The sequence below is a fragment of the Rana temporaria genome, chromosome 6, assembly GCF_905171775.1.
Source record: "Rana temporaria chromosome 6, aRanTem1.1, whole genome shotgun sequence".
In the NCBI taxonomy this organism is placed as follows: Eukaryota; Metazoa; Chordata; class Amphibia; order Anura; family Ranidae; genus Rana; species Rana temporaria.
Window position 1 is genome coordinate 220914684 of NC_053494.1, and position 51098 is coordinate 220965781.

At 49.7% G+C, this 51098-nt stretch overlaps 1 protein-coding gene and 1 pseudogene across 1 annotated transcript; both read left to right on the forward strand.

The window, feature by feature from the left end:
* Window positions 1-20696: 20696 nt before the first annotated feature.
* LOC120944464 lies at window positions 20697-22226 on the forward strand (annotated as a pseudogene).
* Window positions 22227-29133: 6907 nt separating this feature from the next.
* LOC120944289 (CD63 antigen-like) lies at window positions 29134-46036 on the forward strand. The gene is made up of 8 exons (XM_040358314.1): window positions 29134-29324; window positions 35648-35836; window positions 38130-38204; window positions 40370-40465; window positions 42923-43081; window positions 44516-44599; window positions 45798-45898; window positions 45935-46036. Exons 1-7 carry the CDS (start codon window positions 29196-29198, stop codon window positions 45861-45863), a joined length of 798 nt encoding a protein of 265 aa, XP_040214248.1. The 5' UTR covers window positions 29134-29195; the 3' UTR covers window positions 45864-45898; window positions 45935-46036.
* Window positions 46037-51098: the final 5062 nt, after the last annotated feature.

The window sequence follows — 51098 nt, forward strand, 5'->3', positions numbered from 1 at the left end:
GCCCCCCCAGGAATGGTGACACCCTGTGCTGGCTCCGTGTGTGATTTCAGTCACATCCTCGTGTGTCTCTGTCTCTGTAATGCATGTGGGGGAGGAGCATTTGGTTGCAATTTTTTTTTGTTAACACTTTGGGCCCTTTGACACTGGTGCGTTTTTGCCGCGTTTTTGCCGCGTTTTTGCGGTAAAAATAGCGCTATTAAAACGCTCCCCATGCCCCTCTCCATTGAAATGAATTAACCACTAGCCGACCAGCCACCGTCATTATACGGCGGCAGGTCGGCTCTCCTGGGCGAGAGCCCGTAGCTATACGTCCGCTCATCGAGCGGCCACTAGGGGGCCCTAGTGCCCCCCGCTCGCCCCCGACTCCCGTGCGTGTGCCAGGCGGGCGCGATCGCCGCCGGGCACACGCGATCGCTCGTTACAGAGCGGGGACCGGGAGCTGTGTGTGTAAACACACAGCTCTCGTTCCTGTCAGCGGAGGAAATGCTGATTTTCTGTTCATACAATGTATGAACAGAGGATCAGTGTTTCCCCTAGTGAGGCCACCCCCCCTACAGTTAGAACACACCCAGGCATACTTAACCCCTTTCCCCCGCCCCCTAGTGTTAACCCCTTCACTGCCAGTGGCATTTTTATAGTAATCCAATGCATTTTTATAGCACTGATCGCTATAAAAATGCCAATGGTCCCAAAAATTTGTCAAAAGTGTCCGAAGTGTCCGCCATAATGTCGCAGTAACGAAAAAAAATCGCTGATCACCGCCATTACTAGTAAAAAAAATATATTAATAAAAATGCCATAAAAATACCCCCTATTTTGTAAACGCTATAACTTTTGCGCAAACCAATCAATAAACGCTTATTGCGATTTTTTTTACGAAAAATATGTAGAAGAATACGTATCGGCCTAAACTAAGGAAAAAAAATTTTTTTATATATATTTTTTGGGGGATATTTATTACAGCAAAATGTAAAAAATATTATTTTTTTTCAAAATTGTCGCTCTATTTTTGTTTATGGCGCAAAAAATAAAAACCGCAGAGGTGATCAAATACCACCAAAAGAAAGCTCTATTTGTGGGAAAAAAAGGACGCCAATTTTGTTTGGGAGCCACGTCGCACGACCGCACAATTGTCAGTTAAAGCGACGCAGTCCCGAATCGCAAAAAGTGCTCTGGTCTTTGACCAGCAATATGGTCCGGGGGGTAAGTAGTTAAAAACGCGTTAAAAACGCGTTAAAATCGATTTTACTGCGTTTTTACTGCGTTTTTACAGTGGTTTTTAATTCATTTCAATGGAGGGGGCATGGGGAGCATTTTATGGGCATTTTAACAGCGCAATTTTTACCGCAAAAACGCGGCAAAAATGCGGGAAAAACGCACCAGTGTGAAAGGGCCCTTTAGCTAAATCTTGTTAGAAATGTTCTTCTGCTGCCATAAAACAGAGAGGACATCATGTGACGTCCTCGTCTTGCAGAGCCACTAGGGGGCGCGCCGCGTTACTGGGAACCCGATGTGCCTGCCCGGCGGCCGCGATGGCCCAGTAACTGAGCAGGACCGTGGAGCTCTGTGTGTAATGATGGGGTGTAAACACAGAGATCCACGTCCTGTCAGAGAGAGGAGACCGATGCTGTGGCCCTTGTACATAGGGACACCGATCAGTCACCTCCACCACAATTAGAATCACTCCCTAGGGAACACATTTAACCCCTTCCTTGCCCCCTAGTGTTAACCCCTTCCCTGTAAGTCACATTTATACAGCAATCAGTGCATATTTACAGCACTAATCGCTGTATAAATGTGAATGGTCTCAAAAATGTGTCAAAAGTGTTCCGATGTGTCCGCCATAATGTCGAAGTCCCAATAAAAAAATCGCAGATCACCGCCATTACTAGTATAAAAAAAAGTAATAAAAAAAAAAATCATAATTATGTCCCCTATTTTGTAGGCGCCATAACTTTTGCGCAAAAACAGTCACTATACGCTTATTGCGATTTTTAAATTTATTTTTTTACCAAAAATATGTAGAAGAATACGTATCGGCCTAAACTGAGGATTTTTTTTTTTTTTATTGGGATATTTATTATAGCAAAAAATAAAAAATATTGGGCTTGATTCAGGTAGATTTGCGCTTTTTTTACGGAGGCGCAGGGCAACGTTTTTGCCCTGCGCCCCCGCAAATTTACTGCGCTGCCCTTGATTCACGGAGCAGTAGCTCCGTAAATTGCGTGGGCGCGCCGGCAAAATGCCTGGCGTAAGCGCGCGCAATTTAAATGATCCCGTAGGGGGCGGGAATCATTTAAATTAGGCGCGTTCCCGCGCCGATCGTAGAGCGCATGCTCCGTCGGGAAACTTTCCCGACGTGCATTGCGGCAAATGACGTCGCAAGGACGTCATTTGCTTCAAAGTGAACGTGAATGGCGTCCAGCGCCATTCACGAATCACTTACGCAAACTACGTAAATTTGAAATTTCGCGATGCGGGAACGACGGGTATACGTAAAATTGGCTGCCCCTGCCTTACGCGAAAACCGCCGTACGGAAACGACATAAACTGCGTACGCAGGGCTCGCGTAACGTTGTGAATCGGCGTTAGTATGCAACTTGCATACTATACGCTGAGCACAATGGGAACGCCACCTAGCAGCCATCGCAAGTATACAGCCTGCAGTCTGAATACTAGGCTGCAGTCGGCGTAACGAGGTTCCTGAATCAGGAGCAATCGTTACGCCGGGGCAAGTAAGCAATTGCGCTGTGTAACTATGGTTACACAGGCGCAATTGCTTCTTGAATCCAGCCCATTGTGTTTTTTTTTTTTAATTTACGCTCTTTTTTTGTTTATAGCGCAAAAAATAAAAAACGCAAAACAAAGCTCTATTTGTGGAGGAAAAAAAGACTTCAATTTTGTTTGGGCGCCACGTTGCACGACCGCGCAATGTAACCACTTAAGACCTGGACCTTTAGGCAGCTAAAGGACCTGGCCAGTTTTTGCGAATTCGGCACTGCGTCGCTGTAACTGACAATTGCGTGGTCGTGCGATGTGGCTCCCAAACAAAATCGGCGTCCTTTTTTCCCTGCAAATAGAGCTTTCTTTTGGTGGTATTTGATCACCTCTGCGGTTTTTATTATTTGCGCTATAAACAAAAATAGAGCGACAATTTTGAAAAAAAAACAATATTTTTTACTTTTTGCTATAATAAATATCCCCCAAAATATATAAAACAACGTTTTTTTTCCTCAGTTTAGGCCGATACGTATTTTTGGTAAAAAAAATCGCAATAAGCATTTATCGATTGGTTTGCGCAAAATTTATAGCGTTTACAAAATAGGGGATAGTTTTATTGCATTTTTATAAAAAAAATTTTTTTTACTAATCAACAATTTTTTTCGTGACTGCGACATTATGGCGGACACTTCGGACAATTTTGACACATTTTTGGGACCATTGTCATTCTCACAGCAAAAAATGCATTTAAAATGCATTGTTTACTGTGAAAATGACAATTTGGGAGTTAACAACAAGGGGGCGCTGAAGGGGTTAAGTGTGATCTCATATGTGTTTCTAACTGTAGGGGGGTGTGGCTGTAGGTGTGATGTCATCGATTGTGTTTCCCTATAAAAGGGAACACACGATCAATGACAGCGCCACAGTGAAGAACGGGGAAGGTGTGTTTACACACGGCTCTCCCTGTTCTTCTGCTCCGGGGACCGATCGCGGGGACTCCAGCGGCGATCGGGTCCCACGGTCACGGAGCTTCGGACCGGGTCACGGGCACCCACCCGCGACACATGGCTGGGCACTTAAAGAGGACGTACCTGTACGTGCTTGTGCCCAGCCGTGCCATTCTACCGACGTAAATGTGCAGGAGGCGGTCCTTAGGCGGTTAAAGTTAGTTAAGTCAGTTAAAGCGACGCAGTGCCGGAAGCTGACATTTCGCCTGGGCAGGAAGGGGGTATATGTGCCCAGTAAGCAAGTGGTTAAATAGCAATATATATATATTTTTTTCATATACAGTGTAGCACTGCCCCCGGAGGAGCTGCTGAGTATTTTTGGGCGGCACGTTATCTTCTCGCTGTCCAGGGTGGGAAAAGAGAGTCTGAAGAATTCCAATGTCCACACAATGCACTTCTTTTTCTGGGATTTATTTGTAGAACTTTAGTAGAAAAGAAGTTGGAGGGGTGGAAGGGTAGGTAGGTAGGTAGGTAGGTAGGTAAGTAGGTAGGTAGGTAAGTAGGTAGGTAGGTAGGTAGGTAGGTTCAGGTGTACAGTCACAAATAGGAAACACTCCTGCTTCCAGCACACAGATCTCGTCGCCCCTCCAGGGCATCGCTACCCCCGGATGGGTCCCACTCACTGGTCCAGCAGCCGGGATGGCGCACGGAATAAGGTCCAGTCTCTGCCACAGACCTTCCTTTCTGAGGAGACACTTTTGGCCCGGAATCCTCTGCCACAGGATTCAGCACCCGGATCTCTCCAGCTTAACTTTTAATTGAACTTTAGACCCGACAGGCGACCACCGTCAAGCCCCTCAGTGTACGGTGCGTCCTTCGATGAAGTTTCCAGGCCTTCTCCCAAGGTACTACCAGCCTCTTGCATGGTCCTCTCCAGGATAGGTCCTCCCCTGGCTTCCTTCATCAAGTATGTTCCTCCCGCAGGACGGACAGCACAGGATCACCTTAGCAAATGCAGGCCCCAGTCTGGCTACTGGGCCTACCAGGCGAAGTCGCGACCTCCGGACCAACGTGGTCCCGAAGTCAGGATTCAGGAACACGCACCACAGGCCAAGGCGGGCCATGAGGCGCGAACAACAGACCCCACTCCAATGGCGTCTGTCCCCTAAGTACCCCTCCCCAGCATGCACAGCGGGGCGACCACTCCCACTGATTCGCTGCTGAGGGGGACACCCAATACACCCTGACTCTGCTGCTGCCACCCTTGGCCCGGGGTGGTAACAACACCCCAGGGCAAGCAATGGTGGATACTCCCAGCACAGCCATGGCTGGAACAGAGGCTAAATTGCCCTTAATGGCCAGATAACAGCTCAGACCCCCACTAAATTTACAGCAGCGCCTGTTCAACGGGAGCAGGGCGCTACACACTCCCCCCACTACAAAAAGACACTGCCCCCAGTGGCGGGAACAATTGTAACCGGCGCTTCTCACGCCGCCTGTTTCTTGTAATGCGTTCCACGCTGGAGCGCATTGCGGCGACCACACAATGACTTTATCGCCCGGCGCCGCATGCGTTCTAGCTTGGAACGCAGAAGTGTGCCGCAAATCGCGGCGCTTTCTTGAACTCAGTGCGATGCACTGCACCTGGTTACCTTACCTGCCTATAAAGGCATTCAGGGTACAGTCAAGCCCTGTTCTATTATTGTCAGCCGCAGCTCGGCCATGCCACATACAATGGTGCCATCGCTCCCCATGCTGCAACAACTGACCAGCCTGCAACTTCTGCAACAGACTGCCATTGCCGGGGACAACCTTTGAGACCTTCCTGGCTGACACCCTTACAGTGCGGAATCCCTTTTTGCCACACTGGAGCCCTGCAAACGGATAAGTAGCAATTGTGTCACTTGTAATTCTATAGCAACATCTGCTGCATACTTTCCACCTAAAACAATTGCCGATATTTATTATGGCTTGCGGCTATTAACATACTACTTGGGATAGACTGTTGTGCTTATAACTGCTTGCTAAGGAATATCTTAAAGGGACATTTACTCTCAAATGACTTGAGCTATATTTGCCTCTCATATGCAACTATTATTACCTGAGCTATATTGCCTCTCATACGCAACTATTATTACCTGAGCTATATTGCCTCTCATACGCAACTATTTTCTACGTGCTTGACATAAGTTCTTACTTGTTTATGGGCCCATGCCCTAAGTTACTGAACATGTTCGCTCTAAACTTTCCTATGCTAAGGGTTGAGGCTATTTCATACTTACACCCCTAGTGCCCTAATGCACTGCTTATGCAATAAGTGATATGATGTAGAGAACCCCCCCCCAAACTCCGGTTTGCGTGGAGTGACGCCTGGGGCTCAGTACTGATATCTCACATAACATAGGCAAGTACATTGAAATCCTTGCTATCCGCAGTTGTGGTTCACTCTCGTTCATCAGAGCCGTTACAACAATGGCGTCTTAAGCCTGAGCGCCAACACCTGAAGCAGGGAAAAAAATGGAGTGGAAAGGGAGAAGAAGACAATAGGAACATAGGGCCAGATTCGGGTAGACTTACGGGGGGCGTATCAGTAGATACGCCGTCGTAAGTCCGAATCCCCGCCGTCGTATATTTAAGCGTATTCTCAAACTTAGATACACTTAAATATTGCTAAGATACGACCAGCCTAAGTATCCTACGCCGTTGTATATTAAAGTGCATATTTACGCTGGCCGCTAGGGGCGTGTACGCTGATTTACGCCTAGAATATGTAAATCAGCTAGATACGCCTATTCACGAACGTACGCCTGGCCGTCGCAGTAAAGATACGCTGTTTACGTAAGGTGTTTTCAGGCGTAAAGATAAACTACCAAAAAGATGACGCAGCCAATGTTAAGTATGGACGTCGGAACCGCGTCAAATTTTTCGAATTTTACGTTGTTTGCGTAACTCGTCCGTGAATGGGGCTGGCCGTAAGTTCCGTTCACGTCGAAAGCATTGACGATTTGCCGACGTCATTTGGAGCATGCGCACTGGGACACGTCCACGGACGGCGCATGCGCCGTTCGATCGAAAACGTCATTTACGTGGGGTCACACTTAATATACATAAAACACGCCCACCGCTTCAACATTGGCATTAGGCGGGCTTACGCCGGCCCTAATACGCTACGCCGCCGTAACTTCGGGCGCAAAATCTTTGAGAATACCATACTTGCCTCTCAAAGTTACGGTGGCGTAGCGTATAGGAGTTACGCTACGCCCGCCTAAAGGTATGTGAATCTAGCCCATAATTTACATTTTCACATTTATGACGAATCACAAATTCCCATTTCCATTCCTGTCTATCCAGCCCACCCAGTCTTAATAGGAAATCAACTTGACCTAAAAGAAAACAGAAACAAGCACACACATAACAATCCTATTCCTAAGATTACCGTATTTATCGGGGTATTGCGCGCTCCGGCGTATAGCGCGCACCCCTAAAGTGGACCCGCATTCCTGTGGAAAAAAGATTTTTGTGCTTACAGTTTTGGTGTCTTGCGCGGCGTCCATCGGCGGCCTCGTCTGGTCCGGCGTCCGTCTGCGGCTTCGGGTGTCCTCTTCGTCGGGTCCGGCGTCCTTCTGCGGCGTCCTCCCCGCTCGTTTCCCGCTTTTCCGCGCCGAGTATGAATACTGCGCCGGCATATACCGAGCGCAGTACACTCGTGTATAGTCGGGCAGGCTCGGCTCCTCTCGCGCTCACGTCCTGTACGTCCAGGACATGAGCGCGAGAGGAGCCGAGACTGCCCGACTATACACGAGTGTACTGCGCTCGGTATATGCCGGCGCAGTATTCAAACTCGGCGCGGGAAAGCGGGTATCGGCGTATATCGCACACCCACGATTTTGCCCTGATTTTCAGGGCAAAAAAGTGCGCGATATACGCCGATAAATACGGTATATAATTTTCTAAGGCAGAGCAAAGCTGCACCTCCTTGAAGGTGGAGCTTCCCTTCTTCCTTCTAGAGAAATTTGAAGAATAATGGCTAGGCTTAAAAGTCGTTCCCTAGCATAACCGACCACTGCCGCCTAGTGGCAGAAGTCACAACCCACAGTGTTGCACAAATCCTTGGGTCCTCAGAGGCCCTATCCTAACTGACTATTTCCTCCCCCTCCCCCAGAGTTCAAAATCTCCAGCAAATGAAGAAGAATATATGTAGCTCCTTCATGGAACTTCTTTTCTTTAAAGAAAGAAAAAACCCCAAACAGGTTCTGCCAGTTCTTTACAAATAGAACCGGGGATCCGGCAGAGTCAAGGGTGGTAATGAAATAGACCTTGTCATCCTTGCCAGGCCTTTGGATGACCACCCGATCGGAATAGATGTGTCGGCCATAACTCCAGGACTGCCGACATCCTTGAGGCGGTCACTGATGGACACTGATAGGCGGCACTGATGGGCACTGACAGGCGGCGCTGGTATGCGGCACTGATGGGCACTCATAGGCGGCACTGATGGGCACTCATAGGCGGCACTGATGGGCACTCATAGGCGACACTGATGGGCACTCATGGGCGGCACTTATGGGTGGCACTGATGAGTACTTATGGGTGGCACAGATGGGCACTGATAGGTGGGCACTGGGCATGAATGGGCACTGAGAGGTGGCACTGATGGACACTGAGGGGTGGCACTGATGGACACTGATGGGTGGCACTGATGGACACTGAGGGGTGGCAATGAGGGCATTGCTGGGCATCACTTGTTTATCCCAGTGCCCATGTTGCCAGTCAGTGCCCATTTGTGGGCATTGATTGGCATCTTTCTCATTTTTTTTTTACTGCCCCATTCCCTGGTGGTCCAGTGTGGGCATCCGAGGGGGGGCTGCTCTGATAAACAATCAGCGCGAACCCCCCCCTGTCAGGAGAGACGGCAATCGGCTCTCCTCTACTCTGTCAGATGCGAGTGAGGAAGAGCCATCAGTGGCTCTTCCTGTTTACATCGTGATCAGCCGTGATTGGACACGGCTGATCACGTGGTAAAGAGCCTCCGCCGGAGGCTCTTTACCGAGATCGGAGATGCAGGGTGTCAGACTGACACATCGCACCACCGATTGTTGCGCTGCGCGCCCCCACGGGCGCGCGCCGGCATGTAATCCTGCAGGACGTCAATAGACATCCAGTCAGGATTTCACAACCACTTCCCGGATGTCAATTGTCTATTGACCGGGCAAGAAGTGGTTAATTACCGTATTGTAGCTGTATATTGTGGCACTTCCTGTCTTCTACTCCTGCGGGAGTAGGCGTGCCTATTGCCTTTCCCCGGCGCCGTACTGTCTCCTGGGAGCTAAGTGTCAGGCTTCCCAGGAGATCGTGGTTTGGTTGACATCACAACGGAGCAGTAACTTTCAACGACGCCGCCCGTTGCGACGGCAACCCTGATGTTTACAGGCGCTGCTCGCAGTAAAGACCGAGCATGCGCGGGATCGAGCGGTTTATGCTGCTCCCAGCGTTCACTGCATCAAGGAAATGAGCGCTTGTGGGCTTCACAGTGCCCACAAGCAAAATGGAAAAAGTCCTTCTTCGTTTTATATAAGTTATTCTTATATATGAAATCGGACAGCGGATGCGTAAAGACAGCAAAACAGCGAGTAAGAATAGAACAGAAAAAAAGAAATGAATGATGACAAAAAAAGAAAAAACGATTGGCTGCGGAACATCCGCTTTAAGGACCGAGCCTCTTTCTGAGATTTGGTGTTTACAAGTTAAAATATATATATTTTATTTTTTTTGCTAGAAAATTACTTAGAACCCCCAAACATTATATATTGTTTTTTTTTCTAACACCCTAGAGAATAAAATGGTGGTCGTTGCAATACTTTCTGTCTTACTGGGGAAAAAATAGACTTAAAAAAATAAGAGAACAGAAAAGTTAGCCACATGTTTTCTATATTGTGAAAGATGATGTCACGCCGAGTAAATTGACACCCAACATGTCACGCTTTAAAGATGCGCCCGCTCGTGGAATGGCTGTGCGCGCTACGCCATGCCGTGTGTTTTTGGAGGTTGTTTTTTTAGGAGCCGCCGTCTGAGGGTTTTGGTGAAATATCAAGGGTCTAGACCTCTGATGTCTCACTGTTGAGACAGAGAAAGGGACTGAGGACAGAGCTTCCCCAGCTGCACTGCTCAGTGAACTAATGGGAAGTGCTCTGTGCTGAGCGGCATAGGCGTGCGCACAGGGTGTGCCAGGTGTGCCTGGGCACACCCTAATCACCCTGTGTGGTGCACATTCCACCTGTTTAAACCCCTGATATTTCACCAAAGACCCTTAACAGGGCTCCTAAAAAAAAGTGTAAAAAACAACAAAAAATTGTAATATTAAAATAAAAAACTGCCGACACCATCCACTGCTCTTCTGACACATGAACACACATATACATGTTTAACCCCTTGCTTACCGGGCACTTAAACCCCCCTCCTGCCCAGACCAATTTTCAGCTTTCGGCGCTCCCACTCTTTGAATGACAATTGCGCGGTCATGTGACGTTGTACCCAAATAAAAAATGTATCTTTTTTTCCCCACAAATATAATTTTTTTGGTGGTATTTGATCACCTCTGCGTTTTTTTTTTTTTTTTTTTTTTAAATACAGAATAACAAAAAATACAAAACCGTTTTATATTTTGTTATAAAATTTTGCAAACGGGTAATTTTTCTCCTTCATTAATGTGCACTGGTAAAGGCTGCACTGATGGGCACCGATGGGTTGCAATGATGGGCACTGATAGGTGGCACTGAAGGGCATTGATAGGTGGCACTGAGATTGGCACGAATAGGTGGCACTGACAGCTGGCAGTGATGGGCACTGATAGGTGGCATTGATGGGCACTGATGGGTGGCAGTGATGGGCACTGGTAAATTATAAGGGCTAGAAGAATGGATAGCCGCACTTCCAAAAAAAAACCTTGGGTTGTCTTTATTTGAAAAAAAACAAAAAAAAAACAAATGCACTACAAAGTACAGCAAAACAGAGGAGATAGCAGCCTACGCGTTTCACACTGCGGTCAGTGCTTAATCACTGATTAAGCACTGACCGCAGTGTGAAACGCGTAGGCTGTTATCTCCACTGTTTTGCTGTACTTTGTAGTGCACTTGTCTTTCTTATTTTTTGTTGGTCTCCTGATAAGCCAATGATTATCCAGCATACCCACCTGGAGCGGTAACTCCCCGTTTTCTGATGGGCACTGGTAGGTGGCAGTGATGGGCACTGGTAGGTGGCAGTGATGGGCACTGATGGGTGGCAGTGATGGGCACTGATCAGCACTAGTAGGTGACACTCATAGGCAGCAATGCTAGGTGGCACTGATGAGGCACTGATTGGCACCTCTAGTGGACAATGATAGGTGGCACTCGTGGGCATTGATAGGTGGCACTGTTTTGCACTGGTGGGCACTGTGGGCACTGGCAGGCGGTACTGGTGGGTACAGATGAGGTGCCTGTGTCCCTTCCTCTTCGGGACCGATGCCCCATGGACAAAGTCAAGCTTTTGTTTACATCACGTGATCAGCTGTCATTGGCTGAAAGCTGATCAAGTGGCGAGGGGTCGGGATCGCCCCCTTACTCGGATCTGTGATCACCCGAGTCGCAGTGACTCGGTGACCACAGCGCGTGCCCTGCAGGGGGCGCACAGAGGAGCGTGCAAAGGTGGAGGACGTCTATTGTCGGCCTCCCGGCAAAGTAGATCCGTGCCGTAGCCGTCATTCAGCTATAACGCGGGTGAGAAGGGGTGTTAAGGTGCGCCATACCCTAATGCAATAGGCTGTGCACACCCATGCTGAGCGGCATCCTGTTCATTTACAGTTTACTATGCTTCAGTTAAAAATTAAAACAGGAGCGACCGATACAGATCACTCACTGTGTTCATTCAGAAAAAAAGAAGGGGCCAGTAAATAAAATATTTACCGGCCCCTTCCCCCTGCTCTCCATCCTGAATCATCCACCCGCAGCAGCCAATGGTAGAGGAGGGAAGCTGGCAGCCCTGGAAGCAGGGGAAATTGGCACTGCACGGGGTGAGTAGGGTTGTGCCCCCCGGCACACCCCCTGCGAGAATGTCTCAATAAATAATCCCCATAATGAGTCTAATATGTATTTATTTATTTTTCTTCATATGATTGTGGTCTTTCAGGAAAATACTGCATTATGGCCACTAGATGGAGCTAATGATCATAGTAGATAAATAGAAATTTACATTTCACATATAAGGCCCCTTTCACACAGGCTTTTTGATCAGGTCCGCTGTCAGCTTTTCAGGCGCACCCAGGGCCGCCATCAGGGGGGGTTACAGGCATTACACCTGTAAGGGGCCCAGATGGCCCCCTGCCATTTTTTTTTTGCCTTACACCTGTAAGGGGCCCGATGGTCCCCAGGGCCCCTTACAGGCGCGGCTGACCCCCCTCCCGTTTTTTTTTTTTTTTCTTACACCTGTAAGGGGCCGATGGTCCCCAGGGCCCCTTACAGGCCCGGCCGACCCCCTCACGTTTTTTTTTGCCTTACACCTCTAAGGGGCCCGATGATCCCCAGGGCCCCTTACAGGCCCAGTCGACCCCCTCCCGTTTTTCTTTTTGCCTTACACCTGTAAGGGGCCCGATGGTCCCCAGGGCCCCTTACAGGCCCAGTCGACCCCCTCCCGTTTTTCTTTTTGCCTTACACCTGTAAGGGGCCCGATGGTCCCCAGGGCCCCTTACAGGCCCGGCCGGCCCCCCTCCCGTTTTTTTTTGCCTTACACCTGTAAGGGGCGCGATGGTCCCCAGGGCCCCTTACAGGCCCGGCCGACCCCCCTCCCGTTTTTTTTTTGCCTTACACCTGTAAGGGGCCCGACGATCCCCAGGGCCCCTTACAGGCCCGGGCCCCCCTCCCGGTTTTTTTGCATTACACCTGTAGGGCAGCCCCCCCCCCCCCCCCGATTATTATCTTGCGTCAGGAGAAAAGAGATTACACTTGTTTTCTTTCGTCAGACCCCCCCCCCCCCCCCCCCGCGGTTCTCTTCTCTGCTCCAGAGGGGCCCTGACTAAAGCTGTGTAAAGGGCCCCAAAATTTGTGATGGCTGCTCCCTGGGCGCACCTCATCGGACGCTCCATTCAGACCTATGGAGCGGCGTATATCAGCGTTACATGTCCGCTGACACCCGCCGCTATCCGATCCGATCCTGCATACAGTGAAACCTCGTTCCAGGAGAATGCTCTTAATCCAAAGCACTCGCATATCAAAGCGAGTTTCCCCATTGAAGTCAATGGAAACTAAAATAATTAGTTCCGCATTGACTTCAATGGCATGCGATACCGCATGCGGCCGGGGGGGGGGGGGGGGGGGGGGGGGCTTACCGGAGAGCCTCGGAAACAGCCGGAAAGGCCTGAGGACAGCTCGGCTGACCTTAGCAAACCTCAGAAAGGCTCGGGAACTAAGTATTTCCGTATCTTTCCAGGTCTTTCCGAGCATTTCTGAACGGCACCGATCGGCTGCGAACGGCGCCGTTTGGCTACAGCGCCCCCCTTAGGCCAAATGCGGTACTGCACACCACTTTGGCCTGAACCCTGCTTGTTTTTGCTAGACAACACTCGCGAACCGAGTTAGGAGTTTTTTTAAATACACAGCGCTCGTATTGCGAAAAACGCTCGTTAACCGCGTTACTCGCAATCCGAGGTTCCACTGTATTTAATGCTTAAATAATACATAAAAAGTGCACAGAAATGCATGAAAATGCAGACATACAAGTGTGAGCCTTATTGCCAGTGAGATGGCAGGTCAGGATAAGAAACCTGCGCATGCGTGACTCAGTGGCAGGCTCGTAGGCAGGTAGAGGTGAACAGGGCTGCCATCAGGGGGGTACAGGCAGTACACCTGTAAGGGGCCCGGATGGCAACCCCCTTTAAAAAAAAACATTTTTTTTTTTTTTAAAGGGTCCGAAGGGACAATTTTTTATTTTTTTTAGAGGTCCGGAAGCTCCCAGGGCCCCGGATGGCCCCTTTTTTTTTTTTATAAAAACATTTTTTTTATATATATTTGTATTTTATTTTTTATTAAAGGGCCAATTTTTTTATTTTTTTATTTTTTTTAGGGGTCCAGAGATCCCCAGGGCCCCAGATGGCACCCCCCTTTTAAAAAGAAATATATATATATTTTTTATATATATATATATATATATATATATTTTTAGGGGGTACGGAGGGACACTTTTTTTTTTTTAGAGGTCCGGAGGCCCCCAGGGCCCCGGATGGCAACCCCCCTTTTTTTTTTTTATAAAATTTTTATATATTTTTCTTTATTTTTTTGTAAAGGGCCCCCCCGCTTCTCAATTCACGTCAGCCCCCCCCCCCCCCCCCCGCTTCTCAATTTCAGACGGCAGCCCCCCCCCCCCCCCCGGTTCTCTGCTCCAGGGGGCCTATGCCTGAAGCTGTGTAAGGGGCCCCATAATTCCTAATGGCGGCCCTGGAGGTGAACTCTGCCCCAGTTGGGAAGGTTAAAGCGGTTCTCCACCCTAAAGTGGAGTCCCGCTGATCGTAACCCTCCCCCCCTCCGGTGTCACATTTGACACCTTTCAGGGGGGAGGGGGGTGCAGATACCTGTCTAAAGACAGGTATTTGCACCCACTTCCGGCCACACGCTACGGGCGAAAGACGGGTTTTTCTGACTTCCCGTCTGTCGCCCGAACACTCGGCTCCCAGCACACAGCGTGTGAGCCAATCGGCGGGCGCAGCGCGACTCGCGCATGCGCCGTAGGGAACCGGGCAGTGAAGCCGCAGCGCTTCACTTCCTGGTTCCCTCAGCGTGGATGGCGGGGGGGAGCAGCAGAGAGACGAGCGATCGCTCCTCCTCTGCTGCGATCAGCGCTGGACTCCAGGACAGGTACGTGTCCTAATATTAAAAGTCAGCAGCTGCAGTATTTGTAGCTGCTGGCTTTTAATATTTTTTCCCCATGGCACATCCGCTTTAATTGTTTTTCCAGATTCTTTTTTTGACGGCCATTCCTGGGTCCAATCCGCCTGTTCTGTATATTATAAAAGGGACAGGGGGGATCTGTACCCAAAGGGGCTCAAAGGATTGAGGACTCTCCTGCACACGAGAAGCTGTGGGTACCGTTGCCGGACTCCGTTCTGTTGGCCATGCCGAGGCCGAAATGTCAAGTGAGACACATCTGCCCTCCTCAGGACCCTGCTACTGCCTGAAGGAGCTGCTGCGACTTGCAGTCCGCCGCTGAAGATGCCAATCCTGGACTCTGCCAAGAATGAACTCTTTCCTGAGCAGGTATGCCGGGGCAGCCGCAAGCCTGAGTTAGAAACTAGGGATGTTATGTTGAACTTTCGTGATAAATTATTCTTCAGTAAAGCTTTGAAACCTTCCCTTCACCTTTCGTTACTCAAGGGGTGTCTAGCAAGTAACATGCAGGCAAAACCCTGATGAATGGATACATTGTTTACATTAGAGAAGATTGATATTGTTATTATTAATAAAGATATTTAGATTACGACAACAGTTTACCAAGTGCTTTATATATTGTAGCAAAACCCTGATGAATGGATACATTGTTTACATCGGAGAACATTCATATTATTATTATTAACCACTTGACAACCGAGGACGTCATATGACGTCCTCGGCTTTGTGCGGTGATATCTGAATGATGGGTGTGGCTCCAGGCATCATTCAGATATCACCGTCTTCAGCCGCCGATTCTCTGCACGATAAGAACGATCAAAGCGGCAGTTCCGCCGCTTGATCGTTCTTATAGGCAGTGGGAGGGGACGTCCCCCCCTCCCGCCGCCATCCGATGCTTCTCCGGGCTCTCCCGTGCCTCGGGGGGTCCCGGAGATCGAATCGGCCGGCGCCGGCTGGGAAGCATAGAGATGTCATCTCTATGACCGTCGGAGGCCCGGGTGCGACGTTGTGACGTGTCACGCCCGGGTACCCGGAAGTAAAAAAGCCGCAATCGCGGCTGTCGGCATGTGATCGGTGATTTTTTTTTTCACAATCTCATGCTTGTAAGCCTGGAGGAGAGATGTGGGGGGAGGGGAAGATCTTATTGACCCCGCCTCTCTCCATAAAGAGGACCTGTCACACTGATTACTATTACAAGGGATGTTTACATTCTTTGTAATAGGAATAAAAGTGATCAAAAAAAAAAAATGTTTTAAAAAAAAGTGTAAAACTGAAAAAAAAAAAAAATGAAGTAAAATAAAAAATAAATAAAAATAAAAAAAAAATTAAAACGCCCCTGTCCCCGGTCGCTCGCGCTCAGAAGTGAACACGCAAGCAAGTCCCGCCCACATATGTAAACGCCGTTCAAACCCCACATGTGAGGTACCGTCGCGTGCGTTAGAGCGTGTGCAACAATTCTAGCCCTAGACCTCCTCTGTAATTTGAAAATAGTAACCTGTAAAAAAAATTTAAGTGTCGCCTATGGAGATTTTTAAGTACCGAAGTTTGGCGCCATTCCCTGAGTGTGCGCAATTTTAAAGCGTGACATGTTAGGTATCTATTTACTCGGCGTAACATCATCTTTCACATTATACAAAAAAATTGGGCTAACTTTACTGTTTTGTTATTTTTTAATTCATGAAAACGTTTTTTCCCCCCAAAAAAAGACGTTTGAAAAATGATTGCGCTAATACCGTGCGAGAAAAAAAGTTGCAATGACCGCCATTTTATTCCCTAGGGTGTCTGCTAAAAAATATATATATATATATATATATATATGTATAATGTTTGGGGGTTCTGAGTAATTGTCTAGCAAAAAAATTGTGATTTTTACATGAAGGAGAGGAGTGCCGGAATATGCGCGGTGGGCAAGTGGTTAATAATAAAGATATTTTGATTATGACAACAGTTTACTAAATGCTTTATATATTGTACATTCACATCAGTCCCTGCCCCCAGGAGCTTACAATCTAAGGTCCTCATCTCACACACTAGAGCCAGTTTAGACAGGAGCCAATTATAATGCGGTATTTCAGGAAATTAACCACTAAGGATGGGCCCAGTTTGGTTCGCAGCAGAACTTCCGAACAGGGGAAATGTTCTGACCCGAACAGCGAACCCCATTGAAGTCTATGGGTCCCCAGTGGGTCCCCAGTGACGCGGCGGCTTTGGAAGGCACAACGGCGGGCGATAGATAAGTGGGTAATGTATATGGGGGATGCTGATGTGATGGGGGGGCCTCAGATGTAAGGGGGGGCTCTGATGTGATCGGGGGCCTCAGAGTTAAAGTTGGCTCCGATGTAAAGGTTCTGATGTGATGGGGGGCCTCTAATGTGAAGGGGGGACTCTGATGTGTTGGGGGGACCTCTGATGTAAGGGGGAACTCTAATGAAATGGGGGGGCCTCTGATGTAAAATGGGATGCTGATGTGATAGGGGACCTCTGATGTAAAGGGGGCTTCTAATGTTGTAGGGGCCCCTGATGTATAAGGGGGTGCTGACGAAATAGGGGGAGCTCTGATGTGATGTGGGAGCTCTGATGTTATGGAGGAGCTCTGAGGTAAAGGAGGGGCTCTGTTGTGATAAGGGGACCTCACCATGTGATGGGGGGGCTCTGATGTAAAGTGAGACATCTAATGTGATGGGGGCGAGTCACTGATGTAAAGAGGGGCTCTGATGTGATTGGGGGGCTCTGACGTGATAGGGGACCTCTCATGTGATAGGGGGGCTCTGATGTGATAGGGAAGCTCTGATGTAATTGGGGGCCTCTGATGTGATAGGGAAGCTCTGATGTAATTGGGGACCTCTCATGTGATAGGGGGGCTCTGATGTGATGGGGATGTTCTGATGTGATAGGGGGCCTATGATGTAATGGGGGACCTCTCATGTGATAGGGGGCTCTGGTGTGATGGGGGGGGGGGGTTCTGATGTTAGGGGAGCTCTGATGTAATGGAGGAGTTCTGATGTTATAGGGGGGCTCTGAAGTGATGGGGCGGTTTTGATGTGATAGGGGAGCTCTGATGTGATAGGGGAGCTCTGATGTGATAGGGGAGCTCTGATGTAATAGGGCGCTCTGATGTGATAGGGGGGTTCTGATGTTAGGGGAGCTCTGATGTAATGGAGGAGTTCTGATGTTATAGGGGGGCTCTGAAGTGTGATGGGGGGGTTTTGATGTGATAGGGGAGCTCTGATGTGATAGGGGAGCTCTGATGTAATAGGGCGCTCTGATGTGATGGGGGGGGGGGTTCTGATGTTAGGGGAGCTCTGATGTAATGGAGGAGTTCTGATGTTATAGGGGAGCTCTGAAGTGATGTGATGGGGGTGTTCTGATGTGATAGGGGAGCTCTGATGTAATAGGGCGCTCTGATGTGATAGGGGGGTTCTGATGTTAGGGGAGCTCTGATGTAATGGAGGAGTTCTGATGTTATAGGGGGGCTCTGAAGTGTGATGGGGGGGGTTTTGATGTGATAGGGGAGCTCTGATGTGATAGGGGAGCTCTGATGTAATAGGGCGCTCTGATGTGATGGGGGGGGGGGGGTTCTGATGTTAGGGGAGCTCTGATGTAATGGAGGAGTTCTGATGTTATAGGGGAGCTCTGAAGTGATGTGATGGGGGTGTTCTGATGTGATAGGGGAGCTCTGATGTAATAGGGCGCTCTGATGTGATAGGGGGGTTCTGATGTTAGGGGAGCTCTGATGTAATGGAGGAGTTCTGATGTTATAGGGGGGCTCTGAAGTGTGATGGGGGGGTTTTGATGTGATAGGGGAGCTCTGATGTGATAGGGGAGCTCTGATGTAATAGGGCGCTCTGATGTGATGGGGGGGGGGGGTTCTGATGTTAGGGGAGCTCTGATGTAATGGAGGAGTTCTGATGTTATAGGGGAGCTCTGAAGTGATGTGATGGGGGTGTTCTGATGTGATAGGGGAGCTCTGATGTAATAGGGCGCTCTGATGTGATAGGGGGGTTCTGATGTTAGGGGAGCTCTGATGTAATGGAGGAGTTCTGATGTTATAGGGGGGCTCTGAAGTGTGATGGGGGGGTTTTGATGTGATAGGGGAGCTCTGATGTGATAGGGGAGCTCTGATGTAATAGGGCGCTCTGATGTGATGGGGGGGGGGGGTTCTGATGTTAGGGGAGCTCTGATGTAATGGAGGAGTTCTGATGTTATAGGGGAGCTCTGAAGTGATGTGATGGGGGTGTTCTGATGTGATAGGGGAGCTCTGATGTAATAGGGCGCTCTGATGTGATGGGGGGTCCAGACTTTTAAGGGGTGCCACCACTGAATAAAGGTTGAGAAACGCCAGGTTGCTCTGTGCGGTCAGGGAACGATCAGAATCTGCTGGGGGTCAGGGAAAGATCAGAATCCGCCGGAGGTCAGGGAACGATCAGAATCTGCTGGGGGTCAGGGAAAGATCAGAATCCGCCGGAGGTCAGGGAACGATCAGAATCTGCTGGGGGTCAGGGAAAGATCAGAATCCGCCGGAGGTCAGGGAACGATCAGAATCTGCTGGGGGTCAGGGAAAGATCAGAATCCGCCGGAGGTCAGGGAACGATCAGAATCTGCTGGGGGTCAGGGAATGATCGGAATCTGCTGGAGGTCAGGGAACGATTGGAATCCACCGGCGGTCAGGGAACTATCAGAATCAGCCAGAGATCAGGGAACGATTGGAATCCACCGGCGGTCAGGGAACGATTGGGATCCGCCGGGGGTCAGGGAACGATCAGAATCCGCCGGCGGTCAGGGAATGATTGGGATCCGCCGGAGGTCAGGGAACGATTGGGATCCGCCGGCGGTCAGGGAACGATCAGAATCTGCTGGGGGTCAGGGAACGATCGGAATCCGCCGGTGGTCAGGGAACGATTGGGATCCGCCGGAGGTCAGGGAACGATCGGAATCTGCTGGGGGGTCAGGGAACGACCGGAATCCGCCGGAGGTCAGGGAACGATTGGGATCTGCCGGAGGTCAGGGAACGATCGGAATCTGCTGGGGGGTCAGGGAACGATTGGGATCCGCCGGAGGTCAGGGAACGATCGGAATCTGCTGGGGGTCAGGGAACGACCGGAATCCGCCGGAGGTCAGGGAACGATTGGGATCCGCCGGAGGTCAGGGAACGATCGGAATCAGCTGGGGGTCAGGGAACGACCGGAATCCGCCGGAGGTCAGGGAACGATTGGGATCCGCCGGAGGTCAGGGAACGATCGGAATCTGCTAGGGGGTCAGGGAACAATTGGGATCCGCCGGAGGTCAGGGAACGATCGGAATCTGCTGGGGGTCAGGGAACGATCGGAATCCGCCGGCGGTCAGGGAACGATTGGGATCATCCGCCGGAGGTCAGGGAACGATTGGGATCGGCCGGCAGTCAGGGAACGATCAGAATCCGCTGGAGGTCAGGGAACAATCGGAATCCGCCGGCGGTCAGGGAACAATTGGGATCTGCTGGGGGTCAGGGAACGATTGGGATCCGCCGGCGGTCAGGGAACGATCAGAATCTGCTGGGGGTCAGGGAACGATCGGAATCCGCCGGCGGTCAGGGAACAATTGGGATCTGCTGGGGGTCAGGGAACGTTCGGAATCCGCCGGCAGTCAGGGAACGATCAGAATCCGCTGGAGGTCAGGGAACGATTGGGATCCGCCTGAGGTCAGGGAATGATCGGAATCTGCTGGGGGTCAGGGAACGTTCGGAATCCGCCGGTCACTCTGTACCACGCAGGTCTGTCCGGCCACCGAAGAGTTACTGAGTAATAACTGGGCACGAGACGACGGCGCGATGGTTGTAGGTGGCAGCCAGCGCACACACACATACGGCAGGGCGGCGCGGCCCTTATATGGCCACATGTGGGACATGACATATTTCAGCCAGGAATGTGTTTGGGTTTCTTATTTATAAACACGCCGGAGATTGCACAACCGCAACTGGCAGCCAAAACAAGAGCGCAGCCAAGAAAAAGCGAGTCTGACCAGAGAGCGATAAGGGGCCCGGGGCCAAACACACCTTCCCCCCCCTCCCTCCCCCCACCAGCCTGGAACGGGGCCAAGCGGCGGCCGAGGGGTTAACAGGGACGTATTGGATGAGGGCGGAATGTGGAGTTTTGGTTCCTCATTGTCTGTAACGTGTTCACACCTGTCCCTGGCGTGCGATGTGCGTCCCATTCCCCCCCCCCCACCTCCAGAGCCGGGACCACCATGTCCCAACCCCCCCCCCCCACCTCCAGAGCCGGGACCACCATGTCCCAACCCCCCCCCCCCCACCTCCAGAGCCGAGACCACCATGTCCCAACCCCCCCCCCCACCTCCAGACCCGGGACCACCATGTCCCAACCCCCCCCCCTCCAGACCCGGGACCACCATGTCCCAACCCCCCCCCCACCTCCAGACCCGGGACCACCATGTCCCAACCCCCCCCCCCCCCCCCCTCCAGACCCGGGACCACCATGTCCCAACCCCCCCCCCCCCCACCTCCAGACCCGGGACCACCATGTCCCATTACCCCCCCACCTCCAGACCCGGGACCACCATGTCCCAACTCCCCCCCCCCCCACCTCCAGACCCGGGACCCACCATGTCCCAACCCCCCCCCCCCCCCACCTCCCAGGCCGGGACCACCATGTCCCAAACCCCCCCCCCCCCCCACCTCCAGACCCGGGACCACCATGTCCCAACCCCCCCCCCCCCCACCTCCAGACCCGGACCACCATGTCCCAACCCCCCCCCCCCCACCTCCAGACCCGGGACCACCATGTCCCAACCCCCCCCCCCCCACCTCCAGACCCGGGACCACCATGTCCCAACCCCCCCCCCCCACCTCCAGACCCGGGACCACATGTCCCAACCCCCCCCCCCCCACCTCCAGAGCCGGGACCACCATCCATGTCCCAACCCCCCCCCCCCCCACCTCCAGAGCCGGGACCACCATGTCCCAACCCCCCCCCCCCCCCACCTCCAGACCCGGGACCACCATCCATGTCCCAACCCCCCCCCCCCACCTCCAGACCCGGGACCACCATGTCCCAACCCCCCCCCCACCTCCAGACCCGGGACCACCATGTCCCAACCCCCCCCCACCTCCAGAGCCAGGACCACCATGTCCCAACCCCCCCCCCCCCACCTCCAGAGCCGGGACCACCATGTCCCAACCCCCCCCCCCCCACCTCCAGACCCGGGACCACCATGTCCCAACCCCCCCCCCACCTCCAGAGCCGGGACCACCATCCATGTCCCAACCCCCCCCCCCCCCACCTCCAGAGCCGGGACCACCATGTCCCAACCCCCCCCCCCACCTCCAGACCCGGGACCACCATCCATGTCCCAACCCCCCCCCCCACCTCCAGACCCGGGACCACCATCCATGTCCCAACCCCCCCCCCCCCCACCTCCAGACCCGGGACCACCATGTCCCAACCCCCCCCCCACCTCCAGAGCCAGGACCACCATGTCCCAACCCCCCCCCACCTCCAGAGCCGGGACCACCATGTCCCAACCCCCCCCCCCACCTCCAGACCCGGGACCACCATGTCCCAACCCCCCCCCACCTCCAGACCCGGGACCACCATGTCCCAACCCCCCCCCCCCACACCCAGACAGGACAAATGACTTCCTCCTAATTGGATAAACTCTCCGTCGGGAACGGAAAATCCTCCATGTGTTTATATTTCGCGTTCTCCGCCGGTCCACCGATTAAAGGGACACTACAACGACGTTTCCACAATATTTTACTTGTTTGCTGTTCCATATTTCCCCAGATTGATAAACTCTCTCTCTCTCGGCTGGAAGTTTTCCTGGTTGGAATTTCCTGATTCTGAATGTTTTATTTTATATTAGGAAATATTACAGTTCGGGACGATTTCCATCGTTGAAACATCATGGGGGGTTCTGATGTGATGGGGGGGGAGCTCTGATATGATAGGGGGGCCCTGATGTGATGAGGGAGTTCTGATGTGATAGGGGGGCTCTGATGTGATGGGGGGGGTTCTGATGTGATGGGGGAGCTCTGATGTGATGGGGGAGCTCTGATGTGATGGTGGGCTCTGATGTGATGGGGGGGGTTCTGATGTGATAGGGGAGCTCTGATGTGATGGGGGGGTTCTGATGTTATGGGGGAGCTCTGATGTGATGGGGGGTTCTGATGTGATGAGGGAGCTCTGATGTGATGGGGGGTTCTAAAGTGACAGGGGAGCTTGATGTGATAGAGGGCTCTGATGTGATAGGCAGGCTCTGATGTGATGGGGTTTCTGATTTTATAGGGGAGCTCTGATGTGATAGTGGGGCTCTGATGTGATGGGGGGCTCTGATGTGATGGGGGTTCTGATGTGATGGGGGGTTCTGATGTGATGGGGAAGTTCTGATGTAATGGGGGACCTCTCATGTGATAGGGGGGCTCTGGTGTGATGGGGGGTTATAATGTGATAGGGGAGCTCTGATGTGATAGGGGGGTCTGATGTGATGGGGGGGGGGGGGTTCTGATGTGATAGGGGGGCTCTGATTTGATAGGTGAGCTCTGATATGATAGGGGAGCTCTGATGTGATGGAGGAGCTATGATGTTCCCGGTCGGTTACTTCTTTCCCCGCATTTTCTGCGTTTAGTACAAATCCCCACCATGATCATGGAAGATACAGCCCCGCACAGAACTGTGTACACGCACCTGAGGAACCCACTATATTGAAGGAAGAACCCCCCCCCATTCACAGAACTGTGTACACGCCCCTGAGGGATCGACCATGTTCATTCCCTGCACAGAATTGTGTACACGCCCCTGAGGGATCGACCATGGGAAGCGTTGTACATCCAAGGGTCAGAGGTCAGGGGTGAAATGAGGTCACCTTCAGATCTGCCTCATCCAATGAATGAATCCATCGCTCCGGCAGGGAGAGGAGAACGTCTATCCGGAGATTTTCTTGGCGTACGGAGGGAGTGCGTTCACCAGACGTTTCTTCTCCAGGTCTCCGGACAGGGAAGAGTCCGGGGGCCCCACCTGTTTCCTATTAGATGAGGAATGACAGATATTTCATATTTATCCCAAATAAGGAGACGCTGAGGGCCCCTCGCTGCCCCTGGCAGACAACAGAGCATGCTGGAACTTGTAGATCCTCAGCAGCTGCCCATCCCCCCCAATCCCGATCTCCCCATACACCGTACAATGTGAGCGTGCAAGATGCACAGAAACCATTGATTCCCCCCAAACTGCAGCCAGGAATTCCTCTGAGAGAGAAAGTAAAATATTTTATATAAAGGAATTTAGCTGAAGAGGACCTGTCATCAGATCGATGTTCACATTACGTGTAGCATGCTAAGTGTATGTTCAACACTTCGAGGTCATTATGGCAAGGCCTTCATCTGCTTTTCTCTCCAGAAGGACCGCGCCATCTTTGTTCAGTCATCATGCAGGGTCACCCACTATTTCCTGGACTGAGATGATGGTGCAACTCCTGATCCCTGGGGCAGTTCTTGGTGGTGTTCACAAATGTCTGACACAGATCAGCCCCTGATGCAGCCTCTATCCTTGTAAAAGGCTACAAAGTTTACAATGTACAGTCTGATCACTGGGGGAGGGGAGACTGAGGAAATGCTTCCTTCTCCTTCTACAAAGTTACAATGTACAGTCTGATCACTGAGGGAGGGGAGACTGAGGTAATGCCTCCTCCTCCTTCTACAAAGGGGTGTGACCCTAGGTGAGAAGCATGACCCTAGGTGAGAGGTGTGACCCCAGGTGAGGAAGGTGACCCTAGGTGAGAAGTGTGACCCCAGGTGAGGAAGGCGACCCTAGGTTAAGGAGGGGTGTGACCCTAGGTGAGAAGCATGACCTTAGGTGAGGAAGGTGACCCTAGGCGAGGAAGGCGACCCTAGGTTAAGGAGGGGTGTGACGCTAGGTGAGAAGTGTGACCCCAGGTGAGGAAGGTGACCCTAGGTGAGAAGTGTGACCCCAGGTGAGGAAGGTGACCCTAGGTGAGAAGTGTGACCCCAGGTGAGGAAGGCGACCCTAGGTGAGAAGTGTGACCCCAGGTGAGGAAGGTGACCCTAGGTGAGAAGTGTGACCCCAGGTAAGGAAGGCGACCCCAGGTGAGGAAGGCGACCCTAGGTGATAAGTGTGACCCCAGGTGAGAAGTGTGACCCCAGGTGAGGAAGGCGACCCCAGGTGAGGAAGGCGACCCTAGGTGAGAAGTGTGACCCCAGGTGAGGAAGGTGACCCTAGGTGAGAAGTGTGACCCCAGGTGAGGAAGGTGACTCTAGGTGAGAAGTGTGACCCCAGGTGAGGAAGGTGACCCTAGGTGGGAGGTGTGACCCCAGGTGAGGAAGGTGACCCTAGGTGAGAAGTGTGACCCCAGGTGAGGAAGGTGACTCTATGTGAGAAGTGTGACCCCAGGTGAGGAAGGTGACCCTAGGTGAGAAGTGTGACCCCAGGTGAGAAAGGCAACCCTAGGTGAGAAGTGTGACCCAAGGTGAGGGGTGTGACCCCAGGTGAGGAAGGCGACCCTAGGTGAGAAGCGTGACCCTAGGTGAGAAGTGTGACCCCAGGTGAGGAAGGCGACCCCAGGTAAGGAAGGCGACCCTAGGTGAGAAGTGTGACCCCAGGTGAGGAAGGTGACCCTAGGTGAGAAGTGTGACCCCAGGTGAGGAAGGTGACTCTAGGTGAGAAGTGTGACCCCAGGTGAGGAAGGTGACCCTAGGTGGGAGGTGTGACCCCAGGTGAGGAAGGTGACCCTAGGTGAGAAGTGTGACCCCAGGTGAGGAAGGTGACTCTAGGTGAGAAGTGTCACCCCAGGTGAGGAAGGTGACCCTAGGTGAGAAGCATGACCCTAGGTGAGAAAGGCAACCCTAGGTGAGAAGTGTGACCCAAGGTGAGGGGTGTGACCCCAGGTGAGGAAGGCGACCCCAGGTAAGGAAGGCGACCCTAGGTAAGAAGCGTGACCCTAGGTGAGAAGTGTGACCCAAGGTGAGAGGTGTGACCCCAGGTGAGAAAGGCAACCCTAGGTGAGAAGTGTGACCCAGACCCAAGGTGAGAGGTGTGACCCCAGGTAAGGAAGGCGACCCTAGGTGAGAAGTGTGACCCTAGGTGAGAAGTGTGACCCTAGGTGAGGAAGGCGACCCTAGGTGAGGGGTGTGACCCCAGGTGAGGAAGGTGACCCTAGGTGAGAAGTGTGACCCTAGGTGAGAAGTGTGACCCTAGGTGAGGGGTGTGACCCCAGGTGAGGAAGGTGACCCTAGGTGAGAAGTGTGACCCTAGGTGAGGAAGGCGACCCTAGGTGAGAAGTGTGACCCTAGGTGAGAAGTGTGACCCTAGGTGAGAAGTGTGACCCTAGGTGAGAAGTGTGACCCTAGGTGAGGAAGGCGACCCTAGGTGAGAAGTGTAACCCTAGGTGAGGGGTGTGACCCTAGGTGAGGAAGGCGACCCTAGGTGAGAGGTGTGACCCCAGGTGAGAAGTGTGACCCCAGGTGAGGAAAGCGACCCTAGGTGAGAAGTGTGACCCCAGGTGAGGAAGGCGACCCTAGGTGAGGAAGGCGACCCTAGGTGAGAGGTGTGACCCTAGGTGAGAAGTGTGACCCCAGGTGAGAAAGGCAACCCTAGGTGAGAAGTGTGACCCAGACCCAATGTGAGAGGTGTGACCCCAGGTAAGGAAGGCGACCCTAGGTGAGAAGTGTGACCCTAGGTGAGAAGTGTGACCCTAGGTGAGGAAGGCGACCCTAGGTGAGGGGTGTGACCCCAGGTGAGGAAGGTGACCCTAGGTGAGAAGTGTGACCCTAGGTGAGAAGTGTGACCCTAGGTGAGGGGTGTGACCCCAGGTGAGGAAGGTGACCCTAGGTGAGAAGTGTGACCCTAGGTGAGGAAGGCGACCCTAGGTGAGAAGTGTGACCCCAGGTGAGAAGTGTGACCCCAGGTGAGGAAAGCGACCCTAGGTGAGAAGTGTGACCCCAGGTGAGGAAGGCGACCCTAGGTGAGAAGTGTGACCCTAGGTGAGGGGTGTGACCCTAGGTGAGGAAGGCGACCCTAGGTTAAGGAGGGGTGTGACCTTAGGTGAGAAGCATGACCCTAGGTGAGAAGTGGACCCTAGGTGGAAGGTGTGACCCCAGGTGAGGAAGGTGACCCTGGGTGAGGGGTGTGACCCTACTTGAGAGGTGTGACCCCAGGTGAGGAAGGTGTAGCCCCAGGTTACAATGTACAGTCTGATCACTGGGGGAGGGGAGACTGAGGAAATGCCTCCTCTTCCTTCTACAAAATTACAATGTACAGTTGGATCACTAGGGGGGAGGGGGGACTGAGGAAATGCCTCCCCCTCCTTCTACAAAGTTACAATGTACAGTCTGATCACTGGGGGAGGGGGGACTGAGGAAATGCCTCCTCCTGCCTGCAGCAGACTGATGACATCATCTCAGCCTAGGCACAGTCACTGAATGTAGCTCGGGGGCGGCTCCAATGATAAAAGGGGCGGAGCTTTTCTGAACAAGGATCCTGTTGCTGTATGTTGGGACATGTCGGGATTTATTTGTTGTTCCGCTTTAAAAGCCGTAAAAAATATAAAATAAACTCGGAATCAATCAGCAGACTCGGCTGACGAGGAGCGGGGGGGAATAAAATCCTAGAATGTGCCCCCCCCCCCCCTCCTCCGGTCTGGTTTATAGCAGAATTCTGGGCGGAATCCAAACACACAAAATATGTTTTCCATTTGGGGGCGGGGCCGGGGTGGGGATCGCGGTGTTCCGAGTGCAGCGGGTCGTGTCGGAATATTCCCGGTCCGTCTACGTCTGGAGATCGTTTGGCAGAATGTGGAGGGAATTCATAGAAAGGGTCTCCACCCAAAACGAGATGTACCCCCCCCCCCCACCGGGACTGGAGCATGATGGGTCTGTGTACTCACCTTATACCTGACAGTCCTCAGCACTCTGATGTCACTTCACCCGTGACAGTGGGAGGAGCCTGAGGAAAATGGCATCCAATAATACAGAGGATTGTATGCTGATGTCTATTGACTATTCCTAGGGCCATCTCCCTCACCTAGGGCCACCCACCTCACCTAGGGCCAGCTCCCCAGTCTAGAGTCACCTTCCTTCCCTGGGACTCCTAACCTAGAGCCACCTCCTTCGCTTAGAGTCACATTCCTAAGCTGGGGACACACCCATTACCTGGGGCCACACCTCTCACCCAGGGTCACCTTCCTCACCTGGGGTCACACCCCTCACCCAGGGTCACCTTCCTCACCTGGGGTCACACTTCTCACCTAGGGTCGCCTTCCTTACCTGGGGTCACATTCCTGACCTGGGGTCACGCTTCTCACCTAGGGTCGCCTTCCTCGTCTAGGGTCATGCTTCTCACCTAGGGTCACACCCCTCCTTAACCTAGGGTCGCCCTCCTCACCTGGGGTCACGCTTCTCACCTAGGGTCGCCTTCCTCACCTGGGGTCACACCTCTCACCTAGGGTCACACCCCTCACCTTGGGTCACACTTCTCACCTTGGGTCACACTTCTCACCTAGGGTCACGCTTCTCACCTAGGGTCATGCTTCTCAACTAGGGTCACACCCCTTCTTCACCTAGGGTCGCATTCCTCACCTAGAGTCACCTCCCTCACCTAGGGTCACACCCCTCATTTAGGATCACACCCCTTCCTCACCTGGGCACTTCATATTTCCATTAAATCAATTTTCTGCTTTCTCAAAGAATGAAAAGAAAATGTTTATTTCATGCAACCCCAACTAATAAAAATGTTCAGCATCTCTTCCTCTTCTATTCACCTTTATTCCAGACTAGCTGAATAGCCGGCGTTGCCCGGTCTTCCTATCTTAACCTTTTGGGGAGGAAAATCATAGTAATATAAATATACCCATCTTTTATATAAGGGTGTAGGTAAGGGTTAATGTAACTGTCATATATTTTTATTTGGCATATAAGTAATATGTGTAGCAGGTATTATTGAAATATCTCCAGGCGTACAGAAGTTATGTGGGAACATACATTTCCCATTGATTTGCATGGGACCCCGACCCTCACAAATGGGGGTAGTTAAGGGATAAAGTAACTATCCTATAGTGTAAGTGGACGTATAAGTAACATGTGACCAAGTGTTATGGAAATATCTACAGCCGTTTGGAAGTTATGAAGTAACATGTATTTCCCATAGAGTTGAATGGGACTTTAAAGAAAAACCCCGACCATGGCAAATGGGGGTGGGTAAGGGTTAAACCACCTATCCTATGTTTGTTGCTGACATATAAGTAACATGTGTGCCAAGTTTCATGTTAATATCTTTAGCCGTTTGGACGTGATGCTGGAACATACATACATACACACATACATACACACACACATACATACATACACACATACACACATACACACATACATACACACATACATACACACACGTTGAGTTTTATATATATAGAAGATGGAATATTGAGAGTCAATCAGATCTGTATGTCTGTGGTCACCAGATTTCCCCACAGATCCTCCAACCACAGACCGGCGCTGCAGAGGTTAATCCTCACCTGATTGGATGAAGTTTCATTAACCCAATCATTATTTATGAGTCTGTGTGCGGCGACCCTCCCCCACATTGTCAGGTGCGGCCTGGATAGAGTGCTAGCTGCCATGACAAGGAAAGGTTCCTCCAGTTCTACTTTAATTCCACCTGAACTCACCATGAAAAAACAAAACCAATCGCCGGACAGCCTGGTCTGTATTAAGACCGGATTCTTCCTCGTCGTCCTCTTCTTCTGGGTGAGACAATCTCTCAGGATTATTATTATTATTATTAGGATGTGTTTTTGTATTATTGGCTCCAGAGGGAAAGTTCAACCCACCAATGGGAAGGTGACCAGATTTTTAAAATGAAATCCGGGGACATTTTTTTTTTTTTATTATTGGCAAATGGTATTTTATAAGCATATTTTTGTATATATTATATTTCTAGGAAGTATCTTTTTTTTTTTTTTTTAAGTAAAAAAAAAATATATATATAAAATTTTTTATTATATATATATATATATATATATATATATATATATATATATAATTTTTTTTTTTTATTAAAAATAAAGATACTTCCTCGAATTTTTGGGGATATGTATGGAAGAGCCCTGGGGCCATCATAAAAAAAAAAAATACTAAATTCTGAGTTTCAAAGTCAGAATTCTGAGATTAAAAAGACAGAATTCTGTGTTTCAAAGTCAGAATTCTGAGATTAAATCTCAGAATTCTGTGTTTCAAAGTCAGAATTCTGAGATTAAATGTCAGAATTCTGAGATTAAATGTCAGAATTCTGAGATTAAATGTCAGAATTCTGAGATTAAATGTCAGAATTCTGAGTTTCAAAGTCAGAATTCTGAGATTAAATGTCAGAATTCTGAGTTTCAAAGTCAGAATTCTGAGTTTCAAAGTCAGAATTCTGAGATTAAATCTCAGAATTCTGAGATTAAATGTCAGAATTCTGAGATTTAAAGTCAGAATTCTGAGATTAAATGTCATAATTCTGAGTTTCAAAGTCAGAATTCTATTTTAGTTACAGCATACAGTATGGGGAAGCAGGCAGTGCTGGGCTCTCTGGTTCCTCTACTGTATTAATAGTTCCTCAGTTTGCTGTCATCTGCTCTAACATAAAGAGGGATGCTGAAAACGAGTGTATTGTCTGTCTGTGTGTGTGTGGGGGGGGGGGGGGGGGGTGATGACACAGCTTCCATAGATAACAGAACACAATGCACCCCAACTTTGTGGAAACATTGCACTGTTGCCCCAACAAGAGGGAATTGTGAGCACAATGTGTGTCTTTGTTCAGAACGGCTTGATCATAGCAATTACATGTCTGGACTAATTCTTAAAGAAAATGGACCCCATATTACACATAAAAATCAACAGAGGTATATAACTTGAGAATTAGCTCAATGCATAGAGTGACAGACTTGTGATTGATATTTTGTGGGTTCGAATCCAGGAAAGAGCACAATTTGTTTTTAAGTTATATGTATATATACATATTATTTTATACATTGCTCTTAGATTAAAATAGAGATGTCCCAATACCAATATTAGTAAATCAATATATTGAAAATGTATATGTCTTCAAAAAATTAAGCTCTGAGCTGGATTCGAACCCAAAACTTAGAAACACAGAAACACAGAAGTCTATTACTCTAACCACTGAGCTATAACCCAAGTCATAAATCTCTACTGTTTTTATAGGTTTAATATGGGGTTCATTCTCTGTAAGAATTAGTCCAGACATGTAATTGCTATGATTAAGCCGTTCTGACCATAGACACACATTGTCCTTCTGCCTTCTAGCCGTTCACAATTCTCTCATGTTGGGGCCACATTGCAATGTTTTCCACAAAGTTGGGGTGCATTGTGTTCTGTTATCTATGGAAGCTGTGTCACCAACCCCACCCACTCACACACAGAATACACTCGTTTTCAGCATCCCTCTTTATGTTAGAGCAGATGACAGCAAATGGAGGAACCAGAGAGCCCAGCACTGCCTGCTTCCCCATACTGTATGCTGTAACTAAGATAGATTTACAGATCAATATCTAGAGCACAAAACTTGTATGTCTGCAGAATCATGGTCTATGGGTGTTAATACATTATTGCTAAATGCTCCTAAAATCCTCCTAATAGAGACTACTATATTTAGAAACTCAGAATTCTGAGATTTAAAGTCAGAATTCTGAGATTAAATGTCAGAATTCTGAGATTAAATGTCAGAATTCTGAGTTTCAAAGTCAGAATTCTGAGATTAAAAGTCAGAATTCTGAGTTTCAAAGTCAGAATTCTGCGATTAAAAGTCAGAATTCTGAGATTAAAAGTCAGAATTCTGAGATTAAAAGTCAGAATTCTGAGTTTCAAAGTCAGAATTCTGAGTTTAAAAGTCAGAATTCTGAGTTTAAAAGTCAGAATTCTGAGATTAAAAGTCAGAATTCTGAGATTAAAAGTCAGAATTCTGAGTTTCAAAGTCAGAATTCTGAGATTAAAAGTCAGAATTCTGAGATTAAAAGTCAGAATTCTGAGATTAAAAGTCAGAATTCTGAGATTAAAAGTCAGAATTCTGAGATTAAAAGTCAGAATTCTGAGTTTCAAAGTCAGAATTCTGACATTTAATCTCAGAATTCTGACTTTAAATCTCAGAATTCTGAGTTTCTAAATATAGTAGTCTCTATTAGGAGGATTTTAGGAGCATTTAGCAATAATGTATTAACACCCATAGACCATGATTCTGCAGACATACAAGTTTTGTGCTCTAGATATTGATCTGTAAATCTATCTTAGTTACAGCATACAGTATGGGGAAGCAGGCAGTGCTGGGCTCTCTGGTTCCTCCATTTGCTGTCATCTGCTCTAACATAAAGAGGGATGCTGAAAACGAGTGTATTCTGTGTGTGAGTGGGTGGGGTTGGTGACACAGCTTCCATAGATAACAGAACACAATGCACCCCAACTTTGTGGAAAACATTGCAATGTGGCCCCAACATGAGAGAATTGTGAACGGCTAGAAGGCAGAAGGACAATGTGTGTCTATGGTCAGAACGGCTTAATCATAGCAATTACATGTCTGGACTAATTCTTACAGAGAATGAACCCCATATTAAACCTATAAAAACAGTAGAGATTTATGACTTGGGTTATAGCTCAGTGGTTAGAGTAATAGACTTCTGTGTTTCTGTGTTTCTAAGTTTTGGGTTCGAATCCAGCTCAGAGCTTAATTTTTTGAAGACATATACATTTTCAATATATTGATTTACTAATATTGGTATTGGGACATCTCTATTTTAATCTAAGAGCAATGTATAAAATAATATGTATATATACATATAACTTAAAAACAAATTGTGCTCTTTCCTGGATTCGAACCCACAAAATATCAATCACAAGTCTGTCACTCTATGCATTGAGCTAATTCTCAAGTTATATACCTCTGTTGATTTTTATGTGTAATATGGGGTCCATTTTCTGTAAGAATTAGTCCAGACATGTAATTGCTATGATCAAGCCGTTCTGAACAAAGACACACATTGTGCTCACAATTCCCTCTTGTTGGGGCAACAGTGCAATGTTTCCACAAAGTTGGGGTGCATTGTGTTCTGTTATCTATGGAAGCTGTGTCATCACCCCCCCCCCCCCCCCCCCCACACACACACAGACAGACAATACACTCGTTTTCAGCATCCCTCTTTATGTTAGAGCAGATGACAGCAAACTGAGGAACTATTAATACAGTAGAGGAACCAGAGAGCCCAGCACTGCCTGCTTCCCCATACTGTATGCTGTAACTAAAATAGAATTCTGACTTTGAAACTCAGAATTATGACATTTAATCTCAGAATTCTGACTTTGAAACTCAGAATTCTGACTTTGAAACTCAGAATTCTGACATTTAATCTCAGAATTCTGACTTTGAAACTCAGAATTCTGACATTTAATCTCAGAATTCTGACATTTAATCTCAGAATTCTGACATTTAATCTCAGAATTCTGACATTTAATCTCAGAATTCTGACTTTGAAACTCAGAATTCTGACATTTAATCTCAGAATTCTGACATTTAATCTCAGAATTCTGACATTTAATCTCAGAATTCTGACTTTGAAACACAGAATTCTGAGATTTAATCTCAGAATTCTGACTTTGAAACACAGAATTCTGTCTTTTTAATCTCAGAATTCTGACTTTGAAACTCAGAATTCAGTATTTTTTTTTTTTATGATGGCCCCAGGGCTCTTCCATAGATATGACTACCAAATGATAAGATGGAGAAATTTTTTTTGAGGGAGGGATAGGGTGCGCTTCCTGTGCGTGTGACCAGCAAGTGATGTACAATGGTGATCAGCATGTCCTGGTCTCTGTATACTAATAAAAAAGAAAACAAATGCAGCGCAACCCTACACTTCTTCTTTTATACAATTCTACAAATGGACTTGTCGTAGGTGTGCGCAGCCTATTGCATTAGGGTGTGCACCCCAAAACGCACACACACACTCTCTAAATAAATATAATCCATTTTAAAATGTAGTGGATGGTGTCAGTAGTTTTTTTACTTCCATGCATGCATGCATACCGTATTTATCGCGGTATAACGCGCTCCTGCGTATACCACGCACCCCTAAAGTGGCCCCCTAACCTGTGGAAAAAGGTTTTTTTTTTTTTTTTTTTGTACTTAGTTTTGGTGTCTTGCGCGGTGGCCTCGTCGGGTCCGGCGTCCTTCTGCGGCTTCGGGCGTCCGTCTTTGGCGCGTCCGTCTTTGGCGGGTCGGGTGTCCTCTTCGGCGGGTCCGGCGTCCTTCTGCGGTGTCTTTCCCGCCACGAGTTTGAATACTGCGCCGGCATATACCGAGCGCAGTACACTCGGGTATCTTCGGGCATGCTCGGCAACTGTCGAGCTGACGTCCTGTATGCTCAGGACGTCCGAGAGGCGCCGAGACTGCCCAAAGATACCCGAGTGTACTGCGCTCGGTATATGCTGGCGCAGTATTCAAACTCGTGGCGGGAAAGCGGGTATCGGCGTATATCGCGCACCCACGATTTTGCCCTGATTTTCAGGGCAAAATAGTGCGCGGTATACGCCGATAAATACGGTACATTTTTTTTCAGCGGGAACGCCATTACTGTATGTAATGGCAAGGGGTGCTGGGGTGTGCTGCAGGGTATTGATGCTCACTGCTGGGGGATTTATTCTAACTGGAGGGGATCTACTTTTTCAGGGGGGTCTATTGTTGCTGAGGAGGTCTATTGTTCCTGGTGGGGGGACATATTGTTGTTGGGGGTGGGTATTGTGTTGCTGGGGGGGCCAATTTTTGCTGCAAGAGATCTACTGTTGGAGGAGAGGGGTCTGTTGTTGATGGCTGCCAGAGAGTCTATTAATGCTGGCTGTGCGGAGATCTGTTGATGCTGCCGGGAGTCGATTGTTGCTGGGGGGGGGGGGGGGGTTTGTTGTCGCTGGTCCATTGTTGTTAGGGGGATCTATTGTTGCTGACTGCAGGGGATCTATTTTACTGCTTTTCTTGATATCATTACCAAATTCCATACAAATTTCTTAGCATCACAAAATGATGCTTGGTTCTGTATTGTCTAAAATGGGCAGTACTGGAAGTTGGGTATAGGATGGAACCAATGGACGGTGCTCGGAGGTGGGTAGGGGCAAGGAAGAGGGGTGACTCAGAAAGGGGGAGTTCCTGCACCTATTGTCTGAGGGTGAAAAAGGCCTGTATGTATGTTTTCTCTCTCTCTCTCTATATCTCTATATCTCTATATCTCTATATCTCTATATCTCTATATCTCTATATCTCTATATCTCTCTCTCTCTATATCTCTCTCTCTCTCTCTCTCTCTTTTTTTTATTTTTATTTTTTCTCTTTTTTTTTTTTTTATTTTTTTTTTTTTTTTCCTCTCTCTCTCTCTCTCTCTCTCTCTCTCTCTCTCTCTCTCTCTCTCTCAGCTCTGCAGGGTGCAATGTGAAGATGGCTGTACCATCTTGAATGTAAATGCATTTTAGGGTGTGCCCCCCCAAGTATGTTTTTGTATATTGCTGCAGAATAAAAGACGTAATTATGTTACATATAGTGGCCCTGTGAGGTTACCTCCAGGACCGTCTTTAAGGCAGGGGAAAAGGGGGAGCTGCCTTGGGCCCTGTCATTATTGTGGGGCCCAAAGCAGCTGCCCTTATACGTGCCAACTATCACAGTTTAAATTCCCTTGAAGTTTTAGTCCTGTGCTGTGTCCTGATATCTCAGTGTGAAGTGCTGCTACTAATGCTGCCCAGCTCTGCCCTATTGTGTACAGATGACTCACCTGCAGACCCTGTGTTTACATGTAAATAACGGGAGCATTCCTATGTAAAATCCAATCAACATTAGATGGCCCTGGTTACCTCTGGAATGTGACTACAGAGAGTGGCACAGAACTAAGATTCCATGTAGTGACCCGGTGAGGTGATGTCTGGAATCTGGTGGCGCTGAGCTCACATTTGTTAGAAGTCCCTCCCACCATCCTGGATGGACCTCCCCCTTTTTTTTCCTCCATATGGTTGTCTCTGACCCTCCCCCCTCTTTGTGGCAGGCGAGTGGCGTTGCTCTGATTTGTCTGGGCGCCTCGGTACAGATGAAGTTGTCGGATATCTCGGTGGTCATCACTGAGGCCTCTTCTGGAGCCCCTCTGGTCCTAGCGATTGTGGGAATGATCATCTTCTTCCTGTCTGGATTTGGCGCCGTGGCCGTGATCAAAGAAAACGCCACCTTGCTCAAAATCGTAAGTAAAGTAGGAGTATCGGTTGACTGTCTTATTGGGAGAAATGTTTGGGGGTCGGCCAATGATCTGCTGAGGAGCTACAAAGGGGAGTCGCCTACTTGTGCCGTTTACAATGCCGGGCTGTGGGGGGTTCACTTGTCCGTGTTCAAGCCACGGCTGGACTGGGATAAAAATGTGGCCCTGGACTTCATCCAGACTGGCCCAGGGCACAACACATCGGGACACAGTCCGGCACATCAGGGCGCATGGCACATTATGGGGCACATCAGGACAAAGAGTCCAGCACATCAAGGCACATTATGGGGCACAGGGCACAAATCCCAGCACATCAGGACACATGGCACATCAGGGCACAGAGCCCAGCACATGGCACATTATGGGGCACATCAGGGCACAGAGCCCAGCACATCAGGGCACATGGCACATTATGGGGCACATCGGGGCACATCAGGACACAGTCCAGCACATTATGGGGCACATCAGGGCACAGAGCCCGGCACATGGCACATCAGGGCGCATGGCACATTATGGGGCACATCAGGACACAGAGCCCAGCACATCAGGGCACATGGCACATTATGGGGCACAGGGCACAGATCCCAGCACATCAGGGCACAGAGCCCAGCACATGGCACATTATGGGGCACATCAGGACACAGAGCCCAGCACATGGCACATCAGGACACAAAGCCCAGCACATCGGGGCACATCAGGGCAAATGGCACATTATGGGGCACATCAGGACACATTATGGGGCACCGAGCCCAGCACATCAGGGCACATGGCACATTATGGGGAACATCAGGGCACAGAACCCAGCACATCAGGGTGCATGGCACATTATGGGGCACATTATGGGGCACATCAGGGCACAGAGCCCAGCACATCAGGGTACATTATGGGGCACATCAGGGCACAGAGCCCAGCACATCAGGGTGCATGTCACATTATGGGGCACATGGCACATCACGGCACAGAGCCCAGCATATCGGGGCACATAATGGGGCGCATGGCACATAATGGGGCACATTGGGGCGCATGGCACATTATGGGGCACATCCGGGCACAGATCCCAGCACATTATGGGGCACATCAGGGCACAGAGCCCAGCACATCAGGGTGCATGTCACATAATGGGCGCATGGCACATAATGGGGCACAGATCCCAGCACATCAGGGCACATTATGGGGCACATCAGGGCGCATGGCACATAATGGGGCACATCGGGGCGCAGATCCCAGCACATCGGGGCAGATGGAACATTATGGGGCACAGAGCCCAGCACATTGTGGGGCACATTATAGGGCACATCGTTTACTATCCAGCATGCAGAGTAGCGCAGGAAGCGTCTGTTATCAGTTCTCTCTCATGTCACGCTGCTCCTCTGCGGCATTCCTCGCTTCTCGTCCATCCCCGATGATGTCACAACTCAAAAGCCAATGGGGATGGACGAGAAGAGGAGGGGCCGCCGAGGAGCAGCGCGACATGAGAGAGAGAGAGAACTTCTTACAGACGCTTCCTGCGCTACTCTGCATGCTGGCTAAATCTCAATCTACCCGTCAGACGCCAGCTGTCGTGATTGCCGGGTAGATCGCCGATCCAATAGGCAGATTAGGCAGCCGCTGAAACCGGCCCACTGCCGGGCTGTGGGGGGTTCACCTCCAGCACAACTCTCGCTGCAGACGATTCCTTCCTCCAGCACAGCTAGCACGTGGCTAGGCCTGGCTCTTAATTCAGCCAGGCCCTAGCAACAGCCCTTTGCGGGCAGGGACCGCGAGCCCCTCTGGTGTAGCAAAAACTGGAACAATCTGGTGCTAGGTGAACTACTGACCCCAGTCAGCCCTCTTCAGGCCATGCCAGCCCTCCTGCCCATTACACCACAGTCCTCACTGGCTCTACATCCTTCTCCCAATCCACTCCTGGCATGCCTCCCCAGCTTTCCTGGTGGATCCCTCCTAGAGACTTGCCCGGCAGTACACTCCACTGTCCTCTCCTACTCCTGGTCAGGACACCCCTGCAGTTTGTACGAGGGTTCCCCTTCCACTCCGGAGCTCCAGGTCCAAGGTGGCACGCCCCCAGACTGGGAGGCTCCCAGTCTGTAGAGTGTCCTGCACAGAGCCCTGACCTTAACCCGTCCCTACTGGACATTTTTGGGATCAACTGATGTCACTGATTGGCTAGGTCCTCCCTTTTTCTGAGGGCCAATGTAGAGGACAATTTTATTTTATTGTAGTCGTAAGGAAAATGTGTTCTTATTGGTATATTATGTAGACCGGACTTCTGCTCTCTCAGTTCACAGGGATCATGCTTCTGGTGTTTGCGGTAGAGATCATAGTGGGGATATCGGCATATGCCTACAAGGACATGGTAAGTAACAAATAGTTACCTTCTAACATTTATTAATCGTATGCAAAAATAGTACATATAACAAAAAAGAAAGCACAGACCATGTACCGAACACTTCCCAGTCCTATCCCTCCCAGAAAACCCTACAAAACCCACCAATTGCCTCGCCCCCACCAATTCCCTCACCCCCTAGACCTATGGACTGCTTCGGTTCATAGGTTTAACCCTTTCATGCCTAAGCCTATTTCTGACATTTGGTGTTTACAAGTTAAAATCCGTATTTTTTGATAGAAAATTACTTGGAATAAAATAGCAGAGAATAAAATGGCGATTGTTGCAATATTTTATGTCACACGGTATTTGTGCGGCGGTGTTTTAAACGCAACTTTTTCTGAAAAATGTACTTTCATGAATTAAAAAAAAAAAATGAAAAAGTAAAGTTAGCCCAATTTTTTTGCATAATGTGAAAGATGATGTTACGCCGAGTAAATAGATACCGAACATGTCACGCTTTATAATTGCACGCACTCGTGGAATGGCGACAAACTACGGTACCTAAAAATCTCCATAGGTGACGATTTTAACTTTGTTTACGGTTACCAGGTTAGAGTTACAGAGGAGGTCTAGCGCTAGAATTATTGCTCTCGCTCTGACGATCGCGGCGATACCTCACATGTGTGATTTGAACACCGTTTTTATATGCGGGCGCGACTTCCCTATGCGTTTTTTTCTTTGTTGCGCAAGCTCGCGGGGAGGGGGGTGCTTAAAATATTTTTTTTTTATGTTTATTTTTAGAATATTACGTGTGTTTTTTTTTTTTTTTTTTACATTTTGATCACTTTTATTGCTGTCACAAGGAATGTAAACATCCCTTGTGACAGTAATGGGTGGTGACAGGTACTCTTTATGGGGGGATAAAAGACCCCTGATCCCTCCTTTGCACTTGAAAGTATTCAGATCGCCGAAAACGGCGATTCTGAATACGTGTACTTTTTAAAATCTTGCGCCATTGGCAGCCAAGAAACCGGAAGTGACGTCATGACGCCGCTTCCGTGTTACCATTGCGGAGACTGAATCAAAGCCGTTTCCGGCTTAGTTTCAGTCTCCGCCTGGACACAGAAGGCGCCAGATGGAGGATCGGATCTCCCGGTGGGACGAGAGGCCCGGTCAGAGCGGCGGAAGGGGGGGGGGGGGATGTCCCCTCCCGCTCCTCCGGCATAACAACCAAGCTGCTTTTAGCCGCATCGGTTATGTCTGGATAGCCAATCGCCGGCTCTAAACAACGGTACCGGGTGATGCCTGCAGCTGTGTATCGTCATCCCGGTATAACCCCCGAAAGCCGAGGACGCATATATGCGTACGCTCGGCGTGAAAGTTAAGGGGTGAGGGAATTGGTGGGGTTTGTAGGGTTTTCTGGGAGGGAGGTGGGGAGAGCCCCTTCCCTTGCATCGGGGTCGCCAGAGAGCCCCTTCCCTTGCATCGGGGTCGCCAGAGAGCCCCTTCCCTTGCATCGGGGTCGCCAGAGAGCCCCTTCCCTTGCATCGGGGTCGCCAGAGAGCCCCTTCCCTTGCATCGGGGTCGCCAGAGAGCCCCTTCCCTTGCATCGGGGTCGCCAGAGAGCCCCTTCCCTTGCATCGGGGTCGCCAGAGAGCCCCTTCCCTTGCATCGGGGTCGCCAGAGAGCCCCTTCCCTTGCATCAGGGTCCCCAGAGAGAGGTTGGGCAGTGTGAGAGATTTCATCTTTCTGCTCTCCTGGGCCGCCCGCCGCACATGTGGCCCAGCAGCAGAGAGGCCACGGCTGTCTCTAAGAGACTCAGGGCTATGGGCCCCAGATACGAGGCTGTAGCCCCAAAAGCCCCCCCCCTAGCAACGCCACTGAATGTGACCAATTTTGCAAATTTTGGACCTCTCAAACCCAATATCCGATCTCGTCTGTTTAGTAATCCTAGTTGTGGATTCTGGTTATGGGAAGAAAAGACAAATGATTTTGATACAATTTGATATTACTCTGTTATATCTTGCACACTTTTATTATTTTTACAGAATTGATCATTTTTTTGTATTTGTCATCGGAGTATACTAGATGTCTCGCATTCCAGGGACAATTTCTGAAAGCGGGGACGGTGCCCAATCGTTGTCCCCCCCCGGTCGCAATGTTCTGTAGTAATGTCAGTCTCATTTCTGCAGCTGCAGCGCGATGTACTTCAGAGGTTTATGAAGCTTTTGGATAGATATGGAAAAGACCGGCCAGTAACCCGAGGGGTGGACGGCGTCCAGCAACAGGTGAGCGACCACCAACGACCGCGATAAGATATTATTCATCATTATTGTACATGGGTGGTGCTGGAATGTTGGGGAACCCTTCTTCTGATAATGGGGGAACCCTTTGGAAATGGTTTTTAGGTCTTCAGACACCCCAAATTATTAGGATTAGTAAGATGTAGAGAATTCTAACTAAAATAATAATCACAAAATTAAATGAAGAAGCAGAATAATGACCAGAAACATATCAGTGAAAGTTGGAGGTGACCCCTTAGATTGGCTGTAATTTTGGAGGTGACCCCTTAGATTGGCTGTAATTTTGGAGGTGACCCCTTAGATTGGCTGTAATTTTGGAGGTGACCCCTTAGATTGGCTGTAATTTTGGAGGTGACCCCTTAGATTGGCTGTAATTTTGGAGGTGACCCCATTGATTTTCAGTCTGTGTAGAGGTGACCTCTTAGATTGGTGGTCCATGTAGAGGTTACTCCTTAGATTGGCCATCATTTTAGAGGTGCCCCCCCCCCCCCCCGGCTTGGCAGTCGCCATAGAGGTGGCCCCTCCTCCCTTGGATTGGCAGTCGCTGTAGAGGTGACCATTTTTTAGATGGACGGCTGGTTGAGATTGTCAGTTGGTGTAAATGGTGGTCGTTGTAGAGGTGACCACCTTCTAGATCTGTGGTTGGTGTAGAAGAGAATCTTTTTGATTGGCGGTCAGTGTAAAGTAAATCTGCTACTTCTCTCTTCTCACGGAACCCCCAGCAATCGGGAAAGGCCGATTGGGACAAGCAACTTTTTTTTTATCCCCCTTCATGATAGTCATGTGTCTAAACGGCACGGCGCCACGAGTTCCGTAACCAGGAATTATGGGAAAGAAGAATACAGAGAAGTGGCCGTGATGATTTGGCACATTGGCTCCACTGCAGGACAGTTGTGGCAGTGCCCATTTTTTCTTTCTTTTCCCTAAATATAATAATTTAAATAATAATTGTAATTTAAATCTAATTCTAAATTTAAATCATTCTAATTTAATAAAAATTCTAATAATTTAATAATAATTCTAAATAATAATTTGAATAATAATTCTAAAATGTAATAATTCTAATTTAATAATTCTAAATTTAAATCTAGTAATTTAATAATAATTCTATTTATTATTATAATAATAATCATCTAAATTTAAATAATTCTAATAACTTAATACTAAATTTAAATTTAATAATTTAAATCTAATATCATTTTTAATTTAATTCTAATATCATTTTTAATACTAATTTAATAATTCTAATTTTAAATCTAATTTAATAATTCTAAATAATAATTTGAATAATAATTCTAATATAATTGTAATACTAATTTAATAATTCTAAATTTTAAATCTAGTAATTTATTATTATTATTATTATTATTATTATTATTATTATTATTATTATTATTATTATTGTTGTTGTCTAAATTTAAATAATTCTAATAACTTAATACTACATTTAAATGTATTTTAAATAATTCTAATATAATTTTAAATTAATACTAATTTAATAATTCTAAATTTAAATCTAATAATTTAATAATTCTAATATAGTTTTAATAATTATAATAATTTTAAATTATAATTTTAATTATAATTATAATATAATTTAAATTAAAAAAATTTGAGGCAAGGAAGGACCTGAATAAAATAAGTTAATAATCATGAAATAAAATCTGGGTAAAAAAGGGCCATATCTATACTGTACAGAACTTTGATCACCGGAGGGGGAGGGGGGGGGAGTGCTGGTCTGTTGGCGGTGTGAAATCTGCAGAGAACAATATATACCCCCCCCCCCCGGGAAGTTCCCGGTAATTATTGGTTGGACTCCAGGGCTGGTTTTGGTTGTCGTTCTGCCGCGGTGACAACCAAGCTCTGTGCCAAGTCATAATGAGGCCGGACGCTTCCTGCCCAGAACCACTTCACAAAGAAAAGCAATTAGGGGTTGGCAGGGCTGGATGGAGATTAAACAGAACAAAATGTATTACATGATAATTACTCAATAAATCCATTTTATATCAAGGAAGAGAATGGGGCCCCTGGGAATGAGGATTGGCCCTTGTTGGGTTTTTAAAAAGCTGACCTCTGACCTTCCCTTGCACCTCATCTGGACTGAAACGGCTTCCTGTGATTTCACTGCACACTGTGAGCTTCTCAATGTGCGTTAGAAGCTGCAGCAAGTCAGATAGAGCCCCGCCTCCTTTGCTTGGTGTGAATTTGTAAACGGACCCTTTAGGGATTCAAGAAGTCGTATTGTCAGGTTAGAGCGTGGGGTGCCCAACTTGCGGCCCTCCAGCTGTTGCAGAACTACAAGTCCCATGAGGCATTGCAAGCATGACTTCCAAAGGCAGAGGCATGATGGGACTTGTAGTGTCACAACAGCTGGAGGGCCACAGGTTGAGCACCCATGAGGGCTTTTTGGGGCCTCTCTGATCTTCCTCTTCTTGTCTTCAGTTCCAATGCTGTGGAGCCAGGAATTTCACGGATTGGTTCAAAGTCAACACCACCAGTTCTGGGGTGTCCTCCGGCTCGGTGCCCTCCAGCTGCTGCAAGACCGTACAGCTCAAGTGTGGTGAGAACGCCGGGGAGCGCAGCGACCGCATCTATACACAGGTAGGTGGGATGGGCGGGGCAGAGTGGAAGAATCCATTGCCTGGGGTGGTGAAATGCTGGGGATCTGGCTGACTACCTGGGGGCCCAACTCCCAGACAGAACTGTTTTTAATGGGTCATTAATGCACTGCAAGACCATATCTACGCAACTTAAGGAGGTCGGGGGCTAGACCAACCGCCAGTGTAGGGGGAGGTCGGGTGCTAGAACAACCGCCAGTGTAGGGGGAGGTCGGGTGCTAGAACAACCGCCAGTGTAGGGGGGGGTGGTCCTTGGGGCTAGACCAACCACCAGTATGGGGGGGTGGTCTTTGGGGTTAGACCACCCGCCAGTGTGGGGGGGGGGTCTTTGGGGCTAGACCAACCGCCAGTGTGGGGGGGGGTCTTTGGGGCTAGACCAACCGCCAGTGTGGGGGGGGTCTTTGGGGCTAGACCAACCGCCAGTGTGGGGGGGGTCTTTGGGGCTAGACCAACCGCCAGTGTGGGGGGGGGTCTTTGGGGCTAGACCAACCGCCAGTGTAGGGGGTCTTTGGGGCTAAATCAACCGCCAGTGTAGGGTGGGGGTCTTTAGGGCTAGACCAACCGCCAGTGTAGGGGGGGGGGGTCTTTGGGGGGCTAGACCAACCGCCAGTGTAGGGGGGGGGGTCTTTGGGGGCTAGACCAACCGCCAGTGTAGGGGAGGGGGGGTCTTTGGGGGCTAGACCAACCGCCAGTGTAGGGGGGGGGGGGTCTTTGGGGGCTAGACCAACCGCCAGTGTAGGGGGGGGGTCTTTGGGGGCTAGACCAACCGCCAGTGTGAGGGGGGGGGGTCTTTGGGGCTAGACCAACTGCCAGTGTGGGGGGGGGGGGTCTTTGGGGCTAGACTAACCGCCAGTTTAGGGGGGGGGATCTTCGGGGCTATACCAACCCCCCACATAAGGGGATATGTAGGTAGTGTGTTTATGGTGTGATGGTGGCACTGGCAAGAATAACTCTGGTGGTAGTGAAGTCATCCACCTCATCACTTGCATGGAAGGTACACTTGCCATATAATGTGTGGCTGAGATTTTGTACCCATTTCCTGCCCCAGTGACGCCGTACCACCTCATTTGTTCTAGTGTCTCGGGACTAGCAGCGTTTTACCGTCAATGCCCACCCCAGTGTGAAAGCAGCCTAAGAGTCAGGAAGTGAATGAGACTGGGGGGGGGGGTGCTGAGAGACAGAAGAAGGGGCTAAAAGAGGGGGAGACTGAGGGGGGTCTCTGTTTAAAAAAAATACAACCCTTTTTTTTATTTTTATTTTAATCGGCCCACTGGGGAAACTCCCGATGGCCAGTCTATCCCTGCTCCGGACAGAGTGGAAATTCCCCTGCGGGGTCCAGGAACAATGTTCCTTGTTCTGTTGACTGTAAAACTTTTAGCTGGAATTTGGCCTTTAATATTATGGGTTTTTCTCGCAGGGCTGTGTGATGAAGATGCACATGTGGATATCGAAACACGTTGAAGTGATCGGTGCGGTGGGAGTCGGCCTCGGCTTCTCGCAGGTAATGTAATGGGTATAACGGTAGAGAGAAGGGGTCCTAATTTGGGGTCTCTGTGGATATACACGGGGTCTACATTTGGGGTCTCTTTGGACACACATGGGGTCTACATTTGGGGTCTCTGTGGATATACACGGGGTCTACATTTGGGGTCTCTGTGGACACACACGGGGTCTACATTTGGGGTCTCTGTGGATATACACGGGGTCTACATTTGGGGTCTCTGTGGACACACACAGGGTCTGCATTTGGGGTCTCTGTGGATACACACAGGGTGTACATTGGGGTCTCTGTGGACACACAGGTCTGCATTTGGGGTCTCTGTGGACACGCACACGGGGTCTAAATTTGGGGTCTCTGGGGACACACACACACACAGTCTACATTTGGGGTCTCTGTGGACACACACGGGGTCTAAATTTGGGGTCTCTGTGGACACACACGGGGTCTTTGGACACACACAAGGTCTACATTTGGGGTCTCTGTGGACACACACGGGGTCTCTTTGGACACACGGGGTCTACATTTGGGGTCTCTGTGGACACACACCGGGTCTACATTTGGGGTCTCTGTGGACACACACCGGGTCTACATTTGGGGTCTCTGTGGACACACACCGGGTCTACATTTGGGGTCTCTGTGGACACACACCGGGTCAAAATTTGGGGTCTCTGTGGACACACAGGTCTGCATTTGGGGTCTCTGTGGACACGCACACGGGGTCTAAATTTGGGGTCTCTGGGGACACACACACACGGTCTACATTTGGGGTCTCTGGGGACACACACATGGGGTCTAAATTTGGGGTCTCTGTGGACACACACGGGGTCTAAATTTGGGGTCTCTGGGGACACACACGGGGTCTAAATTTGGGGTCTCTGTGGCCACACATGGTCTACATTTGGGGTCTCTGGGGACACACACGGACCTGTTTTTGTTAAAGCTGAAGTTGCATTTATTTTATAATTTTTATCTTCCGTCCCGGATTCTCCTCCAACCTGTCCCTGTGTGACCTGTCCCTGTGTGACCTGTCCCTGTGTGACCTGTCCCTGTGTGACCCGTCCCTGTGTGACCCGTCCCTGTGTGACCCGTCCCTGTGTGACCCGTCCCTGTGTGACCCGTCCCTGTGTGACCCGTCCCTGTGTGACCCGTCCCTGTGTGACCCGTCCCTGTGTGACCCGTCCCTGTCTTCACTCCGCAGATCCTGGGCATCGCCTTCGCCTGTCTCCTTGTAAGGCTTCTGCAGGAAAATTACGTGTCGGTGTGACCAGGTGGAGTCCATGTGACCGGCGTGGGAAGGTGGAGTCCATGTGACCGGCGTGGGAAGGTGGAGGCCATGTGACCGGTGTCGGCTCATTAATATCACTTGTCTGTCCTGTAAATATTCCGTGTACAGATGTCGTCCTCCGGCAGAGATCGGTGATTAAACGATTCATCACACTTGTGTGTTCAGTGATGTCATTGGGGGGTCAGAACTAAATATTTGATTAAATTTACCTAAACACCAGATGTGACCCTATGAAGGCGCCGATGTACGGCAGACGATTCCATCACCAGAACCCCAATCATTTCCTCAATACGAGTAAAGTGTGTTCATTTTTATAGAGGGGGGGGGGGGTATAGAACAAAACATGCTAAAGTGGTGTCTTTTATAGGGCAGGAGCAACGCTGTATCTTGGCCTAGACCAGTAGATGGAGAACCTCGGCTCCCCAGATGTGTTGGAACTACATTTCCCATGATGCTCAACTACACTGTACAGTGCATGAGCATTGGAGGTCGATCGATATTTCGCTTTTTTAAATAAATCGGCTTATTGTGTGAAAACGAACCGATTTGTGAGGGATCAGAAGCAGGGGCGTGCTGGGGGGAAATCCTCCTCTCCGGCCGCCCACCGTCTATTCTAAACGGTTATCACGGCCGCTGTTTGCTGATTTATTTATTTTTTCCCAGTGGAGGAAGTCTGCAGCTGCCGACTGGCTGTTACTGGCCGCACTGCATTCTGGGGTTTGTAGTGCAGAGGCGGGGCGTGCAGCACGTCAGGGGACAAATGGAGCTCTTCTTGGCCAGGCGAGGGGATGGAACAGAGCCAAGCGCTCTGCTGGTGGGCACTGACATTATTAATGACATTCTTTTGCACTGAGGAGCTGTACCGGTGGGCACTGAGGAGCTGTACCGGTGGGCACTGAGGAGCTGTACCGGTGGGCACTGAGGAGCTGTACCGGTGGGCACTGAGGAGCTGTACCGGTGGGCACTGAGGAGCTGTACCGGTGGGCACTAATAGGCTGCACACCACCTCTCTACCCTAAACAATAACCTCCTCCCCACCCTAGATTTGCTGAGATGAAGGGTAAAAAAATAAATAAAAAAAATCGGCAACATATATCGGCCATTGGCCGCCCAGATTTCTAAGTATCGGCATCGGCCAGAGAAAAACCCATATCGGTCGACCGCTAATGAGCATCATGGGAAATTAAGTTCCAAAACATCTGGGGGTGCCAAGGTTCACCATCACTGGCCCAGGGTGGCACTTTGGAAGGGGGGGGCGCAGCAGCAAAAAGCCACTCCCACTCAAAAAACAGCCTCTTCCAGACTCCCACACAGAGTCCCCGCTGCCTTGTGCTACACTTTTAGTCTTAAGGGGTGTGTCCTTGACAAGAAGGGGGTGGGTCATATTTAAATTGGGGGATGCACAAGTTGAGTCAGGTATAGGGGGCAGCACAAAACCTAAACGCACCACTGGGCAGGAGAGGGGTGTGAAGGGTTATGACAGAGGGTGATACAGTGGGGAGGAGGAGGAATAATCGTCTCCCCTGCAGATTGTTACATAGAAATGAAGGGTCTGTAATTTTTCTCATAGGTGTATTTTATATGATAGAGACAGAAGATCAACCAAAACTCCAGAGAGATCACATGACACAAATGGAGCAAAATAAGTCTTTGACCCCCTTAGTAGTTGGGGGAGGTCCCTTAGTAGTTGGGGGAGGTCCCTTAGTAGTTGGGGGAGGTCCCTTAGTAGTTGGGGGAGGTCCCTTAGTAGTTGGGGGAGGTCCCTTAGTAGTTGGGGGAGGTCCCTTAGTAGTTGGGGGAGGTCCCTTAGTAGTTGGGGGAGGTCCCTTAGTAGTTGGGGGAGGTTCCTTGTTGGGAAGCACAGAGGTCAGACGTTTCTTGTAGGTGGTGATCAGGTCTCCACACATCTCAGGAGGGATTTTCTCTTCTCTACAGATCTTCTCTAAATCCAGAAGGTCGCTTGGCAATGTGAAATTTCGGCTCCCTCTAAATTATCTATAGCAGGGATATGCAATTAGCGGACCTCCAGCTGTTGCAGAATTACAAGTCCCATGAGGCATAGCAAGACTCTGACAGCCACAAGCATGACTCTCACAGGCAGAGGCATGACGGGACTTGTAGTTTTGCAACAGCTGGAGGGCCGCTAATTGCATATCCCTGATCTATAGGATTAAGGTCTGGAGACTGGCTAGGCCCAATAGACGGATGAGTGCTGCCAGCTTTTCTGCAGAGGGTGAAGGGGTGGGGGTGGGGTCAGCCTGTCAGTGCTCAGACCATACGCCGCACACTGCATCAAATTGGTCTCCAAAAGGAAGCCTCTTCTAAAGATGAGGCACAAGAAAGAGCCGCAAACAGTTTGCTGAAGACAAGCAGACTAAGGACATGGATTACTGGAACCGTGTCCTGTGGTCTCATGAGACAAGATAAAGGTATTTGGTGTCAGAAGGTGTCAGGCGGTGTGGGGGAGGGGGCAGGTGAGGAGGACAAAGACAAGTGTGTCTTCCTACAGTCAGGCATGGTGGGGGGGGGTCATGGTCTGGGGCTGCATGAGTGCTGCTGGCACTGGGGGGGGCTACAGATCATTGAGGGGACCATGAATGCCGACATGTACTGTGACATACTGAAGCAGAGCATGATCCCCTCCCTTCAGAGACCGGACCACAGGGTAGTATTCCAACATGATAACCACCCCAAACACACCTCCAAGACCACCACTGCCTTGCTAAAGAAGCTGAGGGTAAAGGTGATAGACTGGCCAAGCATCTCTCCAGACCTAAACCCTATTGATCATCTGTGGAGGATCCTCAAACGGAAGGTGGAGGAGCGCAAGGTCTCTAACATCCACCAGCTCTGTGATGTCATCATGGAGGAGGGGAAGTGGACTCCAGGGGCAACCTGTGAAGCTCTGGTGACCTCCATGCCCAAGAGGGTTAAAAATAATGGCGGCCACACAAAATATTGACACTTTGGGACCCAATTTGGACATTTTCACTTAGGGGGTGTACTGACTTTTGTTGGCAGTGGTTCAGACATTAATGGCTGTGTGTTGAGTTGTGTTATACAAGCTGTACACTCCCCCCCCCCCCTAATACACTCACTACACAACACCCCCACCCCCCCCCCCCCCCCCGTACACTCACTACACAACATTGTAGATACAAAGTGTCATTTCCTCAGTGTTGTCACATGAAAAGATTTCCACAAATGGGACTGAGGGGTGTACTTACTTTTGTAAGGTACTGTATGGGGGTCACCTGTTGGGTGAAGGTGACGGGGGAGATGAGTCATTAAATTCTCAATCAATACACAAGTTTCTAATAACATTTTAGACACTTTTCTTATTCCATCAATTGGAAGGATGTTCGGTGATATTTTTCGGGATGTGATCTGATGCGGATGTTTGCTCAGTACAGGGCGATTCCATAATATTTTCCCCATTCAGGAGGGGTGCTGAGACCCTTTTTACCGAGTCTGCAGCCACCTCAGAGATCCAATGGGAGGGTATGACGGAGGAGGTTCTCGGACTGTGTCACCCCCACAGACTGCAGTACAAGCTTTCTGCCTCTTTGCCACGTTATGTGAGGGCCGTGCAATTCAGGATCCACAAAAGCTCAGACGTTCCCGCAGCTCTCCCTGAATAATGTGAAATGCGTTGGTAGCTTGATCCCACCTCTACCACATGCTCTGTCCACCAACCAGACTGTTCCAAGCAAGTCCCGCCTTTACACATGCTCTGTCCACCAATCACACTGTTCCAAGCAAGTCCCACCTCTACACATATTGTCCACCAGTCTGTTCCAAGCAAGCCCCACCTCTACACCAATCAAACTGTTCCAAGCAAGCCCCGCCTCTACACATGCTCTGTCCACCAATCACACTGTTCCAAGCAAGTCCCACCTCTACACATACTCTGTCCCCCCAATCACACTGTTCCAAGCAAGCCCCGCCTCTACACAGGCTCTGTCCCCCCAATCACACTGTTCCAAGCAAGCCCCGCCTCTACACAGGCTCTGTCCACCAATCACAATGTTCCAAGCAAGTCCCACCTCTACACATGCTCTATCCCTCAATCATACTATTCCAAGCAAGCTCCGCCTCTACACATGCTCTGTCCACCAATCAGACTGTTCCAAGCAAGCTCCGCCTCTACCACATGCTCTGTCCACCAACCAGACTGTTCCAAGCAAGTCCCGCCTTTACACATGCTCTGTCCACCAACCACACTGTTCCAAGCAAGTCCCACCTCTACACATGCTCTGTCCACCAACCAGACTGTTCCAAGCAAGTCCCACCTCTACACATATTGTCCACCAGTCTGTTCCAAGCAAGCCCCACCTCTACACCAATCAAACTGTTCCAAGCAAGCCCCGCCTCTACACATACTGTCCACCAACCAGACTGTTCCAAGCAAGCCCCACCTCTACACATGCTCTGTCCCCCAATCACACTGTTCCAAGCAAGTCCCACCTCTACACAGACTCTGTTCACCAACCAGACTGTTCCAAGCAAGTCCCACCTCTACACATGCTCTGTCCACCCACCTCTACACCAATCATACCGTTTCAAGCAAGCCCCGCCTCTACACATACTCTGTCCACCAACCAGACTGTTCCAAGCAAGTCCCACCTCTACACATGCTCTGTCCACCCACCTCTACACCAATCATACCGTTTCAAGCAAGCCCCACTTCTACACATACTGTCCACCAAACTATTCCAAGAAAGCCCCGCCTCTACACATGCGCTGTCCACCAACCAGACTGTTTCAAGAAAGTCCCACCTCTACACAGGCTCTGTCCACCAATAAGCCTTTTCAAAGCAAGTCCCGCCTCTACACATGCTCTGTCCACCAATAAGACTGTTCCAAGCAAGCTCCGCCTCTACACATGCTCTGTCCACAAATAAGCCTGTTCCAAGCAAGCCCCACCTCTACACATACTGTCCACCAGACTGTTCCAAGCAAGCCCCGCCTCTACACATGCTCTGTCCACCAACCAGACTGTTCCAAGCAAGTCCCGCCTCTACACAGGCTCTGTCTCTCAATCATACTATTCCAAGCAAGCTCCGCCTCTACACATACTATCCACCAACCAGACTGTTCCAAGCAAGTCCCGCCTCTACACATGCTCTGTCCACCAACCAGACTGTTCCAAGCGAGTCCCGCCTCTACACATGCTCTGTTCCTCAATCAGACTGTTCCAAGCAAGTCCCGCCT

What these genes read in the sequence shown, in the direction of transcription:
- LOC120944289 (XM_040358314.1), top strand. Translation starts at nt 29,196, where the DNA reads ATGACAAGGAAAGGTTCCTCCAGTTCTACTTTAATTCCACCTGAACTC. An exon ending in GCGACCGCATCTATACACAG is followed by an intron (nt 43,082 to 44,515) that starts GTAGGTGGGATG and finishes TTTTTCTCGCAG; the next exon opens with GGCTGTGTGATGAAGATGCA. An exon ending in TCGGCCTCGGCTTCTCGCAG is followed by an intron (nt 44,600 to 45,797) that starts GTAATGTAATGG and finishes TTCACTCCGCAG; the next exon opens with ATCCTGGGCATCGCCTTCGC.